General features: G+C 38.6%; 3 protein-coding genes and 1 pseudogene across 6 annotated transcripts; 3 read left to right on the top strand and 1 right to left on the bottom strand.

Moving 5' to 3' along the window:
* Positions 1-17861: 17861 nt before the first annotated feature.
* Positions 17862-29578, bottom strand: LOC124997268 (nuclear GTPase SLIP-GC-like). Its single transcript, XM_047570848.1, has 21 exons — positions 29280-29578; positions 29109-29190; positions 26641-26753; positions 25812-25836; positions 25658-25696; positions 25465-25558; positions 24621-24837; positions 24227-24499; positions 23840-24046; positions 23579-23754; positions 22440-22533; positions 22279-22366; positions 22077-22198; positions 21616-21783; positions 21374-21528; positions 21161-21278; positions 20778-20886; positions 20548-20681; positions 20148-20229; positions 19976-20050; positions 17862-19384 (listed from the first exon to the last, which is right to left on the bottom strand). The coding sequence occupies exons 2-20, from the start codon at positions 29173-29175 to the stop codon at positions 19977-19979; spliced, it is 2355 nt and encodes a 784-aa protein (XP_047426804.1). The 5' UTR covers positions 29176-29190; positions 29280-29578; the 3' UTR covers positions 17862-19384; position 19976.
* Positions 29579-34729: 5151 nt separating this feature from the next.
* On the top strand, positions 34730-45615 carry LOC124998225 (nuclear GTPase SLIP-GC-like). Of its 4 annotated transcripts, XM_047572471.1 has the most exons (21): positions 34730-34974; positions 35060-35631; positions 35904-35922; positions 36068-36175; positions 40017-40335; positions 40433-40526; positions 40647-40863; positions 40999-41223; positions 41749-41949; positions 42060-42235; positions 42591-42675; positions 42762-42846; positions 43024-43145; positions 43274-43444; positions 43530-43699; positions 43785-43902; positions 44058-44166; positions 44270-44403; positions 44557-44638; positions 44734-44811; positions 44916-45615. In XM_047572471.1, coding segments are annotated over exons 3-21 (2505 nt in total). In that variant the 5' UTR covers positions 34730-34974; positions 35060-35631; positions 35904-35913; the 3' UTR covers positions 44918-45615. The 4 variants fall into 4 exon arrangements, with proteins under 4 accessions (XP_047428427.1, XP_047428426.1, XP_047428428.1 ...); XM_047572470.1 differs by having other exon boundaries at positions 35060-35922; XM_047572472.1 differs by having other exon boundaries at positions 35060-35922; positions 40012-40335.
* Positions 45616-50550: 4935 nt separating this feature from the next.
* LOC124997836 lies at positions 50551-60109 on the top strand (annotated as a pseudogene).
* Positions 60110-62909: 2800 nt separating this feature from the next.
* Positions 62910-69643, top strand: LOC124997835 (nuclear GTPase SLIP-GC-like). The gene is made up of 18 exons (XM_047571844.1): positions 62910-62931; positions 63100-63124; positions 63257-63331; positions 63426-63519; positions 63633-63849; positions 63985-64200; positions 64646-64846; positions 65971-66146; positions 67227-67311; positions 67398-67482; positions 67614-67735; positions 68154-68332; positions 68445-68562; positions 68705-68813; positions 68927-69060; positions 69214-69295; positions 69391-69456; positions 69573-69643. Exons 4-18 carry the CDS (start codon positions 63458-63460, stop codon positions 69641-69643), a joined length of 1923 nt encoding a protein of 640 aa, XP_047427800.1. The 5' UTR covers positions 62910-62931; positions 63100-63124; positions 63257-63331; positions 63426-63457.
* The last annotated feature ends 2446 nt before the right edge of the window (positions 69644-72089 follow it).

The raw sequence follows: 72089 nt of genomic DNA, 5'->3' as shown, positions 1-72089 counted from the left end.
ACCCTTATGCAGGGACCCTCAACCATCATCAAATCATCAGTGGCAGCTTTGATGCTGCGTTCAGTTGATGGCCCATTGTCACAGCTCCCTATTCACCAGCACCTGGCGGCACAGCACATTTAAACCTTTCTGCTGTGTTATCAAAATAAAAGCATGACCTTATTCAGATGACTGCAGATTGGAGTTCATTGGCTCACAGAGAAGAACACTTTCTCAACAAGATGGATTTAACAAATGCTAAATCCTAAAGGTCAAACTGGATAATATTTGCATGTAAACCACTCCAAGAGACAGATATGGGAAATGCTGCCCTGATTATACTGTAGCGGTGGAGCACTTCACAGCTGAGCAGAGCACACCGTGGGCAGCAGCGGGTGAGACAGCCTGGCACCATCACCTTGAGAGCAGCCAAACTGGGTTTTGTCAGCTGTGTGAATGTATCTTCAGACGCCAGCCAACATGTCCCCTGGGTGCCTCCTCACCTCTGTGGCTGCGATTGAGGCAGCGGTCGTTGGGGACAGAGTCCTCCTTCATCACCTCAATGCGGGGATGGGACCAACGCCCAGAGTGCCATTTCTCAGCCAAGTCCATCGCTGGCTGGGCCACAGCACTGGGCAGAGCAGCTAGGGGGCTCTGGACCCACTGGCTGCAGTAAAACTGACAGAAAAACGAGTCTCCATATAGCTAAACCTGCATCGGTAAACATTACGAGATCTAAGAAAAGGTGTGTGCTTCTTGACAAAATACACACACAAGTGCCCGTACATAGAACATAGCAGTGTACCTCATTTACTTTTTTTTTTTTTTTTTCCCTGGAAAATTGCTGTTTGGAAATGATAACAACAATAATGGAGCCTTTGGTGTTTGCCTTCATGTTGGTCTTTCTGAAAATAGGGTTTGAGTGTGAGAGGTGGAGAGAAGTGGAGACAAAGTTGGTGGTTCAACTTGGTGTCTTTGATGCACCGTTGTTCCGCTGGCCAGCCCCTCTTCTCTGTGCAGCCCCGCGGTTTGGCACTGGCTCCATGACCCCCTTCACAGTCCTCTAGTCCAACTCTGCCACCGCAGGTGAACTTCTTTAGCACGTGTCAATATTAGCTTAAGATTATTTCGAGAAGTCCAGCAGGATAAAATCCCTTTAGAGATTACATAGCTGACACAAAATAATGAGGAAGAATCTGAGGAACCGTGGAAGAACCATTAATGAATATTTATTATTTGGATAACAAACACAGATGATTTAACTCAGGCATACTGTGGGCAGCTAAATTTGGTCGTAGCCACATGGTGTCCTGGGTAACCTCAGCCCAGAATAGCCTGCGATGAAGACAGGAGTCACAGTGGTGTGTTAGGCCCCTTTGCTTACACATCAGGATGGAAGTTACGAAAACAGAGTGGTTAGTATTAAGTCCTTCCACCCAGGGATGGTCCTTGATAAAAGGCTTCATGTCTGGCTCAACAGCAAAAGACGAATTAAATTTTAATTTTTTTTTTCTTCCCCGGAGAGAATTGACTAGGAAAACTGCTGAGAGTGCTGAGGTGATCAGGTCACAGATGTATCCAAGCCAAAAGAATCATTCTCTTCTTGCTATTTAATGGAAACTGCTTAGATATATGTGTATGTAGGACCACGCGGTGCTGAGGATGAGCAGTCTTTGCATGATCTCAGAACAATTTCATGGTAGGATATCGTCGTCCTTTCAAGTCACATCCTTGTTGAATTGCAGCCATGTTACATTTTGGGTTTTTTAGACTTATTTTCTTCAAGCAGATGAAGCATTTCATTCCTTCTCAAGCCAGTCTTAATTGGATTAAATTAGAAAAATCAAGGGTGAAATAAGACCTGGTCACTATGGACCAATTTTTTTTTTTTTAAACAATGTAATCATGTATTCAGTGTCCCTATATGAAAAAGGTAGGTTTACTTTGCCAGGAAGGTATTCACTGATATCACAGTATCACTTTCTTTTGTATTTTTCTTCTTTTCTTTTTTCTGTAACATGGGGTGCGTTTACATGCAGAGCTTAATCGAGCTATGCTCAAAATTCGACTTTCTGACAGCAGTCCTTGTCCCAGTTTACATGCAGCGCAAGAAAATCGAATAACTGTTCTCCTCCTCCACACTAGGTGGCGATACGTGTCTCTTCAGTGGGATGATACCACATTAATACGGCACGATTTCTGGTTGACCTATTGCGTCATATAATAAATAAGAGTCGTTCATGCACTTTCAGTCCGTCTCACGATTTTAAACCATTTGATGAACAACTCCACGTTCATTTTTTTAATCTCGTACGTAATGTTCGCGCTGCTTCTGGTGAAGATAAGTTGCGCGATATCCTTCAAACGGTTCTTCTAGCAGCTCCGTTTAGCTTCTTCTTCTTCGACTGGCTTTCTTGGATGTTTTATGTTCCGGGGTCACACACCAGCGCAGTGGTTGTGGAGCATGTGCACATGCATTATCTGACTGGAAAACTGCGGTTCCCGTATACATGCCAGGGAAAATCGAATTTCAACTGCATTAACTGGGTGTCTCAATCGGATAATGAGAACTCCGATTTTAATCGAAGTAACGTGTTTACATGCACTTAAGTTCTCCTGTTATAGTCCGATTAAGGCAATAATTCGTTTTTTTCATGTACATATAAACGCACTTACAGATTACTGCTTGATCCTTTGTAATCTCGGCTTGAGCTATCAAAGAGTTGAAATACCTTTATCTGCATGTAAATGGAGAAATCCAACAAACTTTTTCAGCTAAGGCATTGCAGGTAAGGATACATCAAACCTTCAATTTCTTCATAACACCTGAACTACACGACCTCCGGAGGCATTATGTGGTTAATCAGCAGCAGATTTCCTAGTATCATCAGAAGCCGCAAACCTTTGCACTTTATTTTCTGGAGCATAGGCTGTGTAAAAAGCAGTCGCGCATTGATAACTGGACGGACAGTTAAGACAGGAGTAGTGTAACCTTAAAAACCTGACAAAGTACCAGAAAGAGTTTTAATTTTCTGGGTATGTGCGTACTCTGCGTCATTAAAGCACTGTGGTTGCCCCGCTCTCTTTTTACTCTCCTCGTCTGCTGTTAAAGAGAAGAGTGGAAAGTCCATAAGTAGAAGATGGAAACTACGACCACAACCAGCCAATGCACAGGACACTTATTCATAGGCTTGCGCACACTTGGGGTGGGGAACAAGAGCAGCGGCAGTGGCAGTAGCAGTAAATTGGTACAGGCATCCGTCAGAAGCCCCATGACTCACCCTCTGGAAAACCTGCAGCTCTCCAAAGCCAGAGTAGATATCCATCAAAAATGATTGCGGCCAGTGTGAGCTCCTGAAAAAACACGGTTAGAAATATACACACAATTATGTCCACACACTACACACGAATGGGGGCACAGATACATACCCATGCGTGTGCACGCACGGCCGAAGATTTCTGCGGCGTCGACGGTGAGGGGATAGCTAGCGGTATGTCGCAAGGAGGAGAGACGGTGACGCCTGGGAAGCCATGTGTAACGAGGCTCTTAAGTGGACCCGGCTTCACTTGTGAGATCACCTGAAAATATAAACGGGGACTCGAGAGTCAACCTCAAAATCACTCTCCTAGTCTTTGAGCTCAAGCTACAAATTGAGAGGCAACCTGATATGTGGGTGTAGAGCGCTTTAGATAAAACTGATACCCAGTGTTGGAAAAGTTCAAAAAACGTAATGCATTAGTTATTACTTGTTACCGTAATTTCAAAGTGATTGCTTTTGCATTACTTTTAAGTTACGTTCACCAAAATAACTCGAAATATGGATTTTATTGCATTCAGTGTAGCTCATTTCCACATCCAGTAGAAGGTGACGTGGAATGCTATAATGACTAAGCTATAGGCCTTAACGCTCGCTAACAACAGTACAATATAATGGCTGCAGATACGGCTCATGGTGCAATGCACATTGTGATAGAGACACTGTAAATTTAGGTGTATTCATATTGAAATCAATATTGCTAGGAGCTACTATTGTATACTGTAATCTCGCTAGATGTTTCGATAAATTACTTACTAGAACGTTTGGTTTTGCACACAAAGAGAAATTAACAAGAATGGTCTTCATATCCTTTTCTCTGACAAACTGAAAATAATGAGCATATGTCCATCTCGCGAAGTCTGCAATTATCTTCTCCCCAAATCTGTTATAACGTGCATTACTGACATTTGTACCGAGTAAAATATTACAATTATTTCTTTTTACAATGCCTCACATTACTGCATTACAGCGAAAAGCATTACTTTTGCATTGTATTACTCCCAACACTGATGATGTAACGCTGCTGAAGAGACCGAGACCTCCTGGTCACAACTCACGTTTGATATGACGAGAAGGGCTTGACACTCGCGTAAGCTTTTCCTGATCCCACATATGGTTGCTATACATTGCACACATTTGCTACACACATTACACGGATCCAAATCATGCGGGAACATGAGAGAACATAAGGGGAAGCCTATGTGGAGTTGTTCATCAAAGGGTTTAAAATCGCAAGACGGACTGAAAGTGCTATCCACGTTTTTTGGTAGATTCATTTTTTTTTTCTCCTCTCCCAATAAATTACGCTCTTTCTTTGCTGCCACCTGGCCTGCTGCTTTGCAAGCTCCGCCCCTCCGTCCAGCTCCAACGGCTTTGGTAGGCGGCGCGCCGTCGATGTGCGACACCCGTCACGTTTTGTCGTGTTTCCTAAGATTTAGATATTCACGTATTGAAGCGAGGGCAGCCGCGCGCCGTTTCCCGCCCGGCCTGCAGTGGGCCCGGCCGCTGTGTGCGGAGCTCTGTGTTGCGCTGCGTGGTCAGGCTTGGATTCCTGAGACGTCAGGCATTCTGGTGTTGGTGGGGCCGGTGGCTGCAGCCTTCGCCACACACATGACCTCCTGAAGGTCAGCAGGTCAGAGCCTGAGATAATCCTGTCCCCGTAGCTGCACGGCGTGCATGCGTTCGTCCTCTCCTCTTGCCCGCGGGGTCAAAGTAGTGAGCGCGATTGTTCATTTTCCCATTGTGCATTGGCATTTAGATTGCCGATGCATAACAACTGCGCTGTGGAAATCGCACTTAATGCCTCTTCACACGTCTTGGTGCGCGCGCACGGGAGATGACAGCGCAAATCATCCCAAAGGGTGACAAGAGACCCGCAGACAAAGAACACAGGGTCTCACTCCGCCCACAGACGGTGTTATTTCAAGCTTTTCTCGTCATATTGAGGATGAGGGGAACAATGAGCGACACACACGCTCACTTGGAGCGCTCTCAAAGAGCAGCACAGTCAGCTCTTTCAGCAAACAGAGGAAAGAGGGAAATCAAAGAGCGGGACAAGGAGAAGGAGGGACGGGGTGAAAGATATGCACAGCAGGGGAGGTAAAATACCTTATCCGCAGAGGCTTTACTCCTCACTCCTCTGCCCCCTCGGCGCTGGCGCGATGCAGAAACGTGCATCGACACGACGGAAGCTGGGGGCAACGTTTCTGGTCTCCCTCCTTTTGCTTTTCAACAGTTTCTTCTTCTTCCTGAATCTGTTGAAGCTGATTATAAAAAGGAAGTCTTGTCCAACGTTGGAGGAAAATAAACAGACTGAAAGGAACAGTTTTCTCTTTGATGGTTTTTCTTGGTTGCACAGATTTTCCCATTTGGTTGAAGAAGAACAAATATATCCTTTTATAGCCTTTTAGTAGGCATAACACACGATTTGTTTCCCCTCTCACCCCTCACTCTACACACACACACACACAAACACACACACACACCCAGACTACCCCCGTCTCCAGTTGTTCTCCAGGAATGCCTGTCCTGTGCATCTAAAGCCAGTTGGAATGATTGATCAGGTGGCAGAGAGCCATGTTAGTCCCGCAGCATGTGCACATTTGTGTACGCATACGTGCCGCTAAGCGCGTCACATGCATACTGTATGTGCACCGCTGGCATTCGTGCATGCGAATTCCTTGTACATACATGTGTGCTGGTGCGGCTTCGCAGCGATGGAGACACCAGGACACTTGGCACCACACTGACGTGACCCAACACTCGACCCCGCGGGACGCCAGTGACAGGCCGACATGAAAGATGAAGCACACAAGACAGCGTCAACAGGGAGGTGGGAGGCGGGCGGGGGGAGTGCACCCCGCTTGAGCTCGCTGCTGCAGCGCCTTACTTCAAAACTAGTTTTAAAGTATATCGTTTTTTTTTTTTTTGTTTTTCCAAATGGCCACAGAGGCACGGTTTCGGACCAAACTTCATTTTTACAGCCACTGAGGTTCAGGCTGTAAACGTCTTCACAAAACTGACCCCTTTGAACCATGACGACTAAATACAACTTTTGGCGCTTGTGTAGCAAACTGCAAGGAGGAACTTGATATGCGTGCGTATCCGCCATAAGAGAACCATCCAGCGTCTGCTGAGGCATTTTGATACTTTAGCTCTTACTGCAATACGCTTCTGTGTACAGAAAGCTTCTCCGCCGGCAAGTTCCCTTTCATCTTTGCACCCCCCCCCCCTCTCCTTCCCCCCACACCTTTTTTTCTAAGAAATATTTGTTGGCAGGGATGAATTAAAGCTTGAATAAACTTCAATAGGCTTGGGATTTGGGAGCGAGGCCAGTGGGCTCACCTATTGCTGGCATTTAACCCCCTCTACAGAGGAGCGAGAGAGCCAGCTTTTCAAGATTTTCTCTCAGATTTCCAGCAATCCGAGGAACAGATGACATGATTATGGTAAATGCGTGTAGCAATGTCGGAAACATTACCATTTTTGCTGACATGTCGGGTTACTTTTTGCGGTAGCTGGCCTTGTTCTACTGAATAAATACCGTATTTCTCTATTGTCTTTAATTGCTCTATTCCACCCTGTTATTCTGGATCCTTTAGATGTGTCAGATAGACATCAGCTGAAGGGTTGGTACTAACGGGAAAAGCTTTATGGCTCATGGCTTTATCTAGCCTGGGTCGAGGCCTTTGGGACGGCTTTTGCCTGGCGACTTTTACTGCGTGTCGTCCCTTCCTGTTTCGACGAATTTATGAACTCGAGAATGTGCTTTCCCACCTCGCTGCACGCGGAAACCCTCGCGCTACCAAAAAGTCGCAGGAAAGAAAGAAAGAAAGAAAGAAAGAAAGAAATCTTGGCATTTCTCCTGGCCAGAAAGCTTGACATGGTTCAGGTCAGTGTTCCTGTGTGGTATGCTCACCTGTCTCCTCATGCCTTACGCGTTAGCCAATATCCATCAAGGTTTAAAGATAGCATGGCCCGGGGAGAGCAGGCAGCCTGGCAGGCAGGTATAGGGAGGCAGCTCGCCCACACAGTAACAGGCAGGGAGGCTTGCACCGGTACAGCAAATATTGATATTGTCCTTGTGGGCGTTCTGGTGTGTTTTCAGGATGTTGATGATGAGATGTGGGATGGGGGAGTGTGAGAGATTTCTTCATGGGTGCAACTGTCTGAAAGGTTCACCTGAAAGCTTTACCCCAGAGCTTCCACTGTTGCCAGTGCTTTCCTCCTGGAGCTTTCGTGTTTAGTTTTCCGGACTTTCTATAGCTTAGGGAAACGGGGAAGCCGAATCAATCAGCTGCTCTTCCCTCGAGGTCGCCTTCTGTTTGTGGAGGAGCCGGTAGGAGGATCCCGGGGTGGGGGGAAGCCAGACAGTCCTCCACTAACACTGCTCTTCTATAGCCAGTCGGAGAGGAGCTCCCGCAGCCAGATATAGCTTTTATGTGTTTGCACGGGCTAGATAAAAATCATTTGGCAGTAACGGGAGGCACAGAGCATATGCGAGAAAGAGATGTGACCGGTCTGGTGAACAGGGTCACACTTTCAAACATATACCTGGACACTTTAAAGACAATAACTAGTTGCTTGTCATACAAATTGACTAGTTATTCCAGTCATTTTCAAGTCAGTTAATTTTTTTTTTCTACCACACAATAGAGACGTGTGCCTTGGATCAATAAGCGTGCAAGTGAGTGAAAAGCAGGAGAAATAGGGTTAATGTTTTCCCTCTGTGAGCCAGCTTCCTTCACAGACGCTGTAATGGCAGCAACACAGCAACAGATAGCTACCCAAGCAAGCTTCCCTTACTGAAGCTTATCTCTGTCTGTGCAGGAGCTTGATTTTATGACTGGTTATTTTGCGCCATCTGTAGGTCATGTATGATCACTTCCTGGAATTTTTTTTTTTTTTAACCTAAAAATCTTAATGCTCCCAAGACACATCACTTTTCCTTTAAAATGTGCCTCTCTAATGAAATCATTTGATAATGTTTACAGTTTAGCACGTTGTATGCAACATTTAAAGTAGCACTAACGTGAATAGGCAAAGATATACATGGTTTTACGAACTTTAGGTATCTCTGTCCGCCTTTCCATTTGTCTGCCAATATTGTGTGTGAAATAGAGAGACAGCATTCGCTCTGGGACTTCCTTGAATTTCCACCACTCCCACCTCCAATAGTTCACAGCAAGATTAAATTTTTCCTAAAACATTTACCGGGCAGATTGGAAAGTTTTGAATAAACCCAAATGAACACAAACACAGTCTTGCCAATAAAACAAGGATTTCTCTGAGAACGCTCGAGCCAACACTTTGTCTTTTGTGTGCACCTTTCCACAGTAAAGTTCCACATGCCACGGGTTTATGTTTTCTCACTCCTATAATTTTGGATTTGTCTGTGTTAATGACAGGAGGGAGCTGAGGACAAGAGAGAGGGAGGAGAAAAGGTCAGCCCATTAATAGGTTTTATTCAATACTTCGCTTCGTTTCTCGGTGAATATTACACCTTGCTCTGTGGTACGTTTTTACTTTAGTGAACATGCCTCTTTTAATAGCCCTGAATAATGTGTTACATTTCCATGAGGAAAATCTGGATCTCCCTCCTGGTGTTTCTCTCTCTCTCCCTCTCTCTCTCTCTCTCTATCTGTTGCCATTCTTTTCATCCATGTGCCAGAGGAGAAGCTTAATAAAACCATCACTCATGAGGACCGATTGAGCCGGCAGGCAGCTTGACAAATACAGGGAAGTTTTTCATTCTTGGGAGGAGGGCCTGGTGGATGAGCTGCACGGTGGGGACCATACATCAGTGAGCTTAGAGCTAGGGGTGTCAAACACACAGCCCACGGGCCAAAACAGGCCATTTTGAGGGTCTGTCCCATGAAAGGTTTGGAACGCCCTATGTTCGACATGGTTCCTGAACGCACCGTCGTCTTGTGTAATAAATGTTATGGACACGTGGTGTCAATCTGTTTGATTAGCCAATTAGCAAGTTGACCTACCTGGGTCCAGGTGGCTGGGGCCGAGAGGAGACAAATGGAGCAAGAAAGTATATAAATTTTATATGATTTTTTTATTGCAGTGTTTTAAATTACTTTTACTAGTTATGTCGGCCTTCACGGTTTAATGCCTTGGGGGACTGGAAGCTCAGTGCGAGCTTGTTTTTCATCGGCGTTTCTACTTAATTGACACATTGCGGGCTGTTGCTAGTTAGCTCCCCATGCTAACAGTATGAGAGCTGCTGAGAACCTACTGGATGCTTCTGACCGTGGAGGCAGCCTAAAAACGTGTTTCTTCACCACATTTACGGGACACTGCTGAAGGATGGTTTACCAAACTACATCTAATGGCATCCTGCATCCCAGGAACTGTGAACAACTTACTCTTAAAATGCAATGCAGTGAGCTCAAACATGCGCAACATAGGCAACATTTCAAGTTATTAATTCAAAGGCTTTGTAAAAGCAAAAGGTCATTAACATGTAAACATTTTGTTAATGTACTTGTGCGTTTGGAGTTGTGGTTAATTATATGTTATTATTCTATTACGTATTGATGCAGCCCATTTGAAATCAAGGCCTCCGAACTAAAATGACTTTGTACTTTTTAAATGATGAGCAAAAGTGCATCTGTTTGACTGATGTTTGAGGACTGGCACCCAACTGGATCCTCTTTGGACTTGCTAGGTAAAAATCTGCTAGAAAATATGTGTTGGCTCAAATAAATGACGCAGTTGTCATGGCTGGGAGAAGGGAACTTTACCCTACCTCATGTTTTCTTGAAGAGGAGATGCAAAATAATATGTATAGGTTATAGTGTTGATGTACTCTGTTATCAGCTACCAACAGTCTACCAACAGAGTTTATTAATTAAATAATAATCTTAGTTGTAATTTAGTAAGTATCTTAGAAAGTTTTTGAGTCGTATATTAGAGAGAGTCTGGTCAACTAGGGAATGGACCTATGAGCTATCCCTCTATGCTGATTGGTTCTGAGCTTGTCACGTGTTTCATGGGCGCCATGTTTGCTACATCTAACCAATGTTCCACCATAAACAAGTGACAATAACAGAGAATAAAGTTGTATTAAAAGTTAAAATATACCACAATGCCCTAACCTACAGCTGTAGCACAGGATCGGGAAAACACGGGGGAGACTCCACTGTTTCCCTTGTGAACAAAAATGGATAAAGTTACGAGAGCAGAAGATTAAAAGGAAGAACTGGATGTCAGCTGAGTTCTCCCCATTATGTGAGGTAAATATCAATGTATCTCTGACATTTTTTGTAAGATTGTTAATAAGAAAATTAAAGTCATACCATCATTAATGTGTACCTTGATCTCAAAAACGCCCAACACCGCTTTACAAATGAAGTTTGAAGTTAACCAAGCCTCATGCTAGCCCTATGCTAGCTAGTTAACTAGACTAAAGGCTTAGAAAAATAGTAGCTACTGTCATATATACTGTGAAACCCATGTGTGCATGTAATTTATGTCAGTGTAGATAGCCGGAGTTGTTATTGCTAGCGTGCTAATGTTATAGTGATAATACTAAATAACAGTAAGACTCATTTAATTTTCACTGTTTCTGAGTATTTACACTTTTTCTGAGTAATTTCAAACTTTTAACAGCAATGGATGAACATGGGAGACTGAGGAGAAGGTAAACACCGCTCTGTGACTGATAGTACAGGCTACAAAGCATTTTACAGGCTCATTTAAGGTAAGTAGACGCTGGGATATTTAAGAGAGAGCCTTTTACATATCGACAGATGTTGGTAACAACATTTATAGACCTGTTAATGGTAAAAATAAGACATTTATTTCAACATGGCACATCCACCCTATAGGGTTACATTGTAGAATCTTCCCTCCGATGTAGCAAACATGGCGCCAATGATTTGAGTTGGCCAGACTCTCTAATATACGGCTCTGATCCTAACGCTGCTCATTGCTGCCCCTTGAGGCCATGTGCAGAAAAACACCCACTCCTTTACAATGCTGTGATCCTGAAGCAGAATTGAACCAGTATCACTCTTGAAAACCAAACTGGGCAAACCAAAGCAAACTTTGCTTTGTTAAAAGATTTTTACAGTCTTACTTGAGGAAAGTCTGAAGACAGTACATTTTCTTTTGGAAAACGTTTCTCTATTCAGTCGACCTTTCTCTGTGACAGTGCATTTTGAGCTTTTCAATAGGATGACCAGTACAGACTACAATGCATTTTTTAAATAGATTTCTTTTCTTCAATCTATATCCCACTTAAGTGCCAATAATAATCACGTTGGCCCTGAGTGTTGATGTGTGGCCACACCACAAGGACTCATTTCAGATTAAATACCAGAGCATCAAAGGTGACCTATGGAAAAGAAATTAAACCGTACATGTTTATGGTGATGTTGAGGTAGACCAATAGTGGTGTGATGTCGGTTAGAGAAGGAAAGAAAGGCTTATGTTGGAAAGAAGGAGGGGATGGAAGAAGAGCCCGAAGCAAAGGGAACATTGTTAACTTTCCTAGAATCCCGTGGAGTTGTGAGACAGCCTCGGCTCCATCAACATCCATGCGTGTGCGGATGTGTGCATGCCCTGTTCTGTGTGTTCAGTAGGTTTTCCATTTAATGAAACACACAGGCTGTCAACAGAGCAGCCCTCGCCTCGCGCACGGCCAGATTTATTAGAGTGAAGAGGTGTTGATCCCACACAGAAATGTAAACGGGGACTAGGATGGATCTGTAATCTGTCCATATGTCACACCCAATTATACGTTATTATATGGTATAGTGTGGGCAGTACTTGACTTCATGTTCCTAGCATGCTGTAACATGATTGATGTGGAAAAGTCATTCTGTAACTATCAAGTAAAAAACACGTGTGAGCTGAAAAACTCGCTATCAATGTCAAAAATGGTTTTGTTTCGTTTAAAAGAAGTTGTCGCTAAACTTCATGTCTGGTTTTCACGCACATGCCATCAGAGATGTTTCTCCTGCGAAGAATGAGACTGATTGATGCAACGAGATGGGCCTCCCGGTGCCTTCGGTCCGGTTGTTAGGGAGCAGTTTGTCGGACGTCATGAAAATACAGCAGTGTTACTAGGTCTGGATCCGAGGACCAGGGAGGGGAGTGGGGGAGTGGGGAGGAAGGCAGGATGTGGTGTTTTTGCTCCATAGGAGAGGGGGTTTCCCTCATGCTGTCATCTGTGAAAGGAACTGAATGGAGAAACTGCAGGGACTCTGCAGAGTGGCACCACAGCTCCCTGTCCAGTCAGAGGTTCTGCTGCCATCCATCACACAACATCCCTGCCTTTTATGGCCTGAAACGGAAGGTGAAAAAGAAAGAAGGAAAGGTTATATGTTTTGTTACCAGGTGACAGGAAGTGAATGTTCCCTCCTAATCAAGATCTGTCTTGAAGCCTCCTTAATCAGAATGATCCCCTTTGAGGAAGCGTCATTCCACAAATGCCTCACTCTCGCACTGGCATCCTCTAAGCTGTTTCTTTCTAAGTGATCCCAGGTCTCCTGAGATGGTGCCAGTCCTCTTGGCTCTTTATGATTTGTACACACCATTCAGACGCTTTACACTGGGCAGAGGCCTGTCTTCCTTCCAGTTGCCATGAACAGCATCGCTACCACCATAGCTTTTCTTGGCAAGAGGGAGTGTTTACCCATCACTAGAATACTGACACACTCCATATGCCTGTGTGCAGACGTGCACACACACACACACACACACTGGAGAGACAATAACGATGGTAGACAAGGACAAGGGATTGCATGGAGGATGAGAGTGAAGAGAGCAAAAGAAAGAAGGAGAGAAGCACGTACAGATTTTTTTTTTTTCCCCTAATGCATATACATGCTGAATCTAAGTACAAATTAGGAAACAAAACGTAGAGCTGGTGAGCAAATGGAAATGTCTTTTGCAAAAAGATACAATTTAGATGTACCATATAATTTCATTAACCTAACCTGGGGACAAAGGATTTCAAAGCCCATCACAAACAATACTGCAGTTCACATTTTCGGTACACTGTGGACTTCTGTTTGTGCGACACTGATGAGAATACTTAATAGTCGGTGATAAACATAGCAGCAGTTGCGGTGTTGTCCTTAGTGTGACTCTCATGGCAGATGAGATGAATAAACGATTTTAGGAAGATAAGAGTCAACATTAAAACCAGATACTGTTTTTTTTTGTTTTTTTGCTGGCAGTATTTTTTTAATAACCATGCCCTGAAAATGACCCTTTTCTGCAGAGAAGTGGCTGTACATGCCACAAAAACACATAAAGTAGCACTGTACTCAGGAAAGATCGGTGCCCACATCGGGGCACTGACCGCTCACCTTTGCGGCTCTCATTCATTCTTCCCTCTAGTGAGATCTTGACTTTGTCATGTCTATTTATTCCCACATCCACAGCGTCAAGGTGACCACTAATCTGTTTTTCTAGATTTTTCTGATGTTTGAAAATCAACTTGACAACAGGAAAATCCCCTACTGCTCAGCATGACTACAAATATAGACTAGGGAAATTAGGGGAAATGAGGTAAAGTGAGGTAAACAAGTGGTAAATAGAAGGGCTGTTGTGCCAAGGCAAGCAGGGCGCACCTGGGTGGCTGGGACAGAGTCAGGTCCTGCTCAAGACCTGGTCTGACTGTCTGCCTGTCTTGAGGGACCTTGTCGTGAAGGAGCCGTTGTTTGGGATGGTGCTGCTCCGCTGGAACTGGGTGCAGCTGTCACCACTGAGCAGGGTCATGGAAAGGTCCGGTCAGCTGGGCAGGTGAACAGGGACGCTCATTTGCAGAGTCACCGAAACACTGACTGAGTTTCCAGTACAATTCCACTGAAGATGGAATATGGCAGCATAGAAATGCATAATTTCATATTGATATAGTGTCAGCAAGGTGTCGATTGTATTGTATGGCGGTGTTTGAAGTTACTAAGTGCTTCATGGTAAAGCCATCCGACCCTTTAATGTTATCAGTTATCTGTTATCAGACCCACTGAACCAGCTGTGTGTTGGTTGAAAACGGTCAGATATTTAGCTAATAGATGATATAAAGGTGTACAGAAAAAAAACAGTAAGACTGAATATAATTGTTTTTTATAGAATACAAAACCCCCATGTGTGCAGTTTGCAACAGCACAAATATAATAAGAACAGCAAAAAGTATTGAATTGAAACTAAAAACATTGAATTGCAAACAGATAGCGATTGCTGGATATTGCACAGGGTTGTACATATTATTATCATATTGTCGTATGTATCATCGTTCAGAATGTAGAGGCTACACTTTAAATGTAATGTCTTTCATTTCTAACATGCAAACCTCATCATTACATAATACGCCAACAGTATCATCCATCATCGGCAATACTGAGAATTGTTTTGCATCCATGAAGCTGTAGTATTCTTTAATGTTGAGAAGGCTCTAAAAGCAGAATTACTAAAAGAAAGTTACTACCACTTATCCTTACTTATAATGGAAATGTCTTTATTTGAACAGATAGCTCTTAATTGGAATCTTTCATGTTCAAATCCATCAAACTTTATTTATATAGCACCTTTTAATGAACTGCAACACAAGGTGTTTTACGTATAAAACAAACCCGCAGAACCCTCCCTCCCTTCACACGTGCACACACACAAACACACACACACAGGAGCACAGAGATAGAAAGAGCACTAAAAAGAGTAACATGGCTGAGCACAGATGGCCTAATGAGGAAACCCTAACCCCCCCCCATCCCACCCAGCCAGGACCATCCCCACAGCCAATCACAGCTCCTAATGTGAGGAAACACTACACCTGGAGTAAAAGATTAATAATAAAAGATGCTTCACCGTACTTCTTTATCTTGACTCTAGGAACTACTAAAAGGCCAGTCCCAGAGGACCTCAGGGCAAGGGGCCGATATTGAAAAAGCAGATCTGATGCATAGCAGGGACCAAGACCATTAAGGCATTTATAACCAATAAAAGAACCTTAAAATCTATCCTGATACACATGGGGAGCCAATGCAGCGATCTTGAAACTGGTGTAGCATGCTCTCTCCATAGAATGTATTACAATGGGGATAATTCAGAACATTGACTTTTACTGCCCTCTGGTGTCTGGAGCAAGAAAAGCACAGACGGAAACGTGTGAGCATGTTGCCTAAACACAAATGGCCATGCTTGAAACACAGTTCACTTTTATTTCTCATGTTGAAGACAAACTCGCCTCACTTCAACATCAGAAACAGTCACATCAAGACTGAATACCAACAGTAGAATAAAACAAATTACATGGAAATCAACAATAAAATACTCTGGGATGTAGTCAGATGGTACAATGTTTAAAGATCTTAGTTGTTGATCTGCGATGATCTAGCGAGGACTTTAACCCAAACCAAACTGCTCCAGAGTCACTGTGTATTTGAACCTTGATCTGACCATAGCCTCCCAAATAAGAACTCTTTTGTCCAGTAATATATATGTTAATATGTATTAAAGCTGTTCCTACTTCCAGAGGTTGGAGTTGTGCAGATTAGCTCTAATGCAAATGCAAAACAAATTTACTACAAATGTTCCAATTATATTGAAAATCTCCACTAATGTTGTTCATCACTATTTTGTGATAATTTTTCAAGAATCAAGAGTCACATCAAAGACATCTAGGCTCTCTGACACAAGCTTTGTATCAGAGATGGTTTGTAACATTCATTTAGTGTGTTAAAAACAAGAGGAGTGTAAAATGTAGTAACAATTTAACTTATATGTTCTCACTGTAAAAGGATTTTACTGTTGAGTACATTTCAGCTTCACCACACGGAGGCAGCAAAGACTTTGGCTTTCCAACTTTGGCTGCTTGCATTGATATTGAAAACGACATGAAGCCTGTTGCTTTTTGACACAGACTCCTATTTAATCGGAAGAGGAGGCTAAATAGTAGTTACCCTAATGTTAGTTTCTAGGGCAGCTATTAACGCCATATATTATTGTCAAACAATACACAGATCTCTGCTGATGATTTTTATCAGAAACTACATTTTTGTGGGCTGCATGAACTCTCAGTAGACTGTTATTCACATCAAACATTCTTACCGTCCAATGTCAGAATTCGAATCCAACGTAATCTTCAAGCTAATAGAAATGCCCAAACTTTGTGAAAAGAGACTTAAAATGTAGCAAATAACAAATATACAAAAAGGAAAAAATGTGCAAGGAAAAACACAAAATGCACACAGACATACTAAAACTTTGGCAGTATTAATAAATAACTACAGATCCCTTGCAGTTTATTCCTTAGGGAACACAATAACACAGTACATTAAACATTGACAAACATAAATTAATCACTTCAACCTTTTAATACATTTACTACTGGTTGCCAGATTGCGTAAAGTGTTTGTCTATTTGCCATAATGAATCTAATCTTTCTAAATGTACGCATTTCCTAGTTCCCTCAGCCATAGTTTGAACGTTGGAGGTTTCTCAGATTTCCAAAATTGTAGAACCAATTTGTTGACAAGGAGATAGCCTGTGCTTCCTAACTATCTTTCAGTCTTCCAGTTTCAATAACCCCAAATAACACAGTTAAAGGGACAAGAGGAATCTCTCTGTTAAAGGCTTTAAAAATTTTTAGAAGTTTGCAACATATGACACTATAAAAACTGGTGTGCTTACATTTCTTGGTCTTCCAAACTACACAAAGAGGAGAGGTGTCTTTTGCAATTTAGTAGGAGAAAAATGCAATCTATGCACTATGTATGTGTAACTTCCGTGGATATTTTTGATTCAGATTTTCCATTCTTCATTTGTAATTTGAATACTCTTTTTTGTTTTGCCTGTTTTCCTTATATAAATTTGATGAAGGAATGTTTAAATTTAGTAAAATATCGTAAACTGTAAGGTAAGTAAGGTACACTGCCTTTAGTACCTGGTTTCATGGTCAAAATACTAGCCAAAGCAGTATGATGAGGTTTCTGCTTAAACCTTTACAACACTTGGGTAAAAAACACTGGCTTAGAACTGAAATATCAAAGGAACTGGAAATGTGAAAATACAAAACAATTTCTCATGTTTAGGTTATTTATTTGGTACCCAGAAAATAGGTATTGCTTCAGCGCTGCGACTTCAGCCTATACACCTTAAGGGTAGAAAAAAACGAAGCCCCCATCCAAGCAGACACAGTGGCCTTGTTCTACCTAGGCTCTGCCCGTACAGACAGGAGGAGCGCTGCCTCTCGTGCGTCAGTGAATTTCCATGCATAATTGATTGGCTTTATCTGGTTTCCAGTGTATGAAATATTGGGATGTGATGTATCTTAGTCTGTGAGCAAGCTACAGCAAAGCGGAAAACAACTCCTTATATGGTGAGATAGCAGAAGCAACATACTTCCTGATTTTTCCCAGTGTCATACACAGACTGAAGGCCTTGCAAAACCCAACATTATTATTATTATTTATTATCATTATTATTATTCCAAACATTTGGTGGCTATCAATATTAACCCAAAGATTAACCTGAAGAAACAGTCGCAGGAACTGCAGCACTGAAATGCATGTAATGTAGTAAAAAGTAAAATTCATTCAATTCAAGAATTAATCAATCTGTCAAATTTTATTTATATAGCAACTTTAGAACTCAATCAATACCATACAAAGTGCTTTACATTTTGATTGACAAATATAAAGTACATATTAAAAGTGAAACATCAAAAAGGACATGGTGATTAATGCACACTATCTATCATAAAGAAAAGGATTAGTTAAAATAATGGAAGATTAATATTAGAAAAAATTACTTGACATCAGGGGTGAGCGATATGACGATATTAAATCGTGAACGATTACAACGTGAAGACGATCCGTCAAACTGTAGAGATCGTGGGATCGTCTAGAGCACATTCTATAAATTGCAGTTCTATGCTGCACCGACGCACCAGACGTATTACGTCGTCAACCTGATCGATCAATCATAGCGAATTACGGGCAGTGACGCGCTTTCTTACCCGCCTCCTTGTTTATGTGTGTAGCGGTAGCCGCATGGAGAGCCATGGCTGAAAGTCAAACGGAGTTGGTCACTGAAAAAAATTCTACTTCCATTATATTGGAATTGGTTTGGATTTTCCTCACCTGATGAAGCGCAGGCAAATGTTCTGTGCACAGAACAGGTTCGCACGTCGAACCTGTTCAATCATTTGAAGAGGAAGCATCCCAAACAATATGCAGAGAGCCAAACAGGGAGGGGCCCGGTGGCACCGGTACCGCCAGCGGAGGCAGCGGCTAGCGTAAGACCAAACTTGTCAACCTTAACACAGGAGTTTAACAAAGGCACTCCCTATGACAAGTCAAGCAAGAGGAAAGCGGTAACAGAAGCAGTTACCTTTTATCTTGCAAAAGATATGGTAACCGTTCAAGACGGTACTTTCGCAAGAGTGCACTTTATTACAATTTTCTTGTTTACCTTAAACTTGATTGTTTGCACATGTAGGCAAAACTGCGACTACTTAAAATAAAATCTGTTAAGAAAGGTTCTTTGGACTAAATTGTCTGTTTTTCATTTTTTCATTTTTCCATTTTTCGTGCTAAAATTGAAATCGTGATTTTATTTTTTAAAAATCGTGATATGATATTTTTGCCATATCGCCAACCCCTATTTGACACAAAGTTGATATAAAGATAAAAAACATCAATTCAGTATAACAAGAGAGAGAAATGGTAAAATATAAAAATATTAAAAATAGAATGAAATAAAAAGCATACAGAATAAAAAATAAAAAGAGAGATAAAAAGCAATAGAAGACAAACTACTGTAGCTATAAGTGTTGTGACTATGAGTATGAGTACGAGTCTGGTACAAATCCATGGAGTGCTTTAAAAACTAATAAAAGGCAGGCAACCAGTATAGGCATGAAAATAGGCATTAGATGAAATACACAAACATAATTAAACCCCACATCAGAACAACAGCTGAAACATGGATAAGTACATGAACAAATGATCAAAGAGACCTAATCCAGAGGCGTTGTGGCTTTGATCATCATTATTTTAGGGACGTTTGCAAGTGACCAGGCCTCTGCCTTTTTTCCCTCATGAACAGCACAGGAATCAGACCTTAATATTTGTCAAGAAAAATGCAAGGAAATTTGTTGACACCAGAACAGAATATCTTTTATTTTGTTGTATTATTATTTTTTGAGCTATGTTTACACTGTGTGACCTAAATTGTTACATTGTTACCATTAAGGGACAAAAATTTCCTCTTTACAAAGTTCACACATCCCTCTTTATAGGTCAAATTGACCCCAAGGATAATAGGAGAGAGGGTTAATCGGGCACAAAAAAGAAAAAAATCCAAGATAAATTGGATTATTGAAAATATTTAAATTTTGTGATTTTTTTTTTCCCGCCATAAAATTGTTTCCATCAAAAACACTGGCATATAAAGGGATAAAAATCAGAAATTAATCAAACTTTTGTTTTTTTATGGTTAGTACCGAAGGGGATTAAAATATTTATGTAAAATTAAAAAAAAAAAAGAGTAGAAAAAAAATATTAACATGCTATTTTTAGGGTGTTTTTGAAGAGGACAGTTTTGTCCGGTAATGGGAACAATGTAACCATTTTAAAATGCACCTGTTTTTTTGCACTAGCTTTTTATGGCTGGGTCCATCATGAAATAACATTATTCAAGAAATTGTTTACCTCATTGGTTTTCTTGTGAGATGCCTCTCAGTTCATCATAGCATTTCTTCACCTTTTCAAGCTCAACTGAAACATCTAAAAAATATATACATTGCCATATCATTGATCTATAAATCTCATATTTATAATATTCTTGTTACTCTTTGTGAATTCTTTAATATGTTTCTTTTACCTGGGATTGAGTGGTCATCCGTCTTCAGTGAGTGGTCAATTGATTCCCTCATAGTTGTCTCAAGAGTCTTCAAGATGTCCTCCTAATGCAGCATCAAAATCTGTATTAATTACCAGCTAAATTCTGGCTTCAGACTTAATGAAATCGTAAATGAATTAACAGCTTAGCTCAGAGGCTGAGCAGTGTGAGAAAAAAAGAACAAATGGCTTCATAAACTTTGTAAGATCAATGAGAATATCGGGTCCACTTGACTACAACTTTCACATGAACTGTTAAAAGCTAAAGATAAAAGCTTCTAATGTATTCAAGTCCCTTTACCCACTGTCCAGAATAGTGGTTAAAGAGAGATATGCAGCAGAACATGTCTTATTATCTCATTATATGATCAAATGTGACAAACCTCCAGCTGCTTCAGCTGGTTCAGCAGAACGTTTTTTGCCAGCTCAAACATGATGTTCTTTGAATTGCGCACATGATTCTCCAAGGTGTCCTTCATATTTTTCAGTGTGCCCTCACCACTGAAACCAGCTGCTCCTACAACAAAGTAGTTTCATGGCTTAATCTTTAAACTGGTTGCATATATGTATGAATATTACCTGGTGTGTTGCTAGGTAATTCCGATTGTCTTACTTTCATAGCACTCTTTCATGGTCGTCTCAATCGTATCCGTCAGGCTGCTGTAGATGGTTTTCTTCTTGTTCCGAATGACTGATTTTAGCTTTGCCTTCAATTTATCTTCCTAAGAAAGATAAATGTAGTGTAAAAATACATATCCCATACAATAGTAATAATACAACAAATATAAACCTCATCCTTTTCATTATTATTAATATTATTATTATTTTTATTTTTTTTATTGACATCAGTTATGTGTGTGTTAAGCAGGTATATTCAGAGTTACCTGAAGAGGAGAGACTTGATTTTCTAGGAATATCTCAGTTTTACTTTTACAACATAAAATCTTGTACTGTAAATAACCAATGAACAGGTTGGTTCTAATGTTCATTCTTTACCTCTGTCTGCAGAAATATCAGCTGCAGCTCCACATCTTTGTACCTCTGAATCAGATCGCCTGTGTTGAGTGAGAACCTACTGATGACTCCGTTGAATGGTTCACATGCTCTGTCATTTCTGAAACATGTTGACATGTTTTAAAAATACAATATAATTTGATTATTGTAGAATTTACAACAAATAGTTTTATGTCCTTATTAAACAGTTCTTACGGAAAGGTTTTCTTGAATTTCTCATCAATGCTGTCAGTCAGGTGTGAAGACAACTTCATGTTGAGATTTATTGGTGCCTTTTCCTTTGGTTTGTAGATGCCATTGTTTTGAACTACACATTTCAGTATCCTGTGGAAACCACGCCCGCTTCTTCTCTGAGAAAAAAAATATTTTTTTTTTTTACAAAATATATATTCACATCAATTCAAGAGAGACCTAATGTTTGTAATTCAAATACATACTGATAAGAAGGACTTCAGTTGTCTTTCACAAGAACTTTTGGATTTTTCAACACCTTCACTGAGGCAATTTTCAAAAGCCCTGTTAGTTTCTTCCATATTTATTCTGACTTGGTCAAGGTGATGGCTCATGTTTCCTTCAAGGTTTGCACACACATCTGTTCTGCTAGCCTGAAATCAAAACATTATTAACAACACACTAGTTAAGGCGATAAAACTACAAATGCTGCTTATTCTCTATAAAGTATCTGTTGATTTGTTGACAGAAAAAATCTTTAAAATTACAAATATTACACTAAATAGTTGTTCCTACCTACTTCTACAAACTTTTCACAATAGTTTAAATGTAGCTCCACATACTGTAAATCTGATTTCCCATGTTTTCATGTCACCTGATTGTTAAAACTAAAAACAGTAATGGCAGTGAAGACGGAAGCAGAGAAGGAACGTTGCTTTGATCTTACCCCTTCTCTACAGCGGGCTCCTTGAATCAAGGAGAGAATCCCATAAGCTCCAGACACATAGTTTAAAGTCTCTGAGTGGCAGTCATTGACATTTTGCAAAAACTCCTGAAGTTTTGGTATTTCTGTGAAAAATGATAAAACAAAAATGGAGTTTCATGTTTGATCTATACAAAGTATCTTAATGTATTGAGGGTTGACGTACCAGTCTCTACTGGCGTTAGATATTCTCCGTCTGGAAACTCACTGGAGCTCACCGTGAACACTTCAAAGCAGTTGTCACTGAAGTGTTTCTGGGGTGATAGGTTTCAACTATAAGTCATGCTAGCAGTTGTAGGAATTCATTTTGTTAGATATATAGATTACCTTAATCTTGTTTTGCTTGTTGAATTTACTCATCACTTTTTCTTTGGCTTCCTCGTTCCTCCTCAATATAAGAGCATGAATGTCAGCTGCTGAACTAGAAGAAAAGGATATGTGAAAATAATGAGCTGGTTTAAGTGCAGTGAAAACAGGTGAATTAAAAGGACTGACAGCAGCACAAATTATCCGGTTGGGTAGTTGCTTGTTTAAAAGTAAAATATAAGTGTCAGTTGATGTGGGATGAGCCTAAAGAGCCGGATAAGTGAGCTGCATGCACAGTTAGGAGCTGAAGTGTCACTAAGCAATTGAAGTGGGATTAGGCCTACTGAATCTTCTGTTCTAGTAGGCAAATTAAAACGACAGTAAAACACTCGAATGCGTTTTCCTGAAAGTCAGGCAGTGAACACAGGAAGTTTCTGCGAGTTGTTGTTGTGTCGCTCTCTTTTTTTTTTTTTTGCAGTCATAATCTCTGAGTTCTAATGATTTACCACTGCATGAATTATCTCCGCTCCAGTGATAAAAGACCGAGCATGATACGGGTTGTTTAATCGCGGCCGCTGTAAATCATTGTTCGGCATCATGCTTGGGTAACGCGAGCAGGCTTTATGAAAACAAAGGCAGGAGCTCAGTGCCGCTAAGTGTGAAACGTGTGATAGTTATGTCACTTGGTTTGATGCCCTCGTGGAACTGGTATTGTTTGGACAAATATTAGCATTAGATTAGCACTTGGAGGAGTAGCTATTTAAAGAAGCACATGTAAATATTCGACAAACCCTACCAGTCGGTTTTGTTTCAGTTTGTTTTTGTTTGTTGTTTTTTTTTAGCTCTACCCTGTGTAATCATTGGATAATTATTATTTTTGGCAGCTAGTTTTGGAAGTACCACACATATGTATGATGCACCTGCAAGTGATCAAGATCAAGTTAGTGAAGCAACTTCTTTAAAGCTGTACTTGGTGGCAGCAGCACGTGCTAAAAACACAACATTGACCTAGAATGTAAATTGCCATTTCACTGCAATGCATTAGTGAATAGTGAGTCATTGTGGTATTGTAAATACCACAAAGTGAGTCATAAATGTATTGTTGGTATCAGGTTGTCTAAATGTTGATCAGTTTGGCCTAATTAATTTAATTTACTTACTGATTTCTTGGTTTTACAATCTGATCAGACTTGGTGCAGATGAAGTGAATGTGCTGACACTCTCCTCCATTTCCCATGATGCTACTGGCATTTTTCAGGATCTTCCAGGTTTCTTTTTCTGTTGCTACTCGTGTAATATCAGTCACAATCCACACAGTGGAGCACTTTCCAACAATCTGGAAGGACGTAATGGCATGTTAATCAACAACTAATCATGAACATGAAAGTTGACATGATAACACAACGCTGTGCATACATTACCTCTTTCCACATTTTGTCTCTGCTCTTGTTACAGTCTCCATTTCCAGGAAGGTCCACGAGTGTCACATGTTGGAGAAACTCATTATGTGGCACCTTGATAGTCGCACACTTCACCAGTGGCCAATACAACTTCTGTATTTCTTTACCTCGTCTTTGGTTTGAGTCACTTCTTGTATATTTGACCAACTTTGCAGATAGCTCTTTAGCCTGTAACAAATAACAAAAGTAAAATGAATGCAAGAATTTCCCTTTCTCAATCAAAATGCATTAAACAAAACAAAAAAAAAAAAAAAAAAAGAAGGAAGATGGTGCTGTACCACTGGAACAAGAACAATAATATTTCATGACGTCAAACTGGTAAGACTTATTTCCATTTGTTTCTCTTACTGATTGGCATGTGAACGTCTTCCTGCTGGAATGGAGAAACTCTGGAATTTCTTTGAAGTATTTCTTGTCCATGAGTTCTTCAGAGGTTTTGTTTTTATATTCTTCTCCATACAACGCAGACAGCTTTTCTTCAAGGTCATAACTGTCATCGTCATCATCGTCATCATCATCGTCATCATCGTCATCATCATCATCACCACCATCATCATCCATTTCTTGAGATGTACAATCCCCATGCAACTGATCGAACAACCATAGTTCCTCTTTCCACTCCTGTAAGACCGAAGTTACATCTTTAGCCTTAAATCACATGAAGTGCAACCAGTAGCATTTCCATAACTACAATGTAACTCCAGTTAGCTTCAAATAAGAATAAAAATATTCAAAGTTTTACCTCTTTTGTAATGAACTCAATGTCTGCCTCATACTTTGAGTTGTGCATGTTGGCCTCGACTTTAATCATGACAGTGGTACATGAACTGATGTCTCCTGTTTGCAGAAGATCCTTCTCTCCAATGATGGCATTTATCAAAGAGCTCTTTCCAGCCCCACTTTTACCAAAGACCCCGACCAGCTCCCTCTTGTCTGTCTCCAATGCATTAATTTTTGCCCTATTGTGAGAGAGTTTAAGGGTTAGGACTATTGAGTTTTACAGTCGTATCCATGAGATAAATAGAGATCAAATGTATGCAATTTGACATTATAAATACTTACAGATAAGAACACAGACTTATACACGCTGCATAACTGCAACATACTCTGCTGAATCCAATCATGCATTTGTATCAGCCCATCTTGATGTTATCATAATAGCGTGGATATTAGATTTAGTGACAAACAGCAGCCTGTGCAGTTCGTAGTCTATGTATGAATACTAAATATAAATCTGTTGAGACGTTGTATTCTGTGAACTAATGAATGTAATATTAAATAAAGCATCAGTGAATGAATTTAATGGTAAACCTGACATGTCTCAACTCTTTTCCTCCGGTTTTTAAATGGAATTCTCTTGAAATTATTTTAAATGTCCATCGTCAAGAAAAATCAAAATCCCAATCATCAGGTTTTAAAAAAGTGATGGTAGCGTCAATTTTTTTTAAGTATTCGTAACACAGCTTCTTCTCTTGCTATGTGAGTTGTCCGTGTCCGTTCTTTGTGTTGTATGGGACTGCTTTCAGTCCTGACCACGTAACATGTAACAACCATGCTTCACAGACTGTGGTAAACGTAATACTCACTTCAGGAAAGCATTCAGCTTTGTGTTGTTTTGTTTGTGCAGTGTCGAGTGGACGTTTCCCATTGTTTTTTTCACTGCAGACAGTATGTTCTCTTCTGTCAGTGTAAACGTAAAGAACTGTTTAGTATGGACCAGTAAACTTTAGGGAAACTTGTAAAGTGTGAGAATGAACAGAGAGAAAGAAATGGAAATACCTGAGCATGTTCTTGACTCACGGTCCAGAGGTCTCTTTGCTTATAAACGAAAGGAGTTGTTTTGTCATTATTATTAATGCTACATGGAAAAGGCATATGCAGTATAGATATACTATAAAAAATATAGTATGTAACTATTAACTCTGCATCTCACCTTTGGCACTTGTAGACGGCAAAGCCTGAACACAAATGAAGAATTGACTCAGGAAATAATACTTGATCTTACAACAAATTATTTATTGACACAAGCTTAGAAAATCCAACAGGCTTTGTAGCAACTCGTAATGTAATAATTGGCTCATAATGTAATAAAATCATGAGTGCAAAACATATCAGCTTTGTGCAGTGTAATAATGTAATGACTTATTACATTGAGCCCTACTGGTGCCGCTCATCATGTAGTAAGAGCTCATAACGTAACGTATGGCTCATATTGTGAGAAAACTTTTGCATTATCATCAATTCATCACAGTTTTATAAAGTGCTTTATCAAAACACTTTACATTGGATACATTATTCATTTGCTCACCCTGGTCCATAAAAGTTATGAACAGAACCCGTGACAAAGGCCAGCCCTGGTGGAGTCCAACTCTCACCGGGAACAGGTCCATCTTACAACTGGCCACCAAATATGTGCTCCTTTCCTATAAGGACCGAATCCACCCCATACTCCCGGAGCGTCGTTCCATGTCTGTGGCAAAAAACTTATCGTTCCTCCTCGATCTGAGGTTTAAAGGTTATAAAGCCATTCCTTCCACCGGCTAACAATACCCCCAGTTAATGTCAGCAGCTCCCTGTCCCCACTGAAAACAGTGTGGGTGAGTTTCTGCCTGCCACCCACCCATATATAACTATATTATATTATATATCAGACTGATATTTGTGGAAATCAGTTTTACCTACCATTTCTTCACTTCCACCAACATGCATCATACATAAGAGAGGCCGAATGTGCAACGTGTCTTCACAGTGTGAAACATTACCTTTAATAGTTTGAGTCTCTCCTTAAATATTGCTCTTGGCCCAGCCTCCGGGATCAAGTCTTCAAGCTTCTGATCGTCTAGATGATAGAAATTTTCCTTATCGATCTGTTCATCTGTTACAAAGACAAATATTTAGTTTGACTTTGTCGTTCACAAACAACAATTCTTTTATTCAGCTGAACTTAAAGACTGACATTTTGTTCTGTTTGATTTGTTTGTTTTTTTTGGCAGTTAATCATCCTAAGCTTCACAGAGGGTGCGTGTATGGTTTGGTCATTGGATTTTCCCTTCAGAATAGGATATTAAAAAAAAATAAATGAATGGTTATTTGATTTTCATTTTAAAATTCAAAAGTAATTTCAAGGCATTTTTCTTTCTCAGCATCGAGAGTGGATGAACTAAACTTTACGATTTTTATTTTCTGTTTCAAAAATAGTAGACGGAAACAAAAAAGCGCCTTTTTTTCATATTTTTGGAAGTTGCTGCAAGTGCATGGTGCTGTGTGGCAAATAGCGCCCAAATAAATTACTTCTACCTGTGGTTTCCCTAGCCAAGGCTCAAATGTCTCTGGAACCTTCCTCTGACGTGATTTTTTTTTTGACATGGCTAAACAAGGCTTGTCATCTGCAGAAATCACTGCACGCATATCGGAGGAGTTATTTTTAGTTTTAAGCTGAAACATGCCACTTAGTTATTCTGCAAGCATGTCTTATCTGAGTCAGTCTTTTGCTGAAAAACAACGGTTTTGGTGGACTGATCCATGTCCACCAAATTCTGTTACCCCGAAAATCCACCGGGTCCGTCAGCTCCGCGAGACCGCGGGATTACATTCCAGCTTTGTCCTTTCTTGTATTGTCCTTATAAAAAGAATGTGTTGTATCATAAACGATTTTATGCTGCTCCACTTCAATTCGGCCATGACGTAATTGAAGTTGAGCATGACGATGTGAAGTTGTGAGGCTATGTGAACGGCGTGTTGTGTTTTATTTTGAAAGAGGGCGGAAGTGTTTTACGTTGATTCTGTGTCGGATTTCCTGTCCTGATGCCATCTGCTAGGTTGAGCTCGGCGCGGTTTAGCAACGGCTCCGTCAAAACTAGCGTAATAGCGTAATGTTGATCTAGCGACAGGAAATACGACACGGAGACTGTTCATGGTGTTTTATTTTGAAAAACAACTGAATTACTCGTATTACTCGCGATGGCGCGACGCTTCCAATACGCGACGCGGACGGACCTGGTGGAAGGGGGGTTGGGGTTACACAACGCTGTCCGCGTACGTCAGGCATGTCAAACATACGGCCCGCGGGCCGGACCCGGCCCGTTGGGTCATTTAATCCGGCCCGGCATAAATTTCTGAGTATGTCAAAAAAAAGAAGCGAGTCTCTAGCTAATTTCTATTAAAAGTTGTGATTTTTTAAAATAAATACAAACCAAATGCTCCCTCCGGCCGCTAGAGGGCAGTAAATGTGTAAAAGCGCTCACGTCAAGCATGCGGCACTGACACGAGCTAGTCACAGGAAATAAACATTCGCAACGTGATGTGTCCAAGTAAAGATAAACCGGCAATCTTGCTTCACCATTGACCACTACGAAACAAGTTATCGGTCAACACACCCTTCCCAAAATGGCACTGTCAAAAAAAAAAAGAAGAGTGGACACGGAGTACAGAGTTTTCCAGGAGAAATGGACCGAGAAGTATTTATTCACATAAGTGAATGCAAAACCAGTGTGCTTGGTATGTAATCAGCAAGTTGCAGTGTTCAAAGAGTTTAATATTCGGTGCCACTCATCATAAAGACAAGTATGTCATATTAAAGACAATTAATATTGTGCAGTATATTCTCAGCTTCAATAGGCCCAGCCTAGTAGTTTGATCTGATGTAGTCTAATCCTATTGCCCATGCACTGCTATAACTTTTTTATTTATTTATTTATTTTATTTTATTTTGTATTTAATTTTTCATATATTTCAAAGAAGTATGACAATTAAGGCGAAAATATTTTTTTTTATAGCTCCCACTTGAGTTTGTTTAGTGTGGTGAGTTGGTTCAGGTGTAAAACTGCATTCACTCAACTGTTAAAATAAACCAGTTGTTAACACATTCACGGCCAAACATGAAAAATCATTTTTTTCCCATTGGTTTTGAATAAATGTGTTGTGCTTAGAAAAGATCCCTTGTCATCCGTGATTATAATATGTAGGGTAGGCTACAAATGTAGGCTGAATGATAAAGCATAGTACTGAAAAACAAAGCTAAATATTTGGAGTTGACATTCTTTTGCTGATCCGGCCCACCTGAGAACAGAAAATCTAGATCCGGCCCCAGAGCCAAACTGAGTTCGACATGCCTGTAAGTGTTCTTTGAAAACGACAACTTCCGGTTGCACAACATGTGAAAACGGGCGCTTTTTTATTTCTGTCTTCTAACGGTAAATCATCTGAATATTTTATAGTGCTAATACTTTACCTTTAAATCTATCAATCCACTCGCTCAGACCCCATTCAGTTAGTTTGTTACAAACAAAATCATCCATGGCCAGCAACAGAGGCTGAAAAACACATTTTAATGTTCTAATCAGTCACAGCAGATGGCATTTTACACAGTGATTCATTCATCTCAAAAGTTCAAACAGCTTACCTGTTACTGACGGTGATGCAGACAAAGAGTTCAATAGAGATGACTGAGCTCAACAGGGAGGAACAATCTTCAGGCTAGAAGAGACGTGGATGAAGACAAAGTCTAACAACAAAGAGGAAGTTAAAATCGTACAGTTACCAAAAAAAATTTTATTAAACTGGAAATCTAAGGCTAAAAAGCTGCTTCTCAGCTGGAACAACAGACCATCTGACAGAGAGTCAGTGAAATGAGTGTATGGGAGGGTCGAGGTTCCTCCCTGGCAGAGGTTCCTTCCTGGCAGAGGTTCCTCCCTGGCAGATGTGCCTCGATTAGTGTGTATGGGGAGGAGAGCAGCCACTATGAGCAATCATGAAGCAATCTTGAGTTTCGTTTTTGTGGAAAAGGAAACAAAAATGGAAAATTACAAGTTCCACTGTTGTCTTGATGCACCAAAACTGTATCAGAGTTTCTGTTAAAAATCTTAAACATGTATGTGACTGAAACATTAATGTAAAAATAGTGAGAAAACAGAGGACTCTCCACATTATATAACTGTTTAACTTTGTATTCCCATAATATAATATATTCAGTTGTGGTTGTAGCTCATTGCGGTTACAGTCAGCTACTTTGTTTTTTTTGCTTTTATACAAAGATGTCTCCACTTGATCAGTGTTATTCTGTCTTACTGCTGTATGTGTTATTTTCCAGAGTGACTTTTGGAAATCCGTCAGCTCAATGTGTAAACTTTGAAGACCTTCCTTTCAAACTGTTGCTGTGGAAACTGGTTTTGAGTTTTTTAAGTCGCGCCTGCAGTTGTAGATAGTCTTTGTGGTAAATTATTTATTTTGAGGACAAAATGTTAATTTTGCCTTGGTTTAATTTGAGCCTGTTATCAAAAAGCAGCAGGCTTCATGGTGTTGTCAGTACCGCACTGGCAGCCACAGTTGGCCAGTCAAGGTCTTTGCTGCCCCCATGTGGTGAAGCTGAAATCAACAGTAAAATCCTGCTGCAGTGACAAAAATACATGTATATTAAAATAGTTTATATATATATATGTATATGGTGGTATATTTTTACACTTGTTTTTAGCGCATTGGTAAACCATCTCTCACACAAAGGTTTTTTTCGTTAATGATTTATTATTTTAAAAGCTTACCAACACTATATTCTTAAGGTTTACTAGGGGGATAGGGAATAACCCTGTGACTGATGAGTTGGACAATCGTGTCAGAATGTGCACGTAATCAAATAAAGAAACTATTTAGTTTGAGTTAAATCTGCAAGCTTAAATTTTGTATGCAAGTTTTTTTTTTTGGACTCAACTTCAGCCAACATGAACCTGTGTTGGATGAGTAGAAACATGAATATTTCAGTTTGTCAAATGAAGATCATCAGTTCTTTGTAGAAAGACAGAGCTTGTATGAATATATAAATTCAGGTATCAAGAATTATTTCTTGAGATCAATCCTCATCTAAACAGCAACATCCTGAGTGTCTTTAGAACACATTATAAATAACACACATAAACAAGATCCAAATAATGAAAAACATTCACTTGAGAGCTGTCACTGTCACATACCAGCATTAATAACACAGATATTAGAGAATGAAGTAGGGAGGACTATGGAGAATTCTGACATTTTGCCCAAATATAACACATTATCCATCCATTTTCTTTCTCTCGTCAGTCAGCAGAGGGCGATCAACCATCTGTAACAGTCAATGGAGAGAGACTTGATGTGGTAGAAGAGTTCAAATATCTTGAAGTAGTATTTGACACAAATCATTTAAAGCACATGTTAAAAAAAAAATCATCACAAACACCATTAAATTCTATCAAACTTCTATCATATAAGACCTTTTGTCACATCGAAAACATGACATTTTCACACATAAATTACTGTTTTACAACCTGGACACATGCAAATAAAGGTACAGTAAAACCAATCAAGTCTCTCTTCAAGAAGGCAGTTAAAATCTTAGACAGGAAACCTCTTCACTTTCATTACTGGCATATGTACTCACAGTCTAAAAGTTTTCTTAATCCGATGTTTGCTCTCTGGACTCTTGGACCGTGTCTGTTCTGATACTGTCGGTCTGTATCCTTTTTGGCTTGTGTCGACATTGTCTGCTCGTGTCTGGTCCTGTAATTGTCTTTTGTATGAATGTTGTATTAAAGTCTGTGTTGTGTAGCTACCTTGGGACTACAGCTGAAAATTAGCATCTGTGCTAAGACCGGTGCATTTACACTGATTACTAACGCATCTGTGTTGATCAATGTGCGTTGTCCCAATTCAATAAACTAATAAATAAATAAATATTGGTGCTGCTTCCTCCAAGTTTGACGACACATATTTGTTTGCTACAGAACACTGGTTTCCATGGGAGCTCACATCAGAGTGCAGTGAAATAAACATTAAAAGAATCTGTGGTTTCCCTGTAAATAGGAAAGGGATTTTTATACAGTGTCTTTGATCAGAAACTTGATAATTAATGTAATAATTCCCATGTCTTTGCTAATATTCCAAATAAGAAACAGCAAACATACTAGTGATCTGATGTGTGGCTGGATTTGAACAATCATTACAAACATTAAACAGAAACTAAAAAGAGGAAAAATAAACAAATCTGACTTTTGACTTCAGTCAAATAAACCCAAATGATGCTGCCCTGAAGCATCCTGTGTTCCTCCAGAGGCTTAACCTCAGATCCCCATGTGTTTAATCATGAATGCGTTTCGTTTTACATACATTTGCCTGCTCCTGTTTGTGTGTATTTGGAAATAGGCTGGATGTTTGAATAAGGAAGTAATATATAATGTGTAGAGGTTTTACTTTCATTATTCAGTTCTTAAAAAAATAAGTCTTTGAAATAACTCTTTCATGGTTTGATGTTTCTGTTAGTTTGCTTTAATTAAATCAATAATGAATTTGGATAAAAAAAAAATGACTAACACTAAAAAACTCCAATAATAACCAATAATATCATTAATCTGAGTCACACAAAGAGTCGTATCTGTAGTTTCTAATCTTTTGTTTCACACATTATTAGTAAGTATCACATCTAGCTAATTTAGATTTCTGTTAAGACTTGTGCATTATGTTCTATGAGATATTCATTCACTGTTGCTGCTTGTCCTTGTCGTCTCCTCTAATGCTGCTAGTGTCAGAAGCTACAGCTCGGTCAGTGTTGTGACATTGCTGCCAAGCTGCCAAAATGCTTGGATCCTTGGACAGATTCTAATAACGGATGTTGTTTTCTTCATGCCATCATCATGTCCCAGAAGCATTTTCATTTTAAGGGTTCAACATTTCTACTGTCCTATATGTTATCATGTTTTCATTTTATGAGTTTGGTGTGGGTTTTGTGTTATCATGAGCTCTGCAGTTTCTGCAATTTGAAGTTTAAATAACAAAACTCTGGTGGTTTGATTTGATATCAGAATTTTATATATATAAAAAAAAAAGATTAATTTGTCACTGTTTCTTCAAGTTATATGACAAAAATTTGACTACCACTCAATGATAATTTAATAAGAGAAATGATTAAAATGATAAAGAAATAAACCTGTGGTTTTTACTAGAATATAATTCAGCTATTTGTCATAGGAGTGTACTTTTATTTTTGTCTAATTATCACTGATTTGGTATGTGTTCAGTAATAAACGCTGATTGAAAGTGCGATACTTTTTTCCTTTCTTTGAAAAATTGCTTAAATCAGTGTTTTGCCTAATGCTTTCTTCTAAATCTAAACCCACTTCCATGACACATAACTACATTGCAGTACCAATCGCATGTTACACAATAACTATATGCATGGTACATGATGTTACATATTATCCCACATAATCATGATTTTACAATACTAATTTTGATCAAAAGTTACTTTTCAGTTATTCTTTAAAGAACTGAATGTAATCTCATTACACACACTGGAGACACAGATTTGAGCAATCACAACAAACAGTAAAGTGAACTTGATAAGAAAAGGAAATATCAGAGGTTTGACTATACACTGTAAAAAATAAAGGGCTTTGAAAACGCAAAAATTCTAGGTAACTGGCTGCAATAGATTTTTGCGTTTTGAGTCCAACTAAGACTCTCTAGTTTTGAAGAAAACTAAATAAACTTAAGTCAACAAATTATCTTTTGTTGAGATAACTTATAAGTTCACTTATAAGTTAACTTAAAATTCATATGTTTTAACACTTACAATTCAGCAATCTCAACTAATTATTTCTGTTTCAGGTAAGTTACCTTTCAAATGCTTCAGGAACTGAAACTAACAGCATGCAGCAAGTAAACATTTTGTCCTCAATGTAAATAATTTATCACAAAGACTGTCTACAACTATACATGTGACTTTTCACAGCAACAGTTTGAAAGTAAGGTCTACAAAGTGCACAGTAAAATCAGCATACCCAATTTAACACTGTAAGAGTTGATCTTAACACTTTTAAAGTGTCTATATGGGTCCACACCTCAGAGTGTTAATTTAACACTTTTTCGAGTGTTGGTACCTTTACACTAAGTAAGTGTAAATTTGACTCTTCTTGTAGAAAAATTTAACACTGCCTAACACCAACCTGTGTTAGTTTTTTTTTTTTTTTAACACTTTTATGTAGTGTTAGCAATTCACTCTCTCAGAGGACTATTTCTTAACTACTTCTTAACACTTGAGGTGTTAAATACAGGATCAGAGTTTAGAGTAAGAAGTTTGGAGTTAATATTTAAACATTTACACCTAGAGGTTTGATTTAGTGACACTTCCTCTCAATTACTGTCACTCTGAGACTTAAAATGTGTCATGTGTCAGGAGTTTAAGAGTTTCTCTATTTGATTCAAGTCTCCAAATGAGAGAAGAGTTAAAATCAATGAAATATTGATCAAGACAGTGCAGTTGAATAAAGTCATATATCTACTGGCAGACTAATCTTCCACAACCATTATGATTCACTAGAAGAATTTAGAATAGTACTAAGGTACAACTCTTGGTCAAGGGCCCATCAAAGTCATAACATGTTCCTGCACCGTAATATAATAAGATATGATAAAGTGACACTATGTTATTGGTAGTTAAGTAATAAACCTTTGTTTGGTTCAGAGGAACACATTTTATTGATGTTTTTTTTTTTTTAGATGAAATAGAATCTTACTCACCTTGATTGAGGAAACCGAAACATACTCTGGTTGAAACTAGACACAGAATAATGCTGATCAAGTGGAGACATAAAACAAAGTAGCTGAAATGACATCCCCAAATGAATATGCTGTATTATAGAAATACAAAGTTTTTGCTTTTTGTTTCCTTTTTCACAAAACTGAAAGTCAAGTTTCCCTCATGGGGTTACTCATTAATTGTTGCGGTTTTATTCATCGTGTGCGTTAGTCAAAACACATCCACCTGCCCTGCAGTAACCTCAGCACTATCACACCCACCTGATCCTGTTCACCACTTCCTGATCAGTCTCTACATGAACAGGTCTGATTCCACTGACTCTCTGTCAGATGGTCTGTTGTTCCAGCTGAGAAGCAGCTTTTTAGCCTTAGATTTCCAGTTTAATACATTTTTTGGTAACTGTATGATTTTGACTTCCTGCTTGTTGTTTGACTTTGTCTTCATCCACGTCTCTTCCAACCTGATGATTTTTCCTCCCTGTTGAGTTCAGTCCTCTCAACGTACCTTGAACTCTTGTCTGCATCACCGTCAGTAACAGGTAAGCTGTTTGAACTTTTGAGATGAATGAATCACTGTGTAAAATGCCATCCGCTGTGACTGATTAGAACATTACAACATTTCAGTTTCTGTTACTGGCCATGGATAAACAGGGTCTGAATGAGTGGATCGATAGAATTAAAGGTAAAGTATTACCACTCATACTGGTGGGACGCAGGCGCTATAAAATATTTAGATCATTTACTCAAACTGAAACTCAACTTCAACTAATCTACAGACAAATTCTGCCACTTCTCCCGTCTGTGTATGGAGAGAATAAAAACACTTACAGTAAAACATCTGAATTTCACACAAAACAAGAATGAACATGTGCATTGTAAAATCCAAACAGAAAATATAAAATGCAAGAGAATTAACATACATTCAACTCACACAACAACTCAATAGCTCTGTGATGCTTAGTATAATGATTTACTGCTGTGACAAATGTTCAATGTAAACTTTAATTAAATTGAGTTCAGCTAAAGAAAAAAATTCTTGTTTGTGCACGACAATGTTGAACTAAATATTTGTCTTTGTAACAGATGAAGGCGTCAGTAAGAAAAAATTCTATTGTTTTGATGATCAAGAACTTGAATACTTGATCCAAAAGACTGAGTTACGGGCAAATTTTAAGGAGAGATTCAAGCGATTACAGGTAATGTTGTGAAGCTACGTCACATATTTGGCCTCTTATGTGGAGGCATGTTGGTGCAAGTGAAGAAACTTTAGATAGAACTGATGTCTGCAAATAAAAGATTATAATATATAACAGACATGTTGATATTTTTTTGTCTTGTGCCTACATCAACCTGTGAATTACAAACATGTGATTAAGACTGTTGCACTTTCTAAGCTTGTGTGAATAACAACTTATTGTATGATCAAGTATATTTCTTGAGTCAATTATTTATTTCTGTCCATTCTCAGGTTTTACGAAATGCCAGAGGTGAGACATACAGATACATACATCTCATTTATGATATTTAATAGTTTTATACTGTTTTTATATAGTATATTTATACTACATATACATTTACAAGGCAGCAGTGGTAAGAATGACCAAACTATTCCTTTTTTTTTTTTTTTTTAAGCAAAGAGACCTCTGGACCCTCATGGCGAGTCAAGAAAACAGGAATCACCAGCTAAACGACCACGTAACCAGGGGCATCATTTCAGTTCGGATCGAACACTTTTGCCGAGTACGAGTATTATACGAGTAATACAAGTCAATATCTGTGCTCGGATTGAATGAAAATCCTCATTGGTTATCTGACTGTGTCTGCGTTCTGTGATAGGCGCCGCGCCTCTGTATCCAAGGTTATGTTGAAAATGAAACTCTTGTCAATTACCTTTTTACTTGATAATTGCAACAGCATGTGTTTTATTCATTGTTGCAGAACTTCTCCTGTAAATAGTTTGTTTGCTATCGTGATCAAAACCACAATTTCTGATCAACCCATATTAACCAAATCCCATAGATATTAATATGTATTAATGTCTATGCCAAATCCGACCCACTTCGGGTTAAATCCCGCCGATTTCCGGTTGGCCCCCGCCCACTCCGAGAGATAGTTCGTATGGTACAGATACCGATAATACTGTACTCGCTCATCCCTAATATCCACTTCATAAAAGGTGGCTCTATCCCGTCCTAATTTCCATTTCTTTAAACAAATTATTGTCAAAATTGGTTCATGTTTCTGAAGTCAGAATAAATTCAATATCTGGAAGCAAATTAAAATGTTAATTTAAATCGTGCTAAATGAGTGATATTTTAGACAGAGGTTTGGGGCTGGTGGAAGTTAGTAGTTTTTGTGATTTGTGGCAAGAGGAATAGGTCTGTGAAGGTTCTCAGTCATCCAGGTCATGGTAATCCAAAAAAGCGTTGAATAAGGTCAGCTGGACTTGTAGAATTTCTTGAAGACGTTTCGCCACTCATCCGAGTAGCTTCTTCAGTTCTGATGAACTAGTGGGAAATTGAGGTTTAAATAGGAAAAACTCTGTGGGTAGCACCCACCAGAAACTTGCTTGACCAGAAACTGGGGTCACTAATTACCATAATGGCTGATACTTACCTGTCCTTGAATGGGGGGAACTGTGTGCCTAGGCTAACTTACCCTATGAATAGAGCTCTAACGAGGCTATTGTCCATGGGAACCTGGAGGCTCAATGTGTGAATGTTGTTGAAACTTCTTGGGGACAGAAGTCAAAACTGAATTATAAATAGTTGGTAAATTAAATCTCAGTCCACCTCCTCTGTTTAGAGAAGGTTTCTCCATTTTGACATAGATGGCTTCCTTAACTCCTCTCTCAAACCATCTGTCCTCTCTGGCCAGGACTTTGACGTTGTTATCCTCAAAGGAGTGTCCTTTGTCCTTCAGGTGGAGGTGGACTGCTGAGTCGTTTCCTGATGAGCTGGCTCTCCTGTGTTGGGCCATGCGCTTGTGTATGGGTTGTTTGGTTTCCCAAATGTACAGGTCTGTACATTCCTCGCTACACTGAACCGCGTACACTACATTGCTCTGTTTCTGTCTAGGTGTTTTGTCCTTGGGGTGGACCAGTTTCTGTCTTAGGGTGTTTCCAGGTTTGAAATAAACTGGGATGCGGTGTTTACCAAAAATTCTCCTTAGTTTCTCTGATACCCCAGGTATGTAGGGGATGGTGATGTTCTTCCTTCTGTTTTGTTCCTCTTCCCTGTCCTTCCTGGGATATCTTTTTGAGCCTTTGACAAAGGCCCAGTTGGGATATCCGCATGTCTTGAGGGTTTGTTTAATGTGTGTTCCCTCCTTGTCCTTGCCATCCTGTCTGGTGGGGACAGTCTGTGCTCGGTGCTGGAGGGTTCTGATGACTCCCAGTTTGTGTTCCAGGGGTGGTGTGAGTCAAATAACAGGTGTTGATCTGTGTGTGTGGGTTTCCTATATACTTCTATGTTGAGGCTTCGATCTTCTTCAACACGTACCAAACAGTCCAAAAAGGCCAGACAGGCCCCGCTGATGTCCTCCCCTGGTGAACTTGATGTTGCTGTCCACTGTGTTGATGTGTTTAGTGAAAGATTCCACCTCCTTTGTCTTGATTTTAACCCAGGTGTCGTCCACATATCTGTACCAGTGGGTGGGAGTGGAACCTGCAAAGGTGTCCAGAGCTCTGGTCTCTACTTCCTCCATGTAGAGATTGGCCACGATCGGTGACACTGGGGACCCCATCGCACAGCCGTGTTTTTGCCTGTAGAAACCTCCATTGAACTGAAAGTAGGTGGTGGTCAGGCACAGGTCGAGTAACACACAGACTTGTTCTGGGGTGAGGTTGGTTCTTGAGGCCAAGGTGTCATCCTTTGTAGTCTTTTCCTTACTACATCCGTGGCTTCTCTCGTGGGGATGCAGGTGAACAGAGAGGTGACATCAAAGGACACAATGGTTTCTTCTGGGTCCAGTGTGATGTCCTTGACTTTGTTCACAAAGTCCCTGGAGTTTTCGATGTGGTGTGGGGTGTTGCCTACTAATGGAGAGAGGATGGATGCCAAATGCTTGGCAATGTTGTATGTGACAGAGTTGATGCTACTGACAATGGGTCTGAGTGGGGCTCCCTCCTTGTGTATTTTGGGGAGATCATAAATACACGGTGTGGCTTCCCCTGGGTACAGACGGTAATAAAGGAGTCTGTCGATGACCTTCTCCTTTTCCAGTTGTTGTAGGTAGTTTATTATTCTGGTTTTGTAGATGTTGGTTGGGTCGCGTCTCAGTGTCTCATAAGTGTCTTGGTCGTTGAGGAGGTTGTTCATTTTTGCCTGGTAGTCCACCGTGTTTAACACCACTGTGCATCTCCCTTTGTCTGCTGGCAGGATCATGATGTCCCGGTCTTTCTGCAGTGATACTAGCGCCTTCCTTTCCTGGGGGGTGATGTTCGATGGTGGTGTTTTTGCACTGGCGAGGGCTGATGTTATTTCCAGTCTGAGTTGTTCGGCTTCTGTGTTTGTCAGTTTGTTGTTCTTGATGGCAGACTCTGTAGCTGTGATGAGGTCTACCACTGGAATCTGTTCTGGTGTTATGGCGAAGTTTAGTCCTTTGGCCAGGATCTCATTCTCTGGTTGCGTGAGTTCTCTGTGCGATAGGTTCTGGACCCACTTCTTCTGGATGCCCTGCTGCGTGGTGTGGTCATCCTTCTTCCTCCATGTCAGTTCTTCCGACTTGTGTTTTCTGTTGTGTCTAGTTTGCAAAACCTGGAATTTGTGTTTCTGTCGTTCCTTACCTTTTGTGTGTTGTGTGATCTGGGCCTTTTCCACAAATTTGGAGACTTTCTCCAGAATGTCCTCAGGTAGCTGCGAAGTTAGTTTGCAGAAGCAGTGTTCGGCCTCGGATTTGAGAGCGTCGATGGTGAAATGGACCTGTCTCACTCTCTCGTTGAGCAGCTGGGCTTGAGCTTTCTGGAGAATTTGTTCCGCTTTGAAGCCCTTTACGGTGGAGCCTATGTGTAGGCTGGTGGGAATAATCCTGTGTTGTCTGCATCTCAAGTTGAACCGAAGGTGGTTCCTGTAGTCTGCAAGTTTCCTCGAGGTCCTCTCATATTCCCGCACTAGTCGAAGGGTGCTGGTCCCAAAGTGCGTAGCAATATGTCTGTGAAGGTTCTCAGTCATCCAGGTCATGGTAATCCAAAAAAGCGTTGAATAAGGTCAGCTGGACTTGTAGAATTTCTTGAAGACGTTTCGCCACTCATCCGAGTAGCTTCTTCAGTTCTGATGAACTAGTGGGAAATTGAGGTTTAAATAGGAAAAACTCTGTGGGTAGCACCCACCAGAAAATAGGGGAATAGGATCCACAGACACCCGTCATTAGCTTGTTGTTAGCAAGCTGACTGCAACAGATTCACAATGTTTCTCAATCTTTCATTTCATTGTGCTCTGATTGACTAGTAGTGTTAACCAAAAAAAGCATGGACGTTTTTCTGAAATATGACTAATATTAAAGCCTGTTTAAATCATGTATGACTTTATAGCTCTCAAAGGTTTTAGTCGCTCCTCATGCACGTCTCTTGTCTGCAGCACAGTGTGATGAGGCAGCGGTGTGCACGGCGTATGGACACGTGAGAGAGCCAGGGATGCATAGCAGGCAGCGCGCTGAGGGCGGGGGTGAGAGACAGAGGAGCAGCAGAGAACGAAAGAGCGGTAGCGGCGTTCAATGTCGAAGAGAGGTCACCATCACAAATCGGTCAGACAAAATTAGAACAGGACCGAGTACGTCCCAGTACGCCATAAAACGTCCCGGTACACCTAAATCTAGAAGTGCCAGTAGTATACTCCGCTTGGAGTGTGGCAAGCGCCATACCTTGCCATACCCAAACGACGCCACTGCACGTAACAACTCAGGTATTTACATTTATTTCACTCTGTTCATTTTCACACTTTAAGTTTCACTAGTCTGCGTTTCCTTCCTAAACAGTTTCTTTTACGTTTAAACTAACAGAGGAAGTCATACTGTCTCAAGTGAAAAAAAGAATGAAGGATGTCCAATTTAAACTACAGAACCAAGACAACACAAAGCTGAATACGTTCCTGAAGTGAGTATTATATTTTCTGTATTCAGTGTTCCACCCATGACCATGTTCCAGCTGCAAAAAAAGCAAAAATATCAAGGGAAATTTTTCAGATTAATTCATGTTTACACTCTTGTACAACAGGACAAAAATCAAGGACTTGGAGACAGACAAGAGGGAGCTGGTCGGTGTCTTTGGTAGAAGTGGGGCTGGAAAGAGCTCTTTGATAAATGCCATCATTGGAGAGAAGGATCTTCTGCCAACAGGAAGCATCAGTGCATGTACCACGGTCATGATTAAAGTCGAGGCCAACATGCACAACTCAAAGTATGAGGCAGACATTGAGTTCATTACAAAAGAGGTAAAACTATTATATTATAAATATTTCATTCTTACTTGAAGCCAGTTGAAGAGTTATATTGTAGATGCAAGAATTAAGTTATTACTCTTCATTCCATTTAACAAGACTAAGATCTAATTAGTTTTTGTCTTTTAGGACTGGGATGATGAATTGTGGCCTGGGCGTCATCTTTTGCCCTTTAATACAGAACAGAAAAAGAAAGATGATGATGATGATGATGATGATGAAGACTTTGTTGAAAAGCTGACTCAGCTATTTGGAGAAGAATGGAAACATGGAAAGACCTATGAAGAGCTGAAGGACCATAAACAAATCAGAGACCTTCTCCAAACTAAGAAAATTATGTTGTCATGTGAATCGGTAGGATACAGAAAATATATATATATGTGTGTGAAAAGCATTTTTGCCATACATAGTGATTATTGTAGTTTTTGGGCTTCTATTTTCACAGCCCACGTTTAGAGATCTGTTCAGTTCAATTGTAATTATACAAAGACAAACTGAAAGTGGTATCTAAAAAGTACATTTAACAGACCTTTTAATGAAAGTGAATTCTGCAGTCCTACACCCAAATACAACGGGAAAAGCCTTTTATAAGACAGTCTTTCAGCTCCCTTTAAATACAAGTCTCACTGAGAAACCAAATGACACTGTCACAGATCAGATAAACAACAATGTTCTTGTATTAAGACTTAGAGGTGCCTTTCACTCAGTAGATCTCACCATACTGTTGGACAGGTTGGGTAGTTAAATATTGAACTTTCGTGTTCAGTTTAGATTTACTATTAATGTAACTTTTTAGTGTCTGTTCTCCCTTATTATTTGTTGAACTATTTTCAGTGGATATGTCAAATTGGTTTATCTTATGTTTATTATACATTGCAGGCTGAAGAGTTATCTAAAAAATTAGTGAATTACACAAGAAGGAAGCAGGGAAACGTTGAAGATGGTAAGCGGTGGTACTGGCCACTAGTGAAGTGTGTGACTGTCAAGGTGCCAAAAGAGGGTTTTCTCCAACATGTCACACTTGTGGACCTTCCTGGAAGTGGAGACTATAACAAGAGCAGAGACAAAATGTGGAAGGAGGTAATGTATGCACATGTACTGCTGTTTATGTGGAGTACTGTGTAATTTAATCGTTTCATAAATCTTTGATAATAAACTATTCAAACTAGACATGCTCTATGCTCTTTCAGATTGTTGGAAAGTGTTCCACTGTGTGGATTGTGACTGAGATTAATCGAGCAGCGACAGAAAAAGAAACATGGGAGATCCTGGAACATGCCAGTAGCATCATGGGAAACGGTGGAGAGTGTCACCAGATTCACTTCATCTGCACCAAGTCTGATCAGATTGATGATTCTGATGACCAGTAAGTGAACTTCAGCACCAGAAGTGCATATTTGATTAAATGTTTGCCCGCTGTGACCACAAACATTAACCTTAATACTTTGTGCATCTATGAATAACCTTGTTGTGCTTATGAGACATCCAAAATTGCCATAAAGACAGTCCCCACAAGGCCACAACATAAGTGAAATGCCTTGAAGGATTCAGGTCCTACTGGTCACTTTTGGCTCTCATACAGCATTTATCATCCACAAAAGTCACGTTTAAATGAAGTTCTTGCATTGAAATTCTTCTAGAAATCAAAAACTAACCGAAGAATACATTTAAGTGTTCTGTATGAAATGTCACCTACTCTATATGTCCATATTTTCTTATAGATCACCAGCTGATCGCATATTGACAAACAATAAGGACGTCAAAAAAGAAGTAAAAAATGAATTCAACAACAAAAACAAGATTAACGTGAGTACAGATTACGTAAAGTCTAAAGGTCTATGGTTGTCTACAAGTATAAACTTAACTTTAAATTACCATCTAAATTTCCCCAGAAACACTTCAAAAACAGCTTTGAGGTGTTCACAGTGAGCGCCAGAGAGTTTCTAAAAGAAAAACATCTAAAACCAGATGACACTGGTAGGTCAAGCTTCCATACAGTCTATGAACACTTTTTGGATAACAGAGGATGTATAGATCAAATTTGTACAAGATTTAGCTTGATTTAACTAAGGTATGAATGATTTATTGAATTAACGTGAGATTAAAATTAAACTATGCAATGTACACATGTCTTATCAAAACTACTTTTTACAGAAATACCAAAACTTCAGGATATTTTGCAAAATCTCTATGACAAGCACTCAGAGACTTTGAACTATGTGTCTGGAGCTTATGGGATTCTGTCTTTGATTCAAGGAGCCCGCTGTAGAGAAGGGGTAAGATCAATGAAATATTATTCATTGTGGACTTTTCACTGTTTCACTGCAAACATGTGGTGTAAATAAAGGATTGTCTTATTGTATGTTATCACATCTTGGTTGTGTTCGTGTGTGTGTGATTTCAGGCTGACAGAACAGATGTGTGTGCACACTTTAAACAAAACCTGAGCCGTCAACTTCATCAAGTCAAAATAAAACTGGAAGAAGTCAACAAGGTTTTTGAAAAATGCCTCAGTGAAGGTGTTGAAAACTCCACAAAATATTGTGGAAAAGACCTGAATCGCTCGTTAACATTTGTATGTATTTGAATTACAAATACACATAAGTCATTTTTTTTTTTTATTGTGAATAAGTTTCATACATTTTTCTATTTGGTCTCAGAAAAAGGATGGCCGTGGTTTCCACAGGACACTGAAATGTGTAGTTGAGAACAATGGCATCTACAAACCAAAAAAGAAAGGGAAAAAGAAAGGGACACCAATAAATCTCAACATGAAGTTGTCCTCATACCTGACTGACAGCATTGATGAGGAGTTCAAGAAAACCTTTCCGTAAGAACAGGCAAATTCTATTATTCTATTCTCTCTCTAACAATCAAATTATATTGTATTTTTAAAACATGTCAACATGTTTCAGAAATGACAGAGCATGTGAACCATTCAACGGAGTCATCAGTAGATTGTCACTCAACACAATTGAACTGATTCAGAAATACAAAGATGTGGAGCTGCAGCTGATATTTCTGCAGACAGAGGTAAAGAATGAACATTAGAACCAACCTGTTCACTGGTTATTTACAGTACTAGATTTTATGTAAAAGGTTAAATTGTAAGTAAAACTGAAATTGAAAAGTTACATATGAATTATTACTTATAAATTGTTGTTGTCAATTTACTTTTTTCCTTTTAGGAAGAAATAATGAAGAGAAAACTGAACAAATACATCCGTGAGCAAAAGAAAACCATCTACAACAGTCTTACAGCCACTATTGCGGAAGACATGAAAAAATGCTATGAACGTGAGTTAAGATCATCATGACTGAATGTCACCATAATAATAATATACAAAAAAATAACACACATTTAATTTGACTGAACATAACAAAATCTGTTTTATTTCAGGAGCAGCTTCATATAAAGGAGATGACACACTGAAAAACATGAAAGAGGCTCTTCAGAGTCATGTCCGGGATTCAAAGAGCAGAATGTTTGATAATGCTAAAACAAATATGTTGGAGCAGCTGGATCAGCTGAAGGTTTGTCACATTTCATAGGTTGAAATATGATGAGATTGTAACACATGTTGCCCTGCATATCTGTTCTGTTAGTTTATTTGTGATTCAATGGAGCTTGAACACAGTATTTCCTCTGATAAGTGGTAATTAATACAGATTTTGATGCTGCATTAGGAGGACATCCTGAAGACACTGAGGACAACCATGAAGAAAGCCATTGAGCTCTCACTCAAGACAGATGACTTCTCATTCCCAGGTAATAGGATAACATTAAAGTGAGGTCATTCTTATAGAGCACCAACAAAATGGAAATAATGTTAATTAATCAATAATTGTTTTGGTTTATTTTAGATGTTTCAACAGAGCTTGGAGAGGTGAAGAAAATCTACAATGACATGAAGGCTCACCAGAAGAGAAGTAGCAAACAATGTAAATTATATACTATGTTGTTTGATTATGAACAGTTTTGTTGTAAATGTCATTAACAGTCATTTTAATCCCTGACATGATACGTATGATGTTTGTTTCTATAGGAGATGTTTCAGATTTGTTCTGTGTGGAGCAGAAACCTGGTCACTGTCTGAACATCCAAAAGGAAAGATGACTAAAGCCAAGAGGCCTCTGGATTTGACCTGATTCATTTTTGTCAAAGAAAACACAGGTAACACACCTATGTGTTACCTGTGTTACCACTCGATGTGTCTTGGTTGTCTGGTTGTTTAAGACAAGAGAAGCTACTCATTGTATCAGTTGGGCTTAAATAAGTTTTTACCAACTGAAAGATAATCACTCATGCAGTAATTACCCAATAGGAGGTTTGTACCTATTTGTTTAGTTAAATCCAGATGGCAACTTTTTCGTTTTGTTTTTTAGGCCAGGCAGTTTATATATAATATATAAAATGTGTGGAGAAAGATTAAAAATTAAGCATTTGTTGGATTCAGGGATGTTGTGGTTTCATCACACAGTGCTACTATTATCTCCCAGAAACGTTTTGATTTTAAGAGTTTAAAATAAATCTTTTTATGCTTTATACATACAATATTTTATTTTTTTCATTTTATCAGTTTAGTGGGTTCTTTGGGATTGGAGTTAAGCAGCATTGGTTATTAAACCTTAATGATAAAGTGTTGGTTTGACTTGACAAATAAATAACGTTAAGCTTTTAAAAGAAAAAAAAAAACATTAATACAAATAAATGACAGCAATAAACCAGTAGCCTTTAATTAGAAACTGTTGTGATTCATTTCTTTGTCATTTTTGTTTCGTTGACTCTCATCTGCACTGATTCTACTGTAAATGTTCATCTGTGTGTGATGTGGTCTTCTGTCCAACACACCATAAGTGAAAATGCAGATGTTTTTGTCTTTGATAAGGGGATTCACTTTTGATTGTGTGTGTGATAGTGAATAGGCTGCTATTGATGAGGTTACTTCCCTTTGGGGAACTTAAGGACAAACACACAACACACAAGGAAGTTAAGAGGAAAATTTGAATATTTATTTTACAGTCAAATTAAATAAGTGAAAAATCTTTACACAGTGATTGTGTTGGAAGAATAGCCTGGCTAATAAAATTCCTTAAATTACAAAACAATAAACAAAAGATCTAACTGTAACATCTACAAAAAGGCCTAATAAAAGTATATGAACAAGTTAGGTCCAGGAAAAATAATAATATATGTATCACCAGCCAATAATCCTAGTTTATACAACATAGGTTTCCTACATGTGGAAGGAGTAGAGGACTCCCCTAACTCAATAAATAATCAGAAACCTTCCACCTCATACAGTATCTACCAACACAAACACTGTGCACAGGTCCACAAATCTCTGATAGTGAGTGAAGTCTGACCCATGTGGTCCGATCCAACAGAGGAACAAATGAAGCTCAAATCACTGAAGCCAATACCAGTTCTGATGGAAAGGTGTCATAACACATGAACTGCAGTTGTTGCATATGGGGCTGTACAGACAGAGACCAGGTCGACTGCCATGAAAATCCTTTTGGAGAATTGCCACTGGTGATTAAAAATTAGACCAGATTCTTATTGGATTTTCTAACAGTCTGAAAGTTGAATATAATTGACGAGTAGTGTTGGTGTACAGCTATAGTTAGGAGTTAAATGTTTTACATGAAAACAAACACACTTGAAAGAGCTGAAAATGAAACCAGTGATTTCAACTTTATTATGCATTGTGTTGTTGGCGGTTAAGTAATAAACCCCCACCTTTGTGAGGGTTCAAAGGAACACGTTTTATTATTATTGTTCAGTTGAAATGGAATCTTACTCACTTTTGTTTTATGTTGAAGCAGAAACTTATTCTGGTTGACGCTGGAGACAGAATGACACTGATCAAGTGGACACATTTTTGTGCATAAACAAAAAACAAAGTAACTGCAGTGTGCTTGACTTTGACTGGTAGTGTATATCAAAACCAGTTTCCATAGCAATAGTTTGAAAGCAAGTTTTTCAAAGTGTACACACTGAGCTAACGGATTTCCAAAAGGAAAATGTCTAAAAACAATCATCTTATGTAAACATTCTTAATGTCTGGAACAGAATGTGCAACATAATGTGTAAGTTACTAATACAAACTCCCAAACTTTAGAAAAGTTTGGAATCTCTCAATAACTTCTTGTCATTAGGGGAAACAACACACAACTCAGGAAACAGTAGATTCTCGTCAGTGTCAACTCAAAGTTTTCCATGACCTTGAACTATTTTATCTGCAGTGTAAACAGGAGCCTGAACAAGAAGCTGAGATGCCTCAGGCAAAAATGACAATGTTTTTATAGACATGTCATAAGTGAACACTACTCTTTAATCTGCATGCACATATATTTGAGGCACTTAAGTGTCCCGTGATAAAATCATCCTCCCCTGGATAAGGATTTACTGTTGTTTACTGACCAACGAGGATGATGAATGTGATCAGTGTTGAGCCATTTGCTGCACTCAACCTCCCAGACACCGTCACGCTCATCCTGAATTTGAGACCACAAGCACCTGCTTCAGTCTGTGAATAAATAAAACATTAAGATGAGATCTTGCTCCATGTGATGGCCAAGAGCAGAGCAGGAGTAAATGCAGGAACCTGTACATGCACTCACTTGAGAGCTTCATTAGTTCATGAAAACATAAACGTCTAGTACAACAGTCCTAAATAAAATACTCAGCTTCATGTTCCAAGTAACAGAAACACTTTCAGGTTTAGTTTAATGCAGTTTAACAGCACCACAAACTACATCCGCCAGAATTACTCCATATTTGTTCTCGTAGTTCAGATATTCGTGTTCGCATATTGAAAAGAAATGAGACGTCCAAGAAAAACTGGAGGCTAAATTCAAAAAGCAAAAGAAGATGCAGGTGAGTTTCTTTAGCACTATTTTTTGATTACCTTGATCAAGACTAAAAGCTGCCATGAGCGACGTTTTGATCACTTGATGTAAGTTTTGTAATTTTCTTTCCCCAAGAAACCGTTCAGTGACAACTGCTTTGAGGTCTCCACAGTGAGCTCCAATGAGTTACCTAAATCCAAATGAAACTGGTCAGTTACATCTCCATATAAACACACTAGATTTATTTATTTTTTTTAAATATGATGATGAAATATGTAATATTTAAACGTAATTTTGACAGAAATACCCAAACTTCTTGAGAACTTGAGAGATTTCAATGATCACCGCTCAGAGACTTTGAACTATGTGTCTGGATCTTATGGGATTCTCTGCTGGATTCAAGGAGCCCACCGTAGAGAAGGGGTGAGATCAGTGGAGCTCCATTTTTTGTCTTCTGTTGTCTGCACTGCCATTAATATTTACCAATGACCACATTCATATGTTATTAAACTCTGTTCAGTTTTACTGACAAGAAGAATTTTACTACATTTAAGCTTCACCACATTGAGGCAGCAAAGACTCCAACTGGCAAACTTTGTCTGTGCTGTTACTAAAACAACATGAACCTGCTGCTTTTTGACATGGCCACATATTTAATCAAAAGAGGAGGCAAAACAGAGGTTACCCTAATGTTAGCTTCGAGGGCAGCTGTTAACGCCAAATGTCAATTGTAATATTAAAGTCTAACATGGATCTCTGGAGAGTTTTTACTCTGCTGATGAAGTTTTCTGGGCTGTGTGAACCCTCAGTAGACGGATATTCATAACACATCAGAAGCTGTACAGTCAGAAGAACTGTAGTTAATCATTTCTGAAGTGAAAACTAGAAAGTTGAGTCAAATTGATGAGTAGTGTCACCCGGTTGGCATACTTTAATCTCGGCAATCAACTGCCTTCGCCCATCCCTCTCATCTAAAAGCACTTCCATATTGGTCAATGCCCTTGTCACGTCCTGTCTTGATCATTGTAATGCACTTCTTCATGGTCTGCCACAGAAATCCCTCAATAAACTACAATTAGTCTAAAATTCAGCTGCTCGTGTCATTTTCAGAACATCGTCCACACAGCACATCACTCCTGTCCTCAAACATCTTCACTGGCTTCTGGTCCATCGACTTCATGATCCTGCTCCTCACATTTAAGGCCCTCCATAACCTTGCACCTCCATACCTCACCGAACTCCTCCACACCTACACACCTTCCCTCATACTCAGGACCTCCTCTGCTTCACTCCTCTTCACCCCTTCTGCCCACTTAGCCACAATGTGAGTCAGATCTTTTAGCTGCACTGCCCCTCGGCTCTGGAACACACTCCCACAGCACATCTGGACTCTAACATCACTGTCAACCTTCAAATCACATCTCAAAACACACCTGTTCAGACTGGACTACCCCCCCAACATGTTGCATTTCTCTGTTGTCGTTCACTGTTGTTTATTGTTTTATTGTTGTCTTTTAATTATTGTTGCTTTATTATTGCTTTATTTTTGTTTTATTGTTCTACTATGTACTTTTATTTTTTTTTTGTAAGGTGACCTTGAGAGTCCTGAAAGGCGCCGTTGAATGAAATGCATTGTTATTATTAACGGCTTTACACGAAAACAAACACACTTGAAAGAGTTGAAAATGAAACCGGTGATTTCAACTTTATTATACACTGTCTCACTAGCACTTAAGTTATAAACCTCCACCTTTGTTCAGGTCAGAGGAAACATTTTATTAATGTTTGTTCAGATTTAATTGAATCTTACTCACTTTGGTTTTACTTGGAAACAGAAACGAACTCTGATTGAAGCTAGAGACAGAATAACACTGATCAAGTGGAGACATTTTTGTGCATAAACAAAAAACAAAGTAGCTGCCAGTAACTGCAATGAGCTACATCCACAACTGAATATATTATATCATGGAAATACAGTTAAACATATAATATGGAAAGGCCTGTGCTGTTGTCTCACTATTTTGCATCAACGTTTCAGTCACTAACATGTTTTACATTTTTAACAGAAACCTTGATTTCCCTCATGTGCAATATTATAATATTATGTGCATTGTCATTCTTTAATTTAATCAATGCTACACATTATTTATTGCTGTACCAAGTTATTTTATGTTTTTCATATATACTACTACTACAAAACCATTATATAAGTTATATATATATAATATATAATACTACATCTCCACTTCTCTCTGATTACCTCAACAGCAACCACTCGTACTGTCACTGGCAGCAGGTTTACCGTTACACACAATGTGCTGCTTTTGTCCATCCACCATTGTGTATTTCTTCTCTTGCTCTTTAATTTTATGTCCCGTTTTTTGTCCTCTCAATAGCCCCTCAGGGATAAAAAATATTTTTTCTGACTGATTCTGATCGTGATACAGTTTTGAAACATCAAGACTAGTTTGAGTAATACGTTTTTTTTTTGTTTGTTGGTTTTTTGTTTTGTTTTGTGTGTGATTTCGCTTTTGTTTCCTTTTTCACAAAACTGAAAGTCAAGTTTCCCTCATGGGGTTACTCATTAACTGTTGATGCTTTCCTTGTCATACGCACTAGTCAAGACACATCCACCTGCCCTGTGGTAACCTCAGCACTACCACGCCCACCTGATCCTGTTCATCATTTCCTGATCAGTCTCTATATGAACAGGTCTGATTCCACTGACTCTCTGTCAGATGGTCTGTTGTTCCAACTGAGAAGCAGTTTTTTAGATTTGGATTTCCAGTTTAATAAATTTTTTTGATAACTGTGTGATTTTATCTTCATCCATGTCTCCTCTAACCTGATGATTTTTCCTCCCTGTTGAGTTCAGTCCTCTCTATCAACGTACCTTGAACTCTTGTCTGCATCACCGTCAGTAACAGGTAAGCTGTTTGATCTTTTGAGATGAATGAATCACTGTGTAAAATGCCATCTGGTGTGACTGATTAGAACATTACAATGTGTTTTTCAGTTTCTGTTACTGGTCATGGATGATTTTGTTCGTAACAAACTAACTGAATGGGGTCTGAGCAAGTGGATTGATAGATTTGAAGGTAAAGTATTAGCACTCATACTGGTGGGACACAGACGCTATGAAATATTCAGATGATTTACTCAAACTGAAACACAACTTCTACTAATCTATAGACAAATTCTGCCACTTCTCTCGTCTGTGAACAGAGAGAATAAAAACACTTAGAGTAAAACAACTGCATTTCACACAAAACAAAAATAAACATGTGCTACATAGAAAAAAACTCTAAAAATATTTTAGTCCTTCATTAAATTCAGTTCTGCAGAAGACGATAACTCTTGTTTCTGCACAACTAAGTGAAATTAAATTGTGTATGTTTTTGTTACAGAAGAAGATGTTGATGAAGAAAATCTCTATTGCCTTAGTGATCAAGATATTAATGATTTGATCCCAAAAATTGGGCCACGAGCAAAATTTAAGGAGAGACTTAAACTGTTAAAGGTAACGTTTCACACTGTGAAGACATTTTGCACATCTGGTGTCTCTTATGTGGACGCATGTTGGTGCAAGTGAAGAAACAGTAGATAAAACTGATATCCACAAATATCCACACATGTTGACATTTTCTTGTCATCAGGAAAAACAAAACACAACTCGGGAAACAGATGATTCCTCTGTTCAAGTAAGTTAAACACAGTTTCATGCTGATTGAATGTATGATCTATGATAGAGGTTATACTGTCAGTGTCTACTCAAAGTTTTTCATGACCTTGAACTGAGAGTATTTTATCTGCAGTGTAAACAGGAGCCTGAAGAAGAATCTAAATTGCCTCAGGTAAGAACGACAGTGATTTTATACACAATAAGTGAACATTACTCTACAACCTACTGACTACTAATTACTTTACAACATCCCAGACACTGCCAAGCTCATCTTGAATTTGATGAGAACATAAGTGCCTGTGAAAGTCTGTGAAACATACAGTATATGTTCCAGAACATTGCACTTTCTAAGCTTGTGTGAATAAACAATTTCTTGTATAATTAAGCATATTTCTTGAGTCAATTATTCATTTCTGTCCATTCTCAGGATTTGCCATCTACAAGTGCCACTGGTGAGAAGCAGATACATACATCTGATTTATGACATTTAATAGTTGTATAATATATGTTTATAGTATATTTATACTGCATATACATTTACAAGGCAGCAGTGATAATAATGACCAAACAATTCCTTTTTTAAGCAAAGAGACCTCTGGACCATCATGGTGAGTCAATCAAACAGGAATCACCAGCTTAACGACCTCGTAACAACTCAGGTATTTACATTTATTTCTCTCTGTTCATTTTCACATATGCTTCACTATAGTTTGTGGTTCCTTCCTAAACAGTTCTTTATGTTTACGCTAACAGAAGAAGTCATACTGTCTGAAGTGAAAAACATAATGGAGAGTGTCCAACTGAAACTACACAAACAAGACAACACAAAGCTGAATACTTTCCTGAAGTGAGTATTACGTTTTCTGTATTCAGTGTTCCACTCATGACCATGTTACAGCTGCACAAAGAGATCAAGAGATATTTTTCAGATTAATTGATGTTCACACTCTTGTACAACAGGACAAAAATCAATGACTTGGAGACAAACAAGAGGGAGCTGGTCGGTGTCTTTGGTAAAACTGGGACTGGAAAGAGCTCTTTGATTAATACCATCATTGAGAGAAGGATCTTTTGCCAACAGGAAGCATCAGTGCATGTACCACGGTCATGATTAAAGTCGAGGCCAACATGCACAACTCAAAGTATGAGGCAGAGATTGAGTTCATTACAAAAGAGGTAAAACTATTATATTATAAATATTTCATTCTTACTTGAAGTCAATTGAAGATTTATATTGTAGATGCAAGAATTAAGTTGTTACTTTTCATTCCACTTAACGAGACTAAGATCTAATTAGTTTTTGTTTTTTAGGACTGGGACAATGAATTGTCGCCTTGGTGTAAACTTTTGCCCTTTAAGACAGAACAGAAAAAGAAAGATGATGATGATTATTCAGACTTTGTTGAAAAGTTGACTGCACTATTTGGAGAAGAATGGAAACATGGAAAGACCTATGAAGACCTATAAGGACCACAGACATATCACAGACATTCTCCAGTCTAAGAAAAGGACTTTGTCACATGACACAGTAAGATACAGAATTTTTTTTTTAAATAAACTTTGTCAAAAGTATTTTTGCCACACATAGCCATTAGTTCATTTGTAATTACACCAAGTAGTATATAAAAATACATTTAACAGACCCACATAACATGAAAGTGAACTTTCTGTGACACCCAAATACAATTTTCCTTTTATACAAATACATTTGTGTCAGGAGTCTCAATGAGAAACCAAATGACACTGTCACATCACAGGTGCTTTTCACTCAGTAGATCTCACCATACTGTTGGACAGGTTGGGTAATTAAATACTGAACTTTTGTGTTCACTTTACCATGATTACCATGATGATTTACCATTTTAGTTATAGTTGTAGTATTTCAGAACAGTTTCAGTTCTCCCTCATGGTGTGTTGATCTATTTTTATGTGAATCAGCTGATATGTCAAATTGATTTGCTCTACGTGTTTTTTTATATAATGCGGGCTGAAGAGCTATCTAAAAAGTTAGTGAATTACACAAGAAGGAAGCAGGGAAACGTTGAAGATGGTAAGATGTGGTACTGGCCATTAGTGAAGTGTGTGACTGTCAAGGTGCCAAAGAAGGGGTTTCTCCAACATGTCACACTTGTGGACCTTCCTGGAAATGGAGACTATAACAAGAGCAGAGATGACATGTGGAAAGAGGTAATTTATGCACATGTACTGCTGTTTATGTGCAGTACTGTGTTATCTTTTTTTTTTTTTTTTCTGCATTTGTCTACATAGTTAAACACCACATGGTGTCAACATTATATGAGATTGATGCAGTTATATTCTTGCAGCTGAATATTTTATTACTTCAGTGTGTGTTTGTGACCATCATCGGCCCTCCCTGGGAGCTAGTTTGTTGATCTAGTTTGAGGTGACCAGTGGAGTGACCTTTTGTGGCAGGGAGGGCAGTGCTACACCTCGGTGGATAGAGGGGGAGAACAAAGGATGGAGAATATGTGGAAGGATGAGTGGAAGTGGAAGAGAGGCAGTAGGGTAAGGGTGTCCCAGTAGAGGAGCTAAGTCAACAGTAGGGCACATGGTGATAGACGGAAAGAACAGTCCAGCCCTTATCAGATGGGACTCATCAATTCTTCTCAAAATGACCCAGCACAAGGTGACAGGTGACACCACACATGCACGTGGGCATTCTCTAAATGTGAGTGAGACCATTACCTGGGCCCAGAGTCAGGTCAGGGAGCCCAGCCGCCAACAACCACTACCCCAGTGTAGGAGCACATGGGTACCACATGGGTAGGTAACTACCCTGACCAACTGCTGTATAGCCGCAGACCGCCAGCCCAAGAGACACTCACCTGCAGAGGACCAGGCCCCCTGAGCTGAGCCAAGGGATAATGAGTGAGATAAGTAAGAGTGTCCCCATTTCTGTGCTTCCTCAGTCCCGGACATGGAAGCATAACCCTACACCGTGACTCTAGATGTGGTGTGGTGCATTAAGAGTGGAGAGGGAAAGGGGGAAGGTGGGGTGGGTCAGGGACTGCAGGACACTATTGTCTTGCAGCCAACCCTGATGTAGGGCTCACTGTCCCCCAAGGTGTGGTGCAATAAAAACTTGGTTTCGGTGTATTTGGTGTACCTAGCTCTCACTGTGATAAGTATCAGTATAGAGTAGAGCGTGATCTGAGTGCAGTTTTGGAGGCAGGCAAGTGAGGGCCAGGTCCCCGGCTGAAGTACTGTGTTATTTTGAAACTGTATTTTAATATTTTCACACAGCTTTGATAATGAATTATTCAAAATAAACATGCTCTGCACTCTTTCAGATTGTTGGAAAGTGTTCCACTGTGTGGATTGTGACTGACGGTAGTCGACCAGCAACAGAGAAAGAAACCTGGCAGGTCCTGGAACGTGCCAGTAGCATCATGGGAAATGGAGGAGAGTGTCACCAGATTCACTTTATCTGGACCAAGTCTGATCAGATTGATTATTCTAACGACAAGTAAGTAAACTTCAGCACCAAAAGTGCATATTTGAATAAATCATTTAACTGGAGAATTTGATGAACAAGAGCATGAAAAGAAAATGCAAGAACTACTATTGTATGATAATGTATTATTGGATCAATACCAAAAGCCCCGTGACCACAAACTTTAGCTTAAGGTTTCCCAATACTTTGTGCACCTATAAATAACCCTGTTGTGCTTATGAGACATCCATAATTAGAATAGAATAGAGAATAGAAAAATACTTTATTCATCCCCTGGGGGAAATTCAAGTGTCCAGTAGCTTGTACACAAACATACACAGACATCAACACAACACACCAATATAAACACCAGAATCTACAGTGCAAATAAAATGTGTAGATATGTGTGGAAGTATATATATGTATGGGCTGCGCTAGCATGTTAATATGAATTACTATGTGAAATAAAAAACTATATACAGTTGAACAGTTTACAATTTACAAATTAGCATTAAAGCATTTAAACAGTGATGTTTTACAGTCTGATGAACAAAGGACCTCCTGAACCTCTCAGTCCTGCAGCGTAGGGAGAGAAGCCTCCCAGGATGTCATGAAGGGGGTGCTCTTTCTATCCCTGTACTCTTTTGTGTGTGCACATGCGTTTGTGTGAGTGTGTGTGTGCGTGGGAAGGAGGAGGGTTCTGCGGACTTGTTTTATACGTGTGAAGCACTTTGGGTTGTTTATATGATAAACAACCCAAGTTTATATGATATGATAAGTGAAATGCCTTGAAGGATTCAGGTCCTAATGGTCACCGTTGGCTCTCATGCAGCATTTCTCATCCACGAAAGTCACATCCACGTTCTTGCATTGAAATTATTCTACATATTTTTTTACATTTTTACTTAAGGGTGCTTTTTATATTTATTTAAATGTTCATGTATTTATGTGTGCCTTTAAGCCGGGTCTCTGCAAAATTTCGTTATGTTCTTATAATGACAATAAAGAATCTTCTTGAATCGAGAAATCAAAAGGTCACAGAAGAATACACTTAAGGTTTCAGTGTTCTGTATGAAATGTCACCTACTCTATATGTCCATATTTTTCTTATAGATCACCAGCTGATTGCATATTGAGAAACAATAAAGAAGTCAAAGAAGAAGTAAAAAATGAATTCAACAACAAAAACAAGATTAAAGTGAGTACAGATTACATAAAGTCTAAAGGTCTATGGTTGTTTACAAGTATAAGCTTGACTTCAAATTACAATCTAAATTTCCCCAGAAACACTTCAAAAACAGCTTTGAGGTGTTCACAGTGAGCTCCAAAGAGTTTCTAGAAAAAAGACATCTAAAACCAGATGACACTGGTAGGTCAAGTCTCCATACAGTCTATGAACACTCAAATTTGTACAGCTGTAGTTTGATTTAATTCAGGTTTTATTGAATTCAAATTAAACAATGTGATGTAAATATGTGTTATCAAAACTACTCTTTACAGAAATACCAAAACTTCAGAATATTTTGCAAAATCTCTATGACTGCCACTCAGAGACTTGGAACTATGTGTCTGGAGCTTATGGGATTCTGTCTTTGATTCAAGGAGCCCGCTGTAGAGAAGGGGTAAGAACAATGAAATCATTTAACACATTTTACTGTTTCACTGCAAACATGGAAAGGTTGTATATACTCTCTCTCTCTCTCTCTCTCTCTCTCTCTCTCTGTGTGTGTGTGTGTGTGTGTGATTTCAGGCTGACAGAACAGAAGTGTGTGCGGACCTTGAAGGAAAGATGAGCCATCAACTTCACGAAGTCAAAATAAATATGGAAATAGCCAACAAAGCTTTTGAAAAATGCCTCAGTGCCGGTGTGGAACAATCTAAAGATCGTTGTGCAAAAGAGCTGGATTACTTCTTAAATTTTGTATGTATTGGAATTACAAATACAAATAAGTCATTTTTTTTTCTTGTGAATATGTTTCATATATTTTTCTATTTGGTCTCAGAAAAAGGATGGCCGTGGTTTCCACAGGACACTGAAATGTATAGTTGAGAACAATGGCATCTACAAACCAAAAAAGAAAGGGAAAAAGAACAGGACACCAATAAATCTCAACATGAAGTTGTCCTCACACCTGACTGACAGCATTGATGACAAATTCCAGGAGACCTTTCCGTAAGAACTGTTTAATAAGGACATAAAACTATTTGTTGAATCCAAAAGTCCAGAACAGACAAATTCTACAATGATCAAATTATGTCGTTACAATAACATCAACATGTTTCAGAAATGACAGAAAATGTGAACCATTGAACGGACTCATCAGTAGGTTCTCACTCAACACAAGTGATCTGATTCAGAAATACAAAGATGTGGAGCTGCAGCTGATATTTCTGCAGACAGAGGTAAAGAATGAAAATTAGAACCAACCTGTTCATTGGTTATTTACAGTACTAGATTTTATGTCAAGCAAAACTGAAATTGAAAAGTGACATATGAATTATTATTATTCTTACAGACTGTTACACTTTACTTTTTTTCTCATAGGAAGAACTAATGAAGACAAAATTGAACAAAGACATCCGGGAGAAAAAGAAAAACATCTACAACAGTCTTACAGCCACTATTGAGGAAGACATGAAAAAATGCTACAAACGTGAGTTAAGACCATCATGACTGAATGTCACCATAATAATAATAATATAATATACAAAAAATTATAATACACATTTAATTTGACTGAACATAACAAAATCTGTTTTATTTCAGGAGCAGCTTCATATAGTGGAGATGACACACTGAAAAAAATGAAAGAGGCTCTTCAGAGTCATGTCCGGGATTCAAAGAGCAGAATGTTTGATAATGCTAAAACAAATATGTTGGAGCAGCTGGATCAGCTGAAGGTTTGTCACATTTCATAGCTTGAAATATGATGAGATTGTAAAACATGTTGCCCTGCATATCTGTTCTGTTAGTTTATTTGTGATTCAATGGAGCTTGAACACAGTATTTCCTCTGATAAGTGGTAATTAATACAGATTTTGATGCTGCATTAGGAGGACATCCTGAAGACACTGAGGACAACCATGATGAAAGCCATTGAGCTCTCACTCAAGACAGATGACTTCTCATTCCCAGGTAATAGGATAACATTAAAGTGAGGTCATTCTTATAGAGCACCAACAAAATGGAAATAATGTTAATTAATCAATAATTGTTTTGGTTTATTTTAGATGTTTCAACAGAGCTTGGAGAGGTGAAGAAAATCTACAATGACATGAAGGCTCACCAGAAGAGAAGTAGCAAACAATGTAAATTATATATTATGTTGTTTGATTATGAACAGTTTTGTTGTAAATGTCATTAACAGTCATTTTAATCCCTGACATGATACGTATGATGTTTGTTTCTATAGGAGATGTTTCAGATTCGTTCTGTGTGGAGCAGAAGCCTGGTCACTGTCTGAACATCCAAAAGGAAAGATGACTAAAGACAAGAGGCCTCTGAAATTGGCCTGATTCATTTTTGTCAAAGAAAACACAGGTAACACACCTGTGTGTTACCTGTGTTACCACTCAATGTGTCTTGGTTTTCTGGTTGTTTAAGACAAGAGAAGCTACTCATTGCATCAGTTGGGCTTAAATAAGTTTTTACCAGCTGAAAGATAATCACTCATGCAGTAATTACCCAATTGGAGGTTTGTACCTATTTGTTTAGTTAAATCCAGATGGCAACTTTTTCGTTTTGTTTTTTAGGCCAGGCAGTTTATATATAATATATAAAATATGTGGAGAAAGATTAAAAATAAGTATTTGTTGGATTCAGGGATCATCACACAGTGCTACTATTATCTCCCAGAAACATTTTGATTTTAAGAGTTTAAAATAAATCTTTTTATGCTTTATACAATACAATATTTTATTTTTTTCATTTTATCAGTTTAGTGGGTTCTTTGGGATTGGAGTTAAGCAGCATCGGTTATTAAACCTTAATGACAAAGTGTTGGTTTGACTTGACAAATAAATAACGTTAAGCTAAGAAAAAAACATTAATACAAATAAATGACAGCAATAAACCAGTAGCCTCTAATTAGAAACTGTTGTGATTCATTTCTTGGTCATTTTTGTTTTGTTGACTCTCATCTGCACTGATTCTACTATAAATGTTCATCTGTGTGTGATGTGGTCTTCTGTCCAACACACCATGAGTAAAAATGCAGATGTTTTTGTCTTTGTTAAGGGGATTAAATTTGCTTTAAAACATTTTGATTGTAAGACAGAAACAAATATTTTTTCCAACCATGTTTGTTACTGTGTAATTATTCTCTGAAGTTGTGAATTTGAACAGTAACAACTCATTTTAGGAAAAGTAAATAAAAGATATCATTGGTTTGATTCAAGCAAAGACACTGATTATGTGGAGTGAAGAATTCTGCACAAGGTTCGTCTCTCTTCCAGATAACCATGTATGCATTTATTCTGCATAGATTAGTTGGATTTGATTGTGTGTGTGATAGTGAATAGGCTGCTATTGATGATGTTACTTCCCTTTGGGGAACAAACACACAAGGAAGTTAAGAGGGAAATTTGAATAATAAAGTTCCTTAAATTACAAAACAATAAACAAAAGATCTAACTGTAACATCTGCAAAAAGGCCTAATAAAAGTATATGAACAACTCAGGTCCAGGAAAAATAATAATATATGTATCACCAGCCAATAATCCTAGTTTATACAACATAGGTTTCCTACTTGTGGAAGGAGTATAGGACACCCCTAACTCAATAAATAATCAGAAACCTTCCACCTCATACAGTATCTACCAACACAAACACAGTGCACAGGTCCACAAATCTCTGATGGTGAGTGAAGTCTGACCCATGTGGTCCGATCCAACAGAGGAACAAATGAAGCTCAAATCACTGAAGCCAATACCAGTTCTGATGGAAAGGTGTCGTAACACATGAACTGCAGTTGTTGCATATGGGGCTGTACAGAGAGAGACCAGGTCGACTGCCATAAAAATCCTTTTGGAGAATTGAATTGGTTCTGATGGGTGTAATCGTAATTAAAAATTAGACCAGATTCTTGTTGGGTATTTCCAACAATCTGAATGAAAGACTGACACAGTCTTTCATTCTCAGTCTAAATGCCTGGTAAATTGTACTCTTTGTGGTACTCTGCTTGTCATTTATCCATATTAAATGACTGTTTGATGTCTTCATACTGTGACAGCATCTGGAGCAGCATGACGATGCTGTTGACAAGTCTGGATATATTGAAGTAAGGTCCAAAAAAAATATCTGTGCCGTATCTGGGCCTGGTTCCATGACTCACCAAGTGCCAGTTTTACACAGAGCAACTAACAGAAATAGCTTGGGTAATAACATCAATGAGAAAGATCACACAATGTGAGAAACTTAGTACAAAAACAAAAAGAAACCCTCTACAATAATAAATTTGGCATGACAGAAAAATATAAAACAAATAGTAACGTTGTGTGACATCGAACCTTGTGAAAAACAGAATATAATTTGGAATGAGCTGACAACCTTTGTGTGAGAGGTGGTTCACAGAAGTGTTAAAAACAGCTGTTAAGGGTTGTTGCCTTTTCACAAAACTGAAAATCACGATTCCTCAGGAACCAAAAGGAGAACCAGATCACTCTTGTGTCTTCTCATGAAAACATTCTTAACGTCAGGAACAGAACATGGATATATATATCAAACCTAAGAACTTTACAAAAAAGTTTGGAATCTTTCAATTACTGTCACTCAGAGACTTTAAACATCTCTACGTGTCAGAAGGTTCTCTCTTTGATTCAAGTCTCCAAATGATAGAGGAGGTAGAATCAATGAAACATTGATTATTACATCAGTGCAGTTGAATAAAGTCATGGCGACCATTATGGTTCAGTAAGTATTTGGTAGGATAGTACTAAGGTACATCTCTTGCTCAAGGGCCCATCAAAGTCACGACATGTTCCTGCACTGTAGCTCCACAGATCTTGTTCACTCTTGTTTTGTGGTGAAATAATACGTACGGTGGTAGGAGGTGGAGACATTTTTGTGCATAAACAAAAACCAAAGTAGCTGAAATGTACTACAGCCACAACTGAATGTACTGTATTATGGAAATACAAATGTGAACAGGTTTGTTTCCTTTTCACAAAACTGAAAGTCATGATTCTTCAGGAATTGAAGCTCACATCAGGCAGCCAGTGAACATTTTGTCCTCAGTGTAATTAATTTGTCTCAAAGACTGTCTACAACTGCAGGCATGACTTAAAAAAAAATCAAAACCAATTTCTGCAGCAACAGTATGAAAGTAAGGTCTTCAAAGTGTACACATTGAGTTGATGGATTTCCAAAAGGAAGACGTCTAAAACCAGATCACTCCGGTACGTTAAGTCTTCTTAAACTTTAAATGTGTCTATGTGTCAGGAGTTTAAGAGTTTATCTCTTTGATTCAAGTCTCCAAATGACAGAAGAGGTAGAATCAATGAAACATTGATTATTCAATCAGGACAGTGCTGTTAAATAGAGTCATACTAAGACTAATCAGACTAATCTTCCACAACCATGGTTCACTAGAAGTATTTGGTAGGATAGTACTACGGTACAACTCTTGCTCAAGGGCCCATAAAAGTCATGACATGTTCCTGCACTGTAGCTCCACAGTTAAACGATCTTGTTCACACTTGTTTTGTGGGATAATAATATGTATGATGGTAAGAGGGGAAGGTAGTATAAGCTGATCAAGTGGAGACATTTTTGTGCATAAACAAAAAAACAAAGCTGATAGTAACTGCAATGCACTAAATCCACAAATGAATATATTATATTGTGGAAAACTGGCAGCAGGTGTACCATCGCACACAATGTGCTGCTTTTGTCCACCCACCATTGTGTATTTCAGTGATTCTGATCCGGATACAGTTTTGGAACATCAAGACCAATTTGAGTGAAACTCAAAGCTTTTAACTGTGTGATTTTGCTTTTTGTTTCCTTTTCCACAAAACTGAAAGTCAAGTTTCCCTCATGGGGTTACTCATTAATTGTTGTTGCTTTATTCATCATGCGCACTAGTCAAGACACATCCACCTGCCCTGTGGTAACCTCAGCACTATCACACCCACCTGATCCTTTGTTCACCACAGGTAAGCTGTTTGAACTTTTGAGATGAATGAATCACTGTGTAAAATGCCATCCACTGTGACTGATTAGAACATTACAATGTGTTTTTCAGTTTCTGTTACTGGTCATGGAGGATTTTGTTCGTAACAAACTAACTGAATGGGGTCTGAGCAAGTGGATCGATAGATTTAAAGGTAAAGTACTAGCACTCATACTGATGGGACTCAGACGCTATAAAATATTCAGATGATTTACTCAAACTGAAACACAACAGACAAATTCTGCCACTTCTCTCGTCTGTGAACAGAGAGAATAAAAACACTTACAGTAAAACATCTGCATTTCACACAAGACAAAAAGAAACATGTGCTACATAGGAAAAAAAACTGCAAGAATATTTTAGTCCTTCATTAAATTCAGTTCTGCAGAAGACAATAATTCTTGTTTCTGCACAACTAAGTGAAATTAAATTGTGTATGTTTTTGTTACAGAAGAGGATGTCGATGACGAAAGTCTCTGTTGCCTTAGTGATCAAGATATTAATGGTTTGATCCCAAAAATTGGGCCACGAGCAAAATTTAAGGAGAGACTCAAACTGTTAAAGGTAATGTTTCACACTGCGAAGACACTTTGCACATCTGGTGTCTCTTATGTGGACACATGTTGGTGCAAGTGAAGAAACAATAGATAAAACTGATATCCACAAATATCCACACATGTTGATATTTTCTTGTCGTCAGGAAAAACAAAACACAACTCGGGAAACAGATGATTCCTCTGTTCAAGTAACTTAAACACAGTTTCATGCTGATTGAATGTATGATCTATGATAGAGGTTATACTGTCAGTGTCTACTCAAAGTTTTTCATGACCTTGAACTGAGAGTATTTTATCTGCAGTGTAAACAGGAGCCTGAAGAAGAAGCTAAATTGCCTCAGGTAAGAACGACAGTGATTTTATACACATGTAATAAGTGAACATTACTCTACAACCTACTGACTACTAATTACTTTACAACATCCCAGACACTGCCAAGCTCATCTTGAATTTGATGAGAACATAAGTGCCTGTGAAAGTCTGTGAAACATTCTTTCATTCATTCTCAGGATTTGCCATCTACAAGTGCCACTGGTGAGAAGCAGATACATACATCTGATTAATGACATTTAATAGTTGTATAATATATGTTTATAGTATATTTATACTGCATATACATTTACAAGGCAGCAGTGATAATAATGACCAAACAATTCCTTTTTTAAGCAAAGAGACCTCTGGACCATCATGGTGAGTCAATCAAACAGGAATCACCAGCTTAACGACCTCGTAACAACTCAGGTATTTACATTTATTTCTCTCTGTTCATTTTCACATATGCTTCACTATAGTTTGTGGTTCCTTCCTAAACAGTTCTTTATGTTTACGCTAACAGAAGAAGTCATACTGTCTGAAGTGAAAAACATAATGGAGAGTGTCCAACTGAAACTACACAAACAAGACAACACAAAGCTGAATACTTTCCTGAAGTGAGTATTACGTTTTCTGTATTCAGTGTTCCACTCATGACCATGTTACAGCTGCACAAAGTGATCAAGAGATATTTTTCAGATTAATTGATGTTCACACTCTTGTACAACAGGACAAAAATCAATGACTTGGAGACAAACAAGAGGGAGCTGGTCGGTGTCTTTGGTAAAACTGGGACTGGAAAGAGCTCTTTGATTAATACCATCATTGGAGAGAAAGATCTTTTGCCAACAGGAAGCATCAGTGCATGTACCACGGTCATGATTAAAGTCGAGGCCAACATGCACAACTCAAAGTATGAGGCAGAGATTGAGTTCATTACAAAAGAGGTAAAACTATTATATTATAAATATTTCATTCTTACTTGAAGTCAATTGAAGATTTATATTGTAGATGCAAGAATTAAGTTGTTACTTTTCATTCCACTTAACGAGACTAAGATCTAATTAGTTTTTGTTTTTTAGGACTGGGACAATGAATTGTCGCCTTGGTGTAAACTTTTGCCCTTTAAGACAGAACAGAAAAAGAAAGATGATGATGATTATTCAGACTTTGTTGAAAAGTTGACTGCACTATTTGGAGAAGAATGGAAACATGGAAAGACCTATGAAGAGCTCAAGGACCACAAACACATCAGAAAAATTCTCCAATCTAAGAAAAAGACTTTGCCACATGACACAGTAAGATACAGGAAAAAAACTTAGTCAAAAGCATTTTTGCCATACATAGCCATTAGTTCATTTGTAATTACACCAAGTAGTATATAAAAATACATTTAACAGACCCACATAACATGAAAGTGAACTTTCTGTGACACCCAAATACAATTTTCCTTTTATACAAATACATTTGTGTCAGGAGTCTCAATGAGAAACCAAATGACACTGTCACATCACAGGTGCTTTTCACTCAGTAGATCTCACCATACTGTTGGACAGGTTGGGTAATTAAATACTGAACTTTTGTGTTCACTTTACCATGATTACCATGATGATTTACCATTTTAGTTATAGTTGTAGTATTTCAGAACAGTTTCAGTTCTCCCTCATGGTGTGTTGATCTATTTTTATGTGAATCAGCTGATATGTCAAATTGATTTGCTCTACGTTTTTTTATATAATGCAGGCTGAAGAGCTATCTAAAAAGTTAGTGAATTACACAAGAAGGAAGCAGGGAAACGTTGAAGATGGTAAGATGTGGTACTGGCCATTAGTGAAGTGTGTGACTGTCAAGGTGCCAAAGAAGGGGTTTCTCCAACATGTCACACTTGTGGACCTTCCTGGAAATGGAGACTATAACAAGAGCAGAGATGACATGTGGAAAGAGGTAATTTATGCACATGTACTGCTGTTTATTTGCAGTACTGTGTTATCTTTTTTTTTTTTTTTTCTGCATTTGTCTACATAGTTAAACACCACATGGTGTCAACATTATATGAGATTGATGCAGTTATATTCTTGCAGCTGAATATTTTATTACTTCAGTGTGTGTTTGTGACCATCATCGGCCCTCCCTGGGAGCTAGTTTGTTGATCTAGTTTGAGGTGACCAGTGGAGTGACCTTTTGTGGCAGGGAGGGCAGTGCTACACCTCGGTGGATAGAGGGGGAGAACAAAGGATGGAGAATATGTGGAAGGATGAGTGGAAGTGGAAGAGAGGCAGTAGGGTAAGGGTGTCCCAGTAGAGGAGCTAAGTCAACAGTAGGGCACATGGTGATAGACGGAAAGAACAGTCCAGCCCTTATCAGATGGGACTCATCAATTCTTCTCAAAATGACCCAGCACAAGGTGACAGGTGACACCACACATGCACGTGGGCATTCTCTAAATGTGAGTGAGACCATTACCTGGGCCCAGAGTCAGGTCAGGGAGCCCAGCCGCCAACAACCACTACCCCAGTGTAGGAGCACATGGGTACCACATGGGTAGGTAACTACCCTGACCAACCGCTGTATAGCCGCAGACCGCCAGCCCAAGAGACACTCACCTGCAGAGGACCAGGCCCCCTGAGCTGAGCCAAGGGATAATGAGTGAGATAAGTAAGAGTGTCCCCATTTCTGTGCTTCCTCAGTCCCGGACATGGAAGCATAACCCTACACCGTGACTCTAGATGTGGTGTGGTGCATTAAGAGTGGAGAGGGAAAGGGGGAAGGTGGGGTGGGTCAGGGACTGCAGGACACTATTGTCTTGCAGCCAACCCTGATGTAGGGCTCACTGTCCCCCAAGGTGTGGTGCAATAAAAACTTGGTTTCGGTGTATTTGGTGTACCTAGCTCTCACTGTGATAAGTATCAGTATAGAGTAGAGCGTGATCTGAGTGCAGTTTTGGAGGCAGGCAAGTGAGGGCCAGGTCCCCGGCTGAAGTACTGTGTTATTTTGAAACTGTATTTTAATATTTTCACACAGCTTTGATAATGAATTATTCAAAATAAACATGCTCTGCACTCTTTCAGATTGTTGGAAAGTGTTCCACTGTGTGGATTGTGACTGACGGTAGTCGACCAGCAACAGAGAAAGAAACCTGGCAGGTCCTGGAACGTGCCAGTAGCATCATGGGAAATGGAGGAGAGTGTCACCAGATTCACTTTATCTGGACCAAGTCTGATCAGATTGATTATTCTAACGACAAGTAAGTAAACTTCAGCACCAAAAGTGCATATTTGAATAAATCATTTAACTGGAGAATTTGATGAACAAGAGCATGAAAAGAAAATGCAAGAACTACTATTGTATGATAATGTATTATTGGATCAATACCAAAAGCCCCGTGACCACAAACTTTAGCTTAAGGTTTCCCAATACTTTGTGCACCTATAAATAACCCTGTTGTGCTTATGAGACATCCATAATTAGAATAGAATAGAGAATAGAAAAATACTTTATTCATCCCCTGGGGGAAATTCAAGTGTCCAGTAGCTTGTACACAAACATACACAGACATCAACACAACACACCAATATAAACACCAGAATCTACAGTGCAAATAAAATGTGTAGATATGTGTGGAAGTATATATATGTATGGGCTGTGCTAGCATGTTAATATGAATTACTATGTGAAATAAAAAACTATATACAGTTGAACAGTTTACAATTTACAAATTAGCATTAAAGCATTTAAACAGTGATGTTGTACAGTCTGATGAACAAAGGACCTCCTGAACCTCTCAGTCCTGCAGCGTAGGGAGAGAAGCCTCCCAGGATGTCATGAAGGGGGTGCTATTTCTATCCCTGTACTCTTTTGTGTGTGCACATGCGTTTGTGTGAGTGTGTGTGTGCGTGGGAAGGAGGAGGGTTCTGCGGACTTGTTTTATACGTGTGAAGCACTTTGGGTTGTTTATATGATAAACAACCCAAGTTTATATGATATGATAAGTGAAATGCCTTGAAGGATTCAGGTCCTAATGGTCACCGTTGGCTCTCATGCAGCATTTCTCATCCACGAAAGTCACATCCACGTTCTTGCATTGAAATTATTATACATATTTTTTTACATTTTTACTTAAGGGTGCTTTTTATATTTATTTAAATGTTCATGTATTTATGTGTGCCTTTAAGCCGGGTCTCTGCAAAATTTCGTTATGTTCTTATAATGACAATAAAGAATCTTCTTGAATCGAGAAATCAAAAGGTCACAGAAGAATACACTTAAGGTTTCAGTGTTCTGTATGAAATGTCACCTACTCTATATGTCCATATTTTTCTTATAGATCACCAGCTGATTGCATATTGAGAAACAATAAAGAAGTCAAAGAAGAAGTAAAAAATGAATTCAACAACAAAAACAAGATTAAAGTGAGTACAGATTACATAAAGTCTAAAGGTCTATGGTTGTTTACAAGTATAAGCTTGACTTCAAATTACAATCTAAATTTCCCCAGAAACACTTCAGAAACAGCTTTGAGGTGTTCACAGTGAGCTCCAAAGAGTTTCTAGAAAAAAGACATCTAAAACCAGATGACACTGGTAGGTCAAGTCTCCATACAGTCTATGAACACTCAAATTTGTACAGCTGTAGTTTGATTTAATTCAGGTTTTATTGAATTCAAATTAAACAATGTGATGTAAATATGTGTTATCAAAACTACTCTTTACAGAAATACCAAAACTTCAGAATATTTTGCAAAATCTCTATGACTGCCACTCAGAGACTTTAAACTATGTGTCTGGAGCTTATGGGATTCTGTCTTTGATTCAAGGAGCCCGCTGTAGAGAAGGGGTAAGAACAATGAAATCATTTAACACATTTTACTGTTTCACTGCAAACATGGAAAGGTTCTATATACTCTCTCTCTCTCTCTCTCTGTGTGTGTGTGTGTGTGTGTGTGTGTGTGTGTGTGTGTGTGTGTGTGTGTGTGTGTGTGTGTGTGTGTGTGTGTGTGTGTGATTTCAGGCTGACAGAACAGAAGTGTGTGCAGACCTTGAAGGAAAGATGAGCCATCAACTTCACCAAGTCAAAATAAATATGGAAATAGCCAACAAAGCTTTTGAAAAATGCCTCAGTGCCGGTGTGGAACAATCTAAAGATTGTTGTGCAAAAGAACTGGATTACTTCTTAAATTTTGTATGTATTGGAATTACAAATACAAATAAGTCATTTTTTTTTCTTGTGAATATGTTTCATATATTTTTCTATTTGGTCTCAGAAAAAGGATGGCCGTGGTTTCCACAGGACACTGAAATGTATAGTTGAGAACAATGGCATCTACAAACCAAAAAAGAAAGGGAAAAAGAACAGGACACCAATAAATCTCAACATGAAGTTGTCCTCACACCTGACTAACAGCATTGATGACAAATTCCAGGAGACCTTTCCGTAAGAACTGTTTAATAAGGACATAAAACTATTTGTTGAATCCAAAAGTCCAGAACAGACAAATTCTACAATAATCAAATTATGTCATTACAATAACATCAACATGTTTCAGAAATGACAGAAAATGTGAACCATTGAACGGACTCATCAGTAGGTTCTCACTCAACACAAGTGATCTGATTCAGAAATACAAAGATGTGGAGCTGCAGCTGATATTTCTGCAGACAGAGGTAAAGAATGAAAATTAGAACCAACCTGTTCATTGGTTATTTACAGTACTAGATTTTATGTCAAGCAAAACTGAAATTGAAAAGTGACATATGAATTATTATTATTCTTACAGACTGTTACACTTTACTTTTTTTCTCATAGGAAGAACTAATGAAGACAAAATTGAACAAATACATCCGGGAGAAAAAGAAAAACATCTACAACTGTCTAACAGCCACTATTGAGGAAGACATGAAAAAATGCTACAAACGTGAGTTAAGACCATCATGACTGAATGTCACCATAATAATAATAATATAATATACAAAAAATTATAATACACATTTAATTTGACTGAACATAACAAAATCTGTTTTATTTCAGGAGCAGCTTCATATAGTGGAGATGACACACTGAAAAACATGAAAGAGGCTCTTCAGAGTCATGTCCGGGATTCAAAGAGCAGAATGTTTGATAATGCTAAAACAAATATGTTGGAGGAGCTGGATCAGCTGAAGGTTTGACACATTTCATAGCTTGAAATATGATGAGATTGTAACACATGTTGCCCTGCATATCTGTTCTGTTAGTTTATTTGTGATTCAATGGAGCTTGAACACAGTATTTCCTCTGATAAGTGGTAATTAATACAGATTTTGATGCTGCATTAGGAGGACATCCTGAAGACACTGAGGACAACCATGATGAAAGCTATTGAGCTCTCACTCAAGACAGATGACTTCTCATTCCCAGGTAATAGGATAACATTAAAGTGAGGTCATTCTTATAGAGCACCAACAAAATGGAAATAATGTTAATTAATCAATAATTGTTTTGGTTTATTTTAGATGTTTCAACCGAGCTTGGAGAGGTGAAGAAAATCTACAATGACATGAAGGCTCACCAGAAGAGAAGTAGCAAACAATGTAAATTATATACTATGTTGTTTGATTATGAACAGTTTTGTTGTAAATGTCATTAACAGTCATTTTAATCCCTGACATGATACGTATGTTGTTTGTTTCTATAGGAGATGTTTCAGATTTGTTCTGTGTGGAGCAGAAACCTGGTCACCGTCTGAACATCCAAAAGGAAAGATGACTAAAGCCAAGAGGCCTCTGGATTTGACCTGATTCATTTTTGTCAAAGAAAACACAGGTAACACACCTATGTGTTACCTGTGTTACCACTCGATGTGGCTTGGTTGTCTGGTTGTTTAAGAAAAGAGAAGCTACTCATTGTATCAGTTGGGCTTAAATAAGTTTTTACCAACTGAAAGATAATCACTCATGCAGTAATTACCCAATAGGAGGTTTGTACCTATTTGTTTAGTTAAATCCAGATGGCAACTTTTTCGTTTTGTTTTTTAGGCCAGGCAGTTTATATATAATATATAAAATATGTGGAGAAAGATTAAAAATTAAGCATTTGTTGGATTCAGGGATGTTGTGGTTTCATCACACAGTGCTACTATTATCTCCCAGAAATGTTTTGATTTTAAGAGTTTAAAATAAATCTTTTTATGCTTTATACAATACAATATTTTATTTTTTTTCATTTTATCAGTTTAGTGGGTTCTTTGGGATTGGAGTTAAGCAGCATCGGTTATTAAACCTTAATGATAAAGTGTTGGTTTGACTTGACAAATAAATAACATTAAGCTTTAAAAGAAAAAAAACATTAATACAAATAAATGACAGCAATAAACCAGTAGCCTTTAATTAGAAACTGTTGTGATTCATTTCTTTGTCATTTTTGTTTGGTTGACTCTCATCTGCATTGATTCTACTGTAAATGTTCATCTGTGTGTGATGTGGTCTTCTGTCCAACACACCATGAGTGAAAATGCAGATGTTTTTGTCTTTGATAAGGGGATTCACTTTTGATTGTGTGTGTGATAGTGAATAGGCTGCTATTGATGATGTTACTTCCCTTTGGGGAACTTAAGGACAAACACACAACACACAAGGAAGTTAAGAGGGAAATTTGAATATTTATTTTACAGTCAAATTAAATAAGTGAAAAATCTTTAAACAGTGATTGTGTTGGAAGAATATCCTGACTAATAAAGTTCCTTAAATTACAAAACAATAAACAAAAGATCTAACTGTAACATCTACAAAAAGGCCTAATAAAAGTATATGAACAACTCAGGTCCAGGAAAAATAATATATGTATCACCAGCCAATAATCCTAGTTTATACAACATAGGTTTCCTACGTGTGGAAGGAGTAGAGGACTCCCCTAACTCAATAAATAATCAGAAACCTTTCACCTCATACGGTATCTACCAACACAAACACAGTGCACAGGTCCACAAATCTCTGATGGTGAGTGAAGTCTGTCCCATGTGGTCCGATCCAACAGAGGAACAAATGAAGCTCAAATCACTGAAGCCAATACCAGTTCTGATGGAAAGGTGTCGTAACACATGAACTGCAGTTGTTGCATATGGGGCTGTACAGAGAGAGACCAGGTCGACTGCCATGAAAATCCTTTTGGAGAATTGAATTGGTTCTGATGGGTGTCATCGTAATTAAAAATTAGACCAGATTCTTATTGGGTATTTCCAACAATCTGAATGAAAGACTGACACAGTCTTTCATTCTCAGTCTAAATGCCTGGTAAATTGTACTCTTTGTGGTACTCTGCTTGTCATTTATCCATATTAAATGACTGTTTGATGTCTTCATACTGTGACAGCATCTGGAGCAGCATGACGATGCTGTTGACATGTCTTGATATATTGAAGTAAGGTCCAAAAAATATATCTGTGCCATATCTGGGCCTGGTTCCATGACTCACCAAGTGCCAGTTTAACACAGAGCAACTAACAGAAATAGCTTGGGGAATAACATCAATGAGAAAGATGACACAATGTGAGAAACTTAGTACAAAAACAAAAAGAAACCCTCTACAATAATAAATTTGGCGTGACAGAAAAATATAAAACAAATAGTAACGTTGTGTGACATCGAGCCTTGTGAAAAACAGAATATAATTTGGAATGAGCTGACAACCTTTGTGTGAGAGGTGGTTCACAGAAGTGTTAAAAACAGCTGTTAAGGGTTGTTGCCTTTTCACAAAACTGAAAATCACGATTCCTCAGGAACCAAAAGGAGAACCAGATCACTCTTGTGTCTTCTCATGAAAACATTCTTAACGTCAGGAACAGAACATGGATATATATATCAAACCTAAGAACTTTACAAAAAAGTTTGGAATCTCTCAATTACTGTCACTTAGAGACTTTAAACATCTCTACGTGTCAGAAGGTTCTCTCTTTGATTCAAGTCTCCAAATGATAGAGGTAGAATCAATGAAACATTGATTATTATATCAGTGCAGTTGAATAAAGTCATGGCGACCATTATGGTTCAGTAAGTATTTGGTAGGATAGTACTAAGGTACATCTCTTGCTCAAGGGCCCATCAAAGTCACGACATGTTCCTGCACTGTAGCTCCACAGATCTTGTTCACTCTTGTTTTGTGGTGAAATAATATGTACGGTGGTAGGAGGTGGAGACATTTTTGTGCATAAACAAAA

The sequence above is a fragment of the Mugil cephalus genome, chromosome 20 (assembly GCF_022458985.1).
Source record: "Mugil cephalus isolate CIBA_MC_2020 chromosome 20, CIBA_Mcephalus_1.1, whole genome shotgun sequence".
NCBI classification, from domain to species: domain Eukaryota; kingdom Metazoa; phylum Chordata; class Actinopteri; order Mugiliformes; family Mugilidae; genus Mugil; species Mugil cephalus.
The sequence above is the reverse complement of the archived record's forward strand: the minus strand, read 5'-3'. Positions and strand labels throughout refer to the sequence as shown.

Excerpts from the sequence above, each read along its gene's own strand:
- LOC124997268 (XM_047570848.1), bottom strand. The coding sequence starts at position 29,175 with ATGGATGATTTTGTTTGTAACAAACTAACTGAATGGGGTCTGAGCGAG. Across the intron at positions 21,279-21,373 it reads AAATTCAAGAAAACCTTTCC|AAATGACAGAGCATGTGAAC; the intron begins GTAAGAACTGTT and ends AACATGTTTCAG. Across the intron at positions 20,887-21,160 it reads TGATATTTCTGCAGACAGAG|GAAGATAAATTGAAGGCAAA; the intron begins GTAAAGAATGAA and ends TATCTTTCTTAG.
- LOC124998225 (XM_047572471.1), top strand. Across the intron at positions 42,676-42,761 it reads ACAACAAAAACAAGATTAAC|AAACACTTCAAAAACAGCTT; the intron begins GTGAGTACAGAT and ends AAATTTCCCCAG. Across the intron at positions 43,903-44,057 it reads TGATATTTCTGCAGACAGAG|GAAGAAATAATGAAGAGAAA; the intron begins GTAAAGAATGAA and ends TTTTCCTTTTAG.
- LOC124997835 (XM_047571844.1), top strand. The coding sequence starts at position 63,458 with ATGGAGAGTGTCCAACTGAAACTACACAAACAAGACAACACAAAGCTG. Across the intron at positions 63,850-63,984 it reads TTGAGTTCATTACAAAAGAG|GACTGGGACAATGAATTGTC; the intron begins GTAAAACTATTA and ends TTTGTTTTTTAG. Across the intron at positions 69,296-69,390 it reads AGATGACTTCTCATTCCCAG|ATGTTTCAACCGAGCTTGGA; the intron begins GTAATAGGATAA and ends GGTTTATTTTAG.